Source organism: Dermacentor albipictus, chromosome 2 (genome assembly GCF_038994185.2).
Source record: "Dermacentor albipictus isolate Rhodes 1998 colony chromosome 2, USDA_Dalb.pri_finalv2, whole genome shotgun sequence".
Taxonomy (NCBI): Eukaryota; Metazoa; Arthropoda; class Arachnida; order Ixodida; family Ixodidae; genus Dermacentor; species Dermacentor albipictus.
Window position 1 is genome coordinate 81,750,593 of NC_091822.1, and position 60,948 is coordinate 81,811,540.

Genomic DNA, 60,948 nt, shown 5'->3' on the forward strand with positions numbered 1-60,948 from the left:
CGTTGAAATCTCCAGCCAGAACGAGCGGCGTCTCCCTCGCCTTGGACGATGCCTTGGTTGTTAGGCTGTAGAAGGTCTGCCGGTTGTCCCTAGGCGAGCAGTACACATTGATAACGTAGACGCTGTTCTTGAGCCAACTGTTTGGTATGATCTCGACGAGCAACGCTTCCAGCTTGGTGTTGCCAAGACGAAGATCGTGCTCCTGGAAGGCGCACTTATTTGCAATAAGTATCGCGATGCCCAGCCCGTTCTCCGCCAACGAGGAGACAGCTCGGTACCCCTGGAGGGAAATCGTTTCCATTCCCGTTTCCTGTAGCAAAATGACGTGGGGCCTCTCTTGCGGCTCCCGGGCTTTGATGAACTGCACCAGTTGAGGCCTGCGCCTCCGAAAGCTGGCGCAGTTCCACTGCCACACGATGAGCTTACTATCCGGTCTGGCCATGGTTGGGCATGTTGGACCGGAGCCGGGCTGAGATGCCATCTTGCTCGTCAGCCCACGACTGCTGGTTGTCTTGCAGCATTTCACTGGACACCGCCTCCGGCCTGGCGGCGTCGCCGTAGTGTACGTCACATCGCTTGGCAAGCTCGTTCTCAAGCAGTTGCACTCGGAGTAGAAGGGCCTGGTTACTCTGTACCAGCTCGGCAAAGGATTTTTGCATGCGGTCCAAGGACCTCTGCATGGCAGCCTCCGCCGTGCTCACGTCCTCAACAGTACCCTGGGAGGAGGTGGCTCTGCGCTTGACCGCTCTTGCTGTGGCCCCTTCTTCCGTAGACATTTGCCTTGGCGCAGCCGCTTGAACGGCGCTGGCGTTTCGGAAGGCCTCAAAGTCGGCCTTCATTCTCCGGATTTCCTCCTTGAGGCTGGCGTTTTCGTTCATCAACTGCGCTATCCTGGGATCATGCGCCCGCTCGCTCTCCTGTGCGGCGGCGTGTTGCGTCCGGCCCGTCTGCTTCGTCTGTTTCACTTTGTCGGCCCAGGTGGGACCTCCTGCGATGCGCACGTTGGACTTGGAGCGGCCCCTAGATTGAGAGCGCCCTCGTTGCACGGAGCGCTCATATGAGCGGGAGCGCGTTCTAGAGCGGGAAAGACTGCGCGAGCGGGAGCGTCCCCTCGAAGAGCTCCTCTTCCGTAGCGCTGACGTCAGTGCCTGGCTCATCTCGCGTGCCGCGTTGCCGGCCTTCTTGGCGTCGCCAGTTTTCTTCCGCCGGCGCCTCCGGCGTCTCTGCCTGACGACATACGGCGTTTGGAAGCGTTGCGCGCACTTACGATCAGCCGTTGGGTGAGGGCCGCCGCATATGCCGCATTTCGCCTCACACTGGTGGCCTTCAGTGGGGGATGTGGCTCCGCATCCCCTGCACTTCTTCACACTCGGGTTCGGACATACATCGGCCCTGTGGCCCAGTTCCCCACAACCGTAGCACACATCAACTTGCCTTCTGTATGGAGAGCAGGGCAGCATGCCTGCTCCACACATGACAAAGTTCGGCACCCTCAGTCCGTCGAATAGGACGATAACCGTAGTGGTGGTCTTGATGCGACGCACCTCCAACGCGGTGGGGTTCCGCCGGTGCACGATCATTGCGCGGAGCTGAGCGTCGGTGAACTCGACGTCGATGCCTCTGACAACACCATTGCATGTATTGTCCGAGGCGGCCATGTACGCGGCCACTTCAAAGACCCCTTCGCGCAGGTGTATCTGTTGAACCATCGCGTAAGCACGCGCGTTCCTTTCTTCTGGTGTTGAGACGACGTAGATGTTTTGCACGCTATGTGGGCAGACGATGTCTTCGCCAACCTCGTCGGGTGAAAGCGCCGCCGCCATAGCCAGCGCCTGTGCCACTCTAATAGTGCTTTTTTTTCACGTCGAGGCCACCCCTTGGCCTAACGATGACTCGAATATGGTCCCGTGGCAGTCTCGGGAGCCTTGAGGCTGCGGCTAGCTTCTTCAGAGCGTTCCGCTGGGCTGCCGTGCGGCGGCCGCCCCTGCCACCTCCCTGCTTTACCGGGCTCGGCGTCGACTTGGAAGTGTCTTGCCTTGCCTTCTTAGTCTTGCCCGTTGCCGTGGTCCAGCCGGGGCACCTTGCTTCTTCGGGGGTGATTGCCACCCCCTCCACCATCTCGACTTCGGGCATGATGCCCCACCACCCCGGAGTTAGGCCAAGGCCTAGCCCGTACTCCTCACCGGCGTTGACTCGTTAGGGTTAGCTCCGCCCGGCGAGGCGAAAAGTTCAAGGTCGTATAAACGTTCCAGAAAAGCACCTACCGATATAAATCCGGTATCGGCTTGATCCCCGCAACAAACTGCGTCGAATGATGCACAGTGTTCAAGCGTTTTCGCGTACTGCACCACCGAAAACATTTGAGGAAACGGGAGCAGACCGCTTTGAAGATGAGGCCCGCGTGGCGCCCACTTGCGCCGCGTCGCAGGTCACCTTCAAGACACGGCGTCCGCAGGGCCGCGCCGTAAGCCGCCGCCGTACCTGACCCCATGTCTCGCGCACGCGAGATCGAGCCGCGTTCGCCGACTCACCCGCGCACGCTTTCGGTCGTACATACAGCATAAGGAACGGGCCGATGATATTATCGCCCTTGAACTTTATACGGAACCTCACAGAGACGCCGACGGCAGAAATCTGCCTGGGGTGTCCATGTAATTGCTGAGTTATTGCTATATAATTGCTATATAGTTACTCGTCTTGAAAAATGCTTTCACTGCCTAATATATTATGTGGATACATATTACTTAGGAAATGTCTTTTCAATGCTACTCTCTTTTAAATCAAGTGGAAGGTTATTTCATACGGCGACTCGATTAGCCGTGAGTTTTCTCCTACCTCAGATTTTTTTTTCTTTTGAGAGAGGTAACTGACTTTCCCTTTCCCATGGCTTTCATATCGAGAAAATAAAAAAAATTGTAGGCGACATTAATCTTTGGCTTAGGTGTCCTTAGTGGCACTCGCATCTCGGCGTTGGTGTTCGTTAGGTTAACTATAGGTGAACGCAAGGCACGAACCGAACTCAGAGGCAATTGTTTTCTATTAATTAGCCAGGTAAATATCATGCCACCGTCTTGGGTTGACGTCATTAGTGGCGTCATTATTTCCATTTTATGCTTCCCGGTTTCCAGGAATTTCGCCGAAGTCGTGCTCACGAGGCGGGTCTCTACGATTCTGTGCTTTGGTGTCCGGTAATCAGTGATTTATAATTATTTCTAAATATTTCAGACACTTCAGTAACTCAACTTGTAACTAAACTTATGCTCTGATGTTATATCTATAATGAAACCATGAATTTCGCGCTGTACTGTTCTTTCACTCTTTTTCTTATTTATTTTGAATTTCGTCTCAGGTCGTCTCCGTGAATTCTTATTAGTTCTAATTAGTCTAGGCATTGGAGTAACTCAACTTTTAACTAAACTTGAACAAAACCATGAATTTTGCACTGTACTGCTTATTGTAGTATTTCTAATTTATTTTTAATTTCGTCCCCTATCGTCTCCGTGATTTCTATTTATTTATTTATTTATTTATTTATTTATTTATTTATTTATCAATACTGCAGACCACCCTGTGGTACATGCGAGATTGGCATACAAGTAATAAACAGAATCACCACACGCAAGTAAAAATCAGACAGGAAGAAAAACAAAAATGATAGATAATGTAAGACATGGGACACTAATTACAATCATAATACAGAAGTTCTAAGTCACGTACAAAAGCACGTGAATAAAAAACAGTGGAAGGTAGAGAATTCCAGTCCGACACTGTTTTAGGAAAAAAAGAGCTGTATCCATATAAATTTGTCCTTGTGAATATTAGGACAAGTGTCCTGCTATGGGTGTGTCTAGCTTTCCTAGTTGAGTAGGCACGCGCGCAATTTGGTATGTTTATTTTTATGTTTCCTGCAAGACAGTTATGAAGGAAAACCGGCCTATTGACTTTTCTGCGGGATCGTAAAGGTGGAATGTTATGTTGCTGCAGAAGTAAGAAGGGGGAGTCAGTCATTTTGTACTTATTGAATATGAAGCGCACTGCTTTTCTTTGCACCCTCTCTAACTCTCGGATATCATTTCTGTTAGGGGGGTCCCATACAATGGAGGCATATTCGAGCGTATCCCTAACGCATGTATTATGTTCTGGAAGTATGACGTTAGGAGGTGCACTTTTAAGTTTCCTATTGAGAAACCACAATTTTCGTAGCGCTGAAGTACAAATAGCCGATATATGTGATGACCAGGTAAGTTTGTTATGTAAAATGATACCGAGATGCCTGCATTTATCTACTTCCTGTATGTTACGCTGGTTAATTGAGTGCGCAAACATGCTAGGCATTTTCTTTCTCGTAACACGCGAAAGTACACTTTTTTTCTGTATTTAATTCCATGTCCCATCGCATACACCAGTCTCCAATGGCCTGTAGGTTTTCTTGTAATATTGCATGATTATTTGGATTACAGATTTCCTTAAGAACAACGCAGTCATTTGCGAACAGTCGAATGCAGACACCACCGTGAATCAAGTCTGTCAAGTCACTTATATTGCTACGGAACAGTATTTCCAGTGACGAAGAGGCGAGCAGTGAGAAGACGACGACGACGATTGGAGGCTAGCGCGAGCTGTTGCCTCTTGGCCAAGTGCGGTGTATTCCCTTGTAAATATACTTGTATATAACTCTTCGTCTGCGTCTTCCTACGTAACAATATAAATCAAGAACAATAATGGTCCAAAAACAGTTCCCTGGGGGGCGCCAGAAGTAACATGCAAGAGTTCTGAATAGATAAATATCTACAAATTGCCGCCTCTCCTGAAGGTAGGCAGAAATCCAATTAATAATATTTAATGGAAGACCCAAGCATGCCAACTTGTGTAACAACTTCCGGCGTGGTACTTTATCAAAGGCCTTGGAAAATATAGGAACAAGGCGTCGAACTGACCAGCCGTATCAAGGATATGGGCAAAATCGTGTACTCTCGACGCAAGTTGTGTAACTGTAGACCCGTTGTAGGGGTTGAAGGACGGACTTCGGGATGAAAAACAAACTTGGGTGGGTTTATTTTACATTATATACAGAGAGGTGAGACTCAAGTAACAGCCGTACAGTCATTACGGGCCGGCAGCAACTCGGACGCTGCGGCCCGCGCCAAGAAGTTCGAGAGAGGTGAATCAGAGAATGCTCTGGTATGCTGGAATGCTCCTTTTAAACTCTTCGAGGACTGGAAGTCGCGTCATGTTCGGCAAATAGGAGAGCCCGCTCAGATGATGCCATCTTCGGCTAATGGAAGGCGCCCGTGCGGCGGTGTCACACCCGGCGGCTCACTGCGGTCTTGCCTTGCTGACTTGCAATGCTCCGTCAGCCTAGAGGGCAGGGGGTGACGGCGGACGAAGGCGGACACGCTCAATTACAGCCGTCATGTTGTCACGGCGCATTACAGCCGTCTTGGTTCGAGACCACCTTTTCTTCCAACAGTGCCGGGCTATCCCCTCGCTTTCTGGAAGACAAGCAGTGAATAGTTCCCCCGCGGCGCACGACCTGGGGGCCGCCAACTTGTTTGCACGTGTCTTGCCTCAGGAATGTGGCATCCCTGCTTCTGTATTCCTCAATTAGCTGTGCTGCGATTCGATGTGATCTGGGGAACTCGAAGTAGCCTCAGGAAACGGCGCCAAATCTAACAGCTCATCCTCGCCCCTGTTGTTCTGAATGGCCGGTGAACTCAATTCGCTGGCCATGAGGAACGCATAATAGCTGTGTCTTACCAGTACTCACCTACGGGGCAGAAACCTGGAGGCTTACGAAAAGGGTTCTACTCAAATTGAGGACGACGCAACGAGCTATGGAAAGAAGAATGATAGGTGTAACGTTAAGGGATAAGAAAAGAGCAGAGTGGGTGAGGGAACAAACGCGAGTTAATGACATCTTAGTTGAAATCAAGAAAAAGAAATGGGCATCGGCAGGACATGTAATGAGGAGGGAGGATAACCGATGGTCATTAAGGGTTACGGACTGGATCCCAAGGGAAGGGAAGCGTAGCAGGGGGCGGCAGAAAGTTAGGTGGGCGGATGAGATTAAGAAGTTTGCAGGGACAGCATGGCCAGAATTAGTACATGACCGGGGTTGTTGGAGAAGTATGGGAGAGGCCTTTGCCCTGCAGTGGGCGTAACCAGGCTGATGATGATGATGATGATGAGGAACGCTGAAAGAACCTGCAGGGTATTGGTGTCGAGCCTCGTTTGACGAACTTCGGGATCCTGGGCCCTGGAGAACATACGTCAAACAAACAAAACAACAGAGCGCTGCACCACGCGTACGCGCAGGCTCTTCACCCCTGACTCGCAAGGCTATTACTGAGTCAAAATCAACCCTGATCTTTTAGTTCCCCAATTTTGACAAAGCAGTTCCAACCACCCTTCCAAACAGCTATCCATTTCTCCCCGAATGCCGATAAGACCAGAGTACTATTGTTGTTGCAAAACAAAGGGTCGTTGACGTTGCAAACAACAAATGAAAACAGCCGTACATAACTTCAGTGGCCTAACTACACGAACAGAATGTTTCCAATCTATCGCAGTGGCGTACTTATCGCACGTATTGGTGCCACTGAACAATCTGGTCAACCTCACAAGTACGTAATCACAAGCGCACTAGCCTTGTGGTCACTACACGGAACGCGTACTTGCGTTGTAGGCAAACTTTTCATTAACGTTTACTCACGTTTCTTCCCTGAAAGTCCTACAGGACACGTGATTTAAACGAACAATTAAACTTGCGGGTCTTACACACTCCGCAGAAACCTTAAAATAATGCGTCTTCTAATAACTAGTTCCAGGCATACTTATCAGAGAAGTCAGAATACGGCTGCCCTCAACACACACGAGCAACCCAGTCATAAATCTGCTTCCTTCCGTCCACACAGGACACGCGCTCAAGGAACTAAGAACGCCTAGTGCAAATCATCCACTCAATGAAAACCCACGCGGTTAACCTTAGAAAATAAAAAAACGCCTATAAAAAAAGAAGGTTAACTAAAACACACGCGCGTTACGATAGGCCTCTCAACAATAACCCTGACCCTCAGGTTACTCACACACAAGCAAAAAATAAAGCCTATATACTTATTATTGAACACCTCGCGAGACTACAGGTTTACTTTAAACGCGTCTTTCAAATCTCGATCTTCTCAAACAAAACATAAACAGAGCTCATACCTTACATATTGAAAGAAATCCTAGTCTCAAATCGCGAAAATTTGCAAATGTTCAAAAATAAAACAAAACAACACGTTTTCCTACTACGGAAGCTCTCTTGGCCTCCCATTCCATACATTTTCGACTGACTCACTTTTGAGTCACACCCGAGGTGGTCGCAGTTTAAAAGCTACTCTGGCTACGGAGGAACAACAAAAGGGCTGACTCTCTATCAGCTCCTTCAAGACGTTACAGTCCCCTGCCAATTTGCGTCCTCGCGCCCCGCTTTCAACAGGACCTCGACTGACTGCGTTGCTACTCCCCACGTGGTCTCGTCCTGCCACCTTGCGCTTCTTCGAACTGCATGCTGAGCTTTGAAAAGAACTACGGAACGACGAGGAGTTTAACTGCCCCGTGCCCTTTGTCCGCGTCCGTGCAGAACATGCTTCGCGGTCCCCCTTTGACCGGTGGTTCGAATGTTCTGGATGCGTCAACATCGCCCGTGACGACCGCACCTTTTTCCTCGTGCCCTGCCCTTTTGGGTTTCTCGCCATCTTTGGCGGCGCTACATTAGTTACCGTCTTTCGCTCTTTACCATGCTTCTTTTTAGGGCGCTTTCTCTTTGCACTCGCTTTCCTTTCGCCTTCTCGTGCTTCGTGCTGGCGGGTACACATTTCGTCGGCCCGGATCGGTCTCTTACCCGCACAGTCTGAGTGATTTACATGTAAATCTACTCTCACTTTGCCTCGGCTGGCGGACAGCTCAACCGACTCTGGCACAATGCAGCAGGCTTTACTCTACTGCATTGCCTTGCTCACGCTGTGCATTGGCACACAGCCCGTCGGTATCGATCGCTGTTTCACGCGCACAGTCCGAATGATTAACAACGGAATCATCCCTATCTAGGCTATCTAGACTGGCGGAGAGCCGCACCATTCCTTGAACAATGCAGTTGTTCTCTCGTGAACTACGGAGCTCGCCATCCCGAGAACTACTCTCAACTGCATCGTCCAGCTCGCACTTCACTTCTGCACGCAGATCTGGCTCTACATGGGTGCTCGCGTCTGTCGGGTCAGCAGTACCCTTTTCTTCGCTAGCAACCTCGCTAACATTACCAGCGACGCACACGCGCGATAACTGTGCCAATTTGTTCGCAGCTGGCCTAGCTGTCTCTACAGTCATTTGTTGGCACAGCACCTCGTCGCTCTCCTTGCGGCCTTTAACGGCCTCTGTTGCCACTAAGGCATCGTTAGCAGCTAGCCTTTTCCCTTCACTTATGAATCTGCAGCCAATCTCACAGGCACTACTCTTCTCGTCGGCTTTTGGCGAAAATCCGCTCGATGCTGCCTCATTCTTTCGCTCTGTACTACTTACAGAATTCTCAGACAGCCGTTGTCTCTGTGCCATTAACTGATCACAATACTGTATCTCTTTGATCAGTGCTGCCTTCTCTCTCTCATACTTTTGCTCACGCTCATGCTTACGTTCCTTATACGTTCGCGTTCATTCTCACGTTCATGATGCTCACACTTAAGAGTAAGTTCTTGAAGCTCATGCTTCCGTTCATTCTCGCGTTCTTCACGCTTACACTCATTCTCACGTTCACGACGCTCACGCTCCCGTGGCTCCTGTATCACCTCCCAAGCAAGCTCAATGCTTTTGTCATCATTGCCACTATCGTTAATCGCCTTTATGACAGCTGGCGTTTTCATCCGTTCGTCCGCCTCAACTCCCAAATCGTCGCACACCAACAACAAGTCTAACCTCGTCAACCTTCTAAGATCCATGGCAGCTGCCCCGACTGGTGGCTAGAACTGTTTTCCTTAATTTGTGCAAACACACAATGCAGCAAACTCCCGATTCCCAGAACTATCAAAATGAATACACAACATTTGAGTCTGGCTAATCAAAAGGAAAAAAACCACGCGCTCACTTACGGTTGCAGCACCCTGCCATCCGGTTCACTTGTCCGCTGTTCCCGGTTCCTCCGGACTCCCTGGGTCGAAGGCTCACTCTTCTTCGTCACTCCAAGTTTCTTCGGACTTCTTTCGACGAAGGCTCTCTCTTCTTCGCTCTTCCCGGTTCCTTAGGATCTCTCTCGACGAAGGTTGATCCGTAGCGCTGCCACTAGCTGTTGCATTCGGAGGCGATCTCACCGCTGCCAACCAGATGTAGGGGTTGAAGGACGAACTTCGGGATGAAAAACAAACTTGGGAGGGTTTATTTTACATTATATACAGAGAGGTGAGACTCAAGTAGTAGCCGTACAGTCATTACGGGCCGGCAGCAACTCGGACGCTGCGGCCCGCGGCAAGAAGTTCGAGAGAGGTGAATCAGGGAATGCTCTGGTATGCTGGAATGCTCCTTTTAAACTCTTCGAGGACTGGAAGTCGCGTCATGTTCGGCCAATAGGAGAGCCCGCTCAGATGACGCCATCTTCGGCCAATGGAAGGCGCCCGTGCGGCGGTGTCACACCTGGCGGCTCACTGCGGTCTTGCCTTGCTGACTTGCAATGCTCCGTCAGCCTAGAGGGCAGGGGGGTGACGGCGGACGAAGGCGGACACGCTCAATTACAGCCGTCATGTTGTCACGGCGTATTACAGCCGTCTTGGTTCAAGAGCCCCTTTTCTTCCAGCAGTGCCGGGCTATCCCCTCGCTTTCTGGAAGACAAGCAGTGAATAGTTCCCCCGCGGCACACGACCTGGGGGCCGCCAACTCGTTTGCACGTGTCTTGCCTCAGGAATGTGGCATCCCTGCTTCTGCATTCCTCAATTAGCTGTAATGCGATTCGATGTGGTCTGGGGAACTAGAAGTAGCCTCAGGAAACGGCGCCATATCTAACACCGTGCTTTCTAAAGCCATGTTCATGGGATCACAGCGCATCGCGATTTTCAAGAAAATTGTTAACGCACTTTGACATGACGAGTTTTAGGAACTTACGACATGTGCTTGTAATAGAAATGGGCCTGTAGTAACTCGCAGCTAAACGGTTGCCTTTTTCGGAGTAGCGCGTTCTAAGCGTTAATCACGGGGAATTTCACCTGTTGCAATTGATAAATTGAAGAAATGTGTCGTGAAGTGAGATATCACTTCCGCATACCGACGCAGAAAACCATTTGGGGTACCATCCGGTTCTGAGTTTTTTTTTTAGGTTAACGTTAAGAAGCACAGACACGACGCCTTCACGCGTCACTGTTAAATCATCGGCTATGCGTGATCCTGTGCTCTGAGTTACATAACCATCGCCCCTCGTAGAGACACTATGAAAATAATTATTAAAATGCTCTGTGGTCCGTCGAACGTCAGAAATTATGCTGTTACCAATTTTAATCTTAGAATTTCCTGCTTAATTTCCTTTAAAAGACGGCAGGACTACTGGCTGTCGCTTTTAATAAACTGAGAAAGACTATGGTTGAAGTAAGCACTGCGAGACTCACTTATCTTTTTAAATAAATCATTCTTCAGATCAAGAAAATTAGAAGATGGCGTTCTTTTCTGCTTGCGGAGTCGGTTGATTTTATGCTTTGTATTAATAATATCCGTAGTTATCCAAGGGTTGAAACGTCGCTTCCTTATAACTTTAGCAGGTGTAAAATTCATAACAGAAAAATTAACAGTTTCATGAAACCTCTTCCATGAAGTCTCAATGTCGGTTACTGCGAAGTCGGGATTTATATCTAGATAATAAATTATTGAAACGTCATCGGCGCTATGAAAATCCCGAACAACTGAGGAGTCTTCTTGTTAAATTAGGCCTATTATTTGTTTCTTCCCAATAAGAATAGATCAAATCATAGTTGGCGATTCCCGGAAGTACTGATGCCGATGCATCATCAAAATTTCTGTTATAAACAGCAGATAGAGAATGAACCTGCCACGCGTGAACTGACGGACTATTTGCTCCAAATTTAAAAAAGCAACATCATATCCAAGATGACATCCATTGCTCTGGAACCTCCACATTTTAATCAATCTGAATTGACGGCAAGGTCAAAATAACCCGTCATAATAACATTTCTGTCATGTATAGGCTAAGTAAGTGATCGTACAGTTTTGATAAATACCCATCACCTGCATCGGGAGAGCGATACACTGCACGAAGGAAAAATTTAATCCCACAAAAACACACAATTAGCAGCAAACTTTCATGATGGGCAATTTGATCACCAGTAGTAATATCGACAGAATGTTTGGCAAGAACAGCCACGCGGCCTGTTCGGGAACCCCTGTCACGCCGATACACGCAGTATCCTGGTGGAGCAACTTCATCATCGCGAATATCGTCTTGAAGCCAAGTTTCAGTAATCACGGAGACATGCGGATTATATAAGAGTAACATAGATTACAATGAATCCGTTTTGTTTAGCACACTTCTGGCGTTCAGCGACAGGAGGCGGAACTGTTGTACCTTCGATTGCTAGCTCGGAGGTGACGGTTGCGTTTTCGTTTGGTAGTGGTTTGCCTGGCATAGTATTGTCGCCCCATACATAAAATTGATTATTGATGTGCAACTTCTCATTTACCAAACTGATCCTTTTCCCTTTGTCTTTATCAGTTTTTACGCTGACCCAAAGCAACTTGCGTTTACGAAGGGTGTCCGCACAGCATAATTAATTTGTAAATATGTGTTCGCACCTTGCAGTTTCCGTGCGTTGCGTTGCAGTGCTTCCTTTTTCTCTGTAGTCGTAGAAATATAGAACAACGGGTCTGCTTGCCGGAGGTTTACCAAGCATACGAATGCGATCAACTTGAGTGCAGTTCACGCCTAGTTTTTCTTTAAATGTTTCTTTGATTAATTTTTCGCGCAAGGTCGAGTCGGGCTCATTTGGAATGCTTGGTGCGCCAAATACCATCAAGACTGATCTCCTGCGACGATTTCCTAAGTCCACGAACTTAACATATGCTGACCCTTGATCAAGTTCCTTGAATTCTGGAAACTACTGTCCGTAAATCAGCAGTCGTATTTGCCGCCTGGTACGTTGGCTCTAATTTTCTTTCAACTTCGGTCAGGCGGGATTCAAAGATTGATATCCTATTTTCCGTTCTATCAAGACGGTTCTTCAAGTCAGCAATGTCAGCCCTTATAGCATGTTGACCATCCGTAAGTTTTCAAAGCATATCTTCAACAGCAGTTCTGGGATTTTCCTCAATATCCCCACAGAGTCACAATTTGCAAGAAAAAAAAGCACTCATACACGATGGCAATACATGTTTGTGGGCATGGCAGAATAACTAGAAATCTGTCATCGCTGCACACTGTAGGGGTTGTGGTCGGGGTAGGGAGGACCTGGGCTCTTCGTCGGGACTTAGGCGTACAGCATTGATTTGCAGATATTTAGATTAGAACAAGATATACATTCGACAGTCTAGCGTGGCTCCCGAATGGAGCACGCAAGACGAATCATACAGCATGCGAGCACGCAGCTCCAAACACACTTCTTCTCGAGCACGAGCACACTGCTCACGAGCACGATCACAGACCACACCCTAGCAGCCGACAACAGCTGCTTATAAACACTCTGACCTCCCTACATCCCTAGGTGAGGGAAAAACGGCAGTTCACCTCCGATTCGTAGCGTCCAACGTCAACGTAGTCGACCCGCCTTTTTGGAGAAGGAGGGCTCACACACACACGTACGCACAGTTTTCACTGCCCCCACCGACGTGAGATGGGCTTCGCAGAACTCGGGGCTTACATCTTGAAAGGCGCGTGGGGAGGTGCCGCCAAATACGTTCCCTCGGGAACTCCCCCGCTCACGGCAGAACAGGTCGGCGGTGGCGAGTTCAGTAACAAAACCTGGTTCGTCGAACTCATCTCGGCCTTCCCGCGATGAAGAGTCGCGGACGCAGCGTATTGTCCTCCTCACACAGTAGGCCTAGTGGCGCCTTTCGGCTGTAGAAAGACGGTGGCTTCCTAGAAAATGTCGACGCCGCGGCCGCAGCTGGCTGGCAAAACTTTGCCTGTCGGCACCTCGGCAGGCCATTCCTAACAGCACAGAGTAGGTGTAACTAACCTGTGCGATGCAAACAAATCGCACGGTTGGCGATCTTGGTCGATGCGCTTCGCCGTGCCCACTGAGGAGACCCACGTACGGCCGTTCCTTTATTCCGTTGCTGCCCGATGACGACACAAAACCCTGTTTAGTCCATGTGACTGGAATGCTCGTGGTAGTGACGAGGGCCCCTGCAAGGTAGGCGGTGAAATCATGTATTCCATGGCAAAACTTTCGGCGTAAGAGTGTTCCACAAAATGCCAGGAGCAGAGCCTGTACGATGCAAGCAAATCGCATGGTTAGCGATCTTGGTCGATGCGCTTCGCCATGCCCAATAATTAGTTCTAATTATTCTAGACACTTCAGTGGGTCAACTTGTAACTAAGCTTATGCTCTGATATCGTATCTATAACGAAACCCATCAATTTTTTACTGCACAGTTTTCAATTTTCTTTCCTGATTTCTTTTGAATTTCCTTGATCCCCGGTCGTCTCAGGAGATGAATCGGAGGTGCTGTGCAAAAAGAGTGTCACTCGATAACCGTGCCACTAAAAATATGATAAGCAGACTAGAATAGTTGGTGCTTACACTAGAATATACGATTAGTGCAGTTTTATAATCAATCAGAGTTGTGAACGGTATATTTGGGCTTTGAAAGAGTGGTATTGTGTGTGCTGTGTAGCTTTAATTTGTCATAAAGCGTACTGCTCTTTTCTGGAGTATTGTAACTGGTTTTAGACATGTGCGGTATGTGTGACCCCAATTAACTAAACAGTAATGAAGTGGCTATGAAATATTACTGAAATAAATTATTCTTAATGTCGGTATGACAAATAGTCTCGGCATTGCATGGTACAAGAGAAAACAGGCTTTACTATGTTTCTTGCAGACTTCGTCGATTGAGCTTTCCAGCTAAAAGACTCGTCAAGAATGGCGCCTAGGTGTTTTATCGAATTCACTCGTTCAGGCATTGAATTATTTAGTGCTTAATGCAAGTGTACATGAGTGTTCCTCCAGAACTTTGTGCGGTGAATAAAAACAATATACTCGGCTATCTGTGTATTTATTGTTAGTTTCTTTGAAGAGAGACACTTGTAGATGTCATCAAGCTCTGAATCGCACAAATATAGGTATGGTCCGGAGAGTCCTGAACGCACAAGATAGCTGTATTATCAGCATAGATAAATATATCTCGCATATTTTAATGGGCCTTTCTCGCAGTAAAAATTTCCTGCAGAATTTTATCGGACGTACGGCTTAATTATCTAGCGCGTATTGCCTATTCCGTTGTATTCCGTTCTGATATTTTCAAGCTCTAAGAACAATCTTCCAGTGCATCTTCTACCGCAACCACTCTTAGGTTAGAGTGTTGGCTTGTACGATTACCAATAAGCATAATGTGAGACCTTTGCCGCTTCCAGAGATTTTATTATCTGTTTAGTCAATGCTGCAGATGTTTGTTTGGCAGAATAACATGAGCGAAGGAAGAGGACGTCGTCAACGTTTGCTGGATTCAACCTCGTTCGATGACGATGTGCTTAAGCCCTGAAAATGCCCCTCTCGACGCCAACTTGTGTGGCCGGCACCGCAAGCGCGGTGCCGCTCTTTCGGTGCTGTTCTATCGCGATGTGCAGAGCGTGGTCGAACGACGCTGCCGCATTATCTCTCGGAAGCGTCTCAAATTTTTCTCAACAATGGTTCGAGCAGATAAAGTACTCTCTTTAACAGACTGTTGTGCTCGAAATCTCCGTTCCTGGAACCAGTTCGTAACTGTTCCTTCGAATCGGTCCGGTTCAAGCTCAGTTCCAAAATGACGAAAAAATAGGGGTTTGGTTCGGTAGCGGTTCCGGGCGAAAATTCGGGTTCTGTTCCGGTTGTGGTTGGACACCCTGGTAGTGACAATAAGACAAGGCGATTTGCCAAGAGTTACCGCGCAGAAGGCTAACTTACTTCAACTCCAAGGGTTATAATATCGAATCCTTGTTGGCCACAGATCCTTCGATGGCGAGTTTCATGGCAAGAAAACATGAGAATAGCTGCGATTGGCACGACGAAAACCGCGCGAGATATGCTTGAATAGGTATCGGGGCCCAAGATTTATGTCGTGTATTTTAGTGCTCACCAGTCGGTGGTCAGAATTATTAGGCAGTGCCAAATTGTACTCCCTCCCCCATTGTAGGTCATTTAGCTTACTGTCATGAAGAGTAAACACTTATTTACAGACTTTAAGTGTCAGCGACGGGGCAATGAGCTGGCCCCTAAAGGGTGCACGACTTCTTTTTCTTAGCAATTCGAACTAATTTTATTATCTTCACATAACGCGGACTGCGTAAATACGAAAGGAGGAGTTTTTCCTCCACGAGGTCGACAGTTTTATTGGCTCTAGACTTTTTCGGCCTTTGCCGGGGACGTGAAAAACGTAGTGCTCGATAGAACATGGGCGATGACAAAGTCTCTGGCGCTGCTGCAATCCGAGATCTCCTCTGACCACAGTGTGAGGTCCTCCCAAGCTTTCCGCTCGGCGTCTGTCCAGGAAGACGGGGCGCGATTAGCGAAAATTGGCTCGTGGGTGCGCAGTAGTCCGCAAACCAGGTCGTGGAGGAAGATCACGTTCGTGTACGGGCGGAAGAGGGACGCGTCAGGCCCAACAGTTCTGTCGATGAGGACGAGCCTGTCGCCGACAGCGTCTCTCTTCGCCTCAGGGAGTTCATGCAGGCCAACGTAGACAGGCATTTCTCCCCCACCCGGGCACAGCCTAGACGCAGCAAAGTCAACGATGCAGGCCTCCCATCCGTGTAACTCCACGGACACAGCGTTATTCATGAAGCGGTAATGGGCTGTACGACCACGCACGGGCTTCATTAGCACGTGTCCAGGTGTCAGGGCCCGGTGCTCGAATTCCAGCTCGGCCTCAGCGACAGCTACTGCTAGCGCTACCTGCTGGACGACTGAGCGAAGCTGCAGGGCGCTGCCGAACTGCCCTAGCGTCATTTTGGAGAGCGGTTCACCCCCGTTGTCCATACAAATGACGACGTATGGCGAGCAAAGCTTTCGCCCAAACTCTCTGAAATCTGCAGACTCCCGCCTCTTCAAGCAGCTGGTGCGCGCGCTTTCAAGTAGCGGGGGATAGCTGTCCCAAACGCAGCGCGTCAAATGAAAACGAGGAAAGCCTCTTGTTTGGTTTTCCAGCCCTTCGGCCAGCGTCGTCAGGGACCAACCTACACGGATCTCGTTGATCAGACACTGCAGGTACTTCGTCCCGTGGGCGCAGTCGCAGGCCTTGAGCACCACTGTGTCGCCGCTCACGGTGGACGCGAGGAAGACGTCAGCATGCTCGCTCTCGCGAAGCTTCACGCAGTTCTCAACCCTAAGTTCCTGCAGGATGGTGGAAAAAACTACGGGCACTGGCTGCCTGCAGGTCTCAAGTAGATGGTCGAATGTATTACGAGGCCACTGTTGCGAGGACGTCAGATGCGCACGTGTGGCCACCGTGCGATCGACAGCTGCAGCGACCGCCTCTTGGTTTGCATAGTCCACGAAGCAAGTGCTCACGGCTTCGGACGACCGCTCCAACCTCGGCAGCTTCATGTACGCAGTCTCTTCCGAAAGTCCGCTGTTGTTCACCTCGGAGCGGTCACCGTCTCCCCCTCCTGAGTGTCGCGTTTCGTCGCTACTGCCTTGGTAGTCGGAAGACTTATCCGAAAGCCCCAGTAAAGGCTGGTCCTCATCATCGTTGTCTAATTGGATTTTCTCGGTGTCGTCGGTACTCACTGAGCTTGTACGGTAATACAGCTCTTCCGCGAAATCGCCCCGAAAATCGGTGCCGTCATCTCGCATTGCGATAGCTTGGTTGCTGGCTGAAAGGTTGTAGGACCACTCCCTCGAACGTAATTCTTCCTGGCCACCTCCGAAGCCACGGGATTGGGCATTGCTGAGCCTCATAGGAACTTGCTCGTGCGTGGTAGGCCCATGACCCTGCTGATTTGGGCACGTGATGCCCGGAAGCCATTGCTTGATCTTGCCAGCAGTTGTTAGTTCCTGGCTTGTGATGCTTTCGTGGCTCGCGTAGAGAAGCCGTTCCTCAGTAAGCGGTGGCAGTTCCGTCAGTGTACTTCTTGAGCGTAACAACTGACCGTCAGAAACTTCGCAGACTCCGCTGCAGTCTTCCGCGTAACTCGACAACGCCGGAAACTCGACGGGTGGCAGTTCCTCCGGAGAGCGTCGCCCACCTATCCCGTACCTTCGCAGCGTTCGGTCATCTCGCTCTGGGCTTCCCAACGGTCTGTCCCCAAACAGGCTATGCAGAGTCGAGCTGCTACAATGTGAGGCTTGGGAGTTAATCGACAACGGTCCGTTTAGCTTGCGTCGGCAGCAAAACTTGAAGGCGATGCCGAGGAGCAATGGTAGTAGAATGATGAGTGACTCCACTGAGAGGTCGCGCGTGTAACGGACCACCTGAAGTGCCTGGGTGACGCTCTGGTAGCGCTGGAAATCCACTCGCTCGGTCACCTCGCGGACGCGGTCGACGACTGGACGCGGATGAGTCTGCGCTTGCGAAGAGTCATGCTTGTGAATTAAAAGCGGTGGTGCACCGTAGAAGTCGTCCTCCCCACACAGCTGGCCGATTCTCAATGCAGGAAGAGGCCAGTACTGGTTGTAGTAGCCGTACAGGACGATCATACCTAGTATTCCGATGGTAATCAGCGGCAGAACCATGGCGGTGGATATAGATGGAAATCCTTGTCTTGTCTCCCGAACACTGGCGCATACCCACTATGGGGTATTAACCAAGAAGCAGGCGGGGTCCCGTATGTTTAGAATTAAAGCAAAACTAGATTGAGTAGTAGAGCGTGAGACTAAAGAAATGTAATTTAGAAGTGTAATGAAAATATTGTTAAGAATTTTGATAAAGTAAGTTAACATAAAGAAATTAAATAATAGAAATAATTGGTGATTTTGTATCTATAATAAAATGGTAAACTGCAAGAAAAGCATTCCTGTGGCTGGATCCCAATGAAGTCGCCCCCCCAAAAAAGAATGGTTGGTGTGGTTAGCGATAGCCCAAGTTTGCTAAATGATATATATATATATATATAATTATGGGGTTTTACGTGCCAAAACCACTTTCTGATTATGAGGCACGCCGTAGTGGAGGGCTCCGGAAATTTCGACCACCTGGGGTTCTTTAACGTGCACCTAAATCTAAGTACACGGGTGTTTTCGCATTTCGCCCCCATCGAAATGCGGCCGCCGTGGCCGGGATTCGATCCCGCGACCTCGTGCTCAGCAGCCCAACACCATAGAGTTTGCTAAATGAGTTTTCTAAGAGTTTTCTTTGTCTAGAAAAACGGCGGCATGAGATCTTTGTGATCTCCTGGCCCGTACCCAACCTGGAGGATATGTTGCTACTGATGTTGCCTCAGACATGGCTGCTACCCATGAGTGGCATTGGCCACACTGGATGGAATGAAACGTACACCCATATGGTACCAAAAGGGGTAAAAGCGAACGTTCAGAATGAAGCCGTTGGCAACTAACATGCGTTAGCACCGAGCGTTGGCAACGAATCAACGTGAGCTGACCATATGCAACATAGAGGCCTAAATCCTATTTGTCTCGAGCTCAGATAACCCCGAGAAAAAGTACATTCATTGAGCCGGACATGGATTACATTTTCTACAGCTTTGACGATATTCGATGTAAGGCCAACTGGCCGAATGTTTTCGAAGACATATCCGAGGTTTGGATTTTAAAGCAAAAGCACAATTTTTTCAATTTCCCAGAAGGTCACAATCCTTGCATATTGTAGCGAACAGTTAACGATATTCAAGAGGTCATTTGGGAAAGAGTTAAACAATAGTTTATCATAGCAGCTCCAGGAGCCGATTGATGTGTAGTTAAGATAACATCGGATAATTCTGTCATGGTAACTTCTACAAACTCAGGTGCTGAACTTTTCAACATCCTAGGTTTGGGACACTGTGAAGAAAAGCGCGCTTCAAACCCTTTCGCGATCTCATTTAGTGAATCTTCCGTTTCTTTGGGGGATATAACAGCAGGATGTGACCATACGGCCTGCTGAACAGATTTTTCCCTACGAAAAAGCTTAAGAAGTGCCGATCTTTTTTTCTGGTTCTGACAAAGACGAAGACCGTCAACTTGTTTCTTTTTTTTTTGTTCGTCTTTAGCTAACGCCACAGTTAGTTTAAACATAGCTGCAAACAATGTATTGTCCATCCTATTTTCGGTGAATTATTATGCTGGAGATTTTTCCGCGCTGTTTTTCTTCGCCTATAATCTCCTGTGAATGCTTAATTCCACGAAGATGAGTTTGATGGTGAGCTGCCAGACACAACTGTATACTCAGCAGGCTGAATAGCGGTAGTTAAAAGCGATACCACATAGTCGGCTCTCCATTGTTTATCACACGTGATCAGTGCTGATAAGGCTGAATTTATAGCTGACTTGTGAGTTTAGCCGTCTTCGCCGTACAATAGGAGCCTGGCGGGAAAGCACAATTTAAAAATTAGTGGGTAATTTGATCGCTGCTTGTTCCATTGTCAAAGGTTTCACGATGAAATAGACGTATGAGCAGAAGAGAAAGTCAGGTCTATTGCAGAAGATAATCGCCCACACAGAAAAGTATTTCCAACTGCATCGTGACATTGAAAATTGCTGTCATGTACCCAATTCCCCTACCTCTTTCACAAACATCCGTTTTAAGTCTCCGAGAAATATGATGCGAACTAAAATCAGCCAGGAGCACTGCATTTAAAAAGTTTCGGCACAATGAGTCCAGATGATCAGTGCATTTGACTCCGTTCGGAAGTACGCAGTGCACCCAGGCAGTAAAAAAACCGGATCCTAAAATTTCCCAATGGGAACACACATGTTCAAAAGTTACAGTTACTTTATGATAGATTTTTGGGGATGAAACTATTGCTAACAGCCCACCGCCTGTACCTGGGCGATCTAAACGAAATGCTCGAAAACTATGGTGGTCACCGTTGTATGGCTGCTCTTCATGACTACCGCTATCTTTCGGATGCTGATGGGGATTTCTTCCCACGTGGCAAATGCCCGCAAGGTGCATATTATGCGCAGGAAAATGATCACACATTCACCATTGAAATGACTAGCGAAAAATATAAACTGAATGTTGCCAAGATGGTCCCCGTTGATCCTCATTCCTAATGGTTCCTAGTTGAACAACTTGAATACTTAATCTAAGCGTCAGTGAAGGGATTAGGTCTCTTTGCCTGAACTTTTCATGATCTGTATTTATCCGCTTCTTTTGCGGATAATTAAAGTAATTGTGGAATATGTATGGATATTCGTTTGGATGCGTATGCTTCGTGTATTGCTTATTGAGCATGCGCAATGCCTCTAGAACGACTGGTATCTCTCCTAAGTCAATTAAATGCAATTTTTTAATTGATGAAATCATTATAGAGAGGCTGATTGTACTATGCAGATTTCTCAATTACCTTATTGATGGGATAGGGGTGATACGTTGTAGAATACTCCTTACAAATGGCAGCCTGTTTGTTGAGTTTACTGAAATCAGGTGTTGCCTTGATCAGTGCCGGCGTAGGAACTATGAACCTCTCTCTCTCTCTCTCTCTCTCTATATATATATATATATATATATATATATATATATATATATATATATATATATATATATATATATATATATATAGAGAGAGAGAGAGAGAGATAGAGATATAGAGAGAGAGAGACAGATAGCGATCTTGTCAATATATAGGAAGGAGAAAAAAAGAAATCGATGGGACATATTTTTATTAGAAGATAACAAGCCAACAAACAATGCCACGCAGGACACCATAGCCTAAATGATTCGTGGTGCTTAATTGCATTAAACTGATAACTAAATAGAAGTGAAAGTGGATGAAAAAACAATTGGCCGCAGGTGGGACGCGAACCCCCGTCTTCGCATTACGCCTGCGATGCCCTTACCAGTTGAGCGTCCGCAGTTTCGCCATCCACTTTCTGGGGTGTTTATGTCTGTCTACTAGAGATAACCCTGAGAGCGTTTGCCAGCGCCACCACTTATGGCAGTGGATATAGAGCATCCTATCTACCACAGGAACCACGAAGTACGCAAATTCTTGGGTGAAGGCAACTGCTCAATAAACCCACACATCTCGTTCATTACATAGAAAGGTCTCGAATACGGCAGCATTGATGCCTTCAAGTGTCATGTATGAGTTTATTGATCAGTTGCCAATACCGAAAAAGTTCACGTACGATGTAGCGCCTGCGGTAAATCTGTCTGTTGACCTTTTGTAATTGTGACTGTATATTGCATAGTTCGAAGAATAGAAGCGCGTAGGAAAAATAACTGAACTTTCTTTACTGAGGTTTGGGCCGGAAAGCGGTTTTCTTCAAGTGTCTTGATGAAGGCTGGACCGCGGCAGAAATGTCAGTATACTCCTGTTGTTTTTAGTATGTGCTTCAATTCTTTGAACTATTTCCGTGCGGGAACTATTTCTGTGCCGGAAATACTCTTGAGACCCGAATACAGCAGTTGGACTTATTCGCTTTTCAAGTTGGTGTTTAGTTTCTGCTGTCTACTGGTATGTTACGCTCATTAAAGGTATATTTAAAATGTTAATGCCACATTTAGATGCCGAAGGCTGCACCTCCACTTACATGGAAGAAGTAAGCCCTGATGCTTGCTATGGTAAAAACTGAATTTCGTAGAGATGAAGACGTAACTACGTCTAGTGCATTGCCATTGGCAGCTGCATTTTGGACTTTCATGCAATCACGAGGAACTTAAAACACACTTCAAGGTTGCTTTCCACCACCCGGGACAATGCAGATGTCTAGATCAACTAAGTGCCAAATTTCTTGAAAGCGGTTGACAAGTATATCAGTAAACCACTTCCGTACAGTTCCACAGGCAACGGACTTCATATGCAGGATGAATATTGGGAAGCATCGTTCTCGAGTTGATGTTGAAAGATATTGCAGGCATTGTGCAAAATAATACACAAGGGGTACTTAAGGACTATAAATATCCATGTATATATTTAACAGAGAAAAAGACACAACACATGTTACGGGTCGGCTGTTCTATTTCTTCTTTCGTTTTTTTTTTTCGTCTGCGTCTTACTCTTCCTTGTCGTGCCGTGGAAGTCTATGCCCCATCATACAGTTCTGCCTCTTGAAGTTCAATCGTCTCATTCGGCCACTCTGTTCTTGCGACTCTTCTGAAGTCCAAAATCAAGAAAGGGGCGGATAGATGGAATAGCACTCTGTGGTATAAAATTTGTAAACAGGGATAAGTTGCCTCAGAAAGGCTGGCCAACGTTTCGATAGGAGGACCTATCTTCGTCAATGGCGGCCTCGTCATCCTCGGCATGTTAGTTTTAAAAGGTTAGTGCAGTGACGTCACGTACTTGTGTTGTCGCAGGCGGCTGGTTATAAAGGGAGAGCCTTCATAGGTAATGAGCGCTGCCGTCCGACGTCTGTGAGCTTCCTTCCCAAGACGAGGGGACAACAGCGGGAGAGTGGGAAGGCGGGGAGAAAAGAAAAGAAAGAAAAGCAGCAAAAAAAACCCGGGGTGACACCAAGATGAAAAAGAAGAAACAGAGAAAGAACAAGAAAGAAAAAAATAAAGAAAGACGGGGGCATGGGAGGGCGTTGGGGAGGCGAGAGGTTAGGGAGAATTCAGGGGTGTCGTTGGCGGCATGTATTTGTGGCATTAGAAGATTTATGGTTATATTGCGCTTAGTTTTACTCTGACGATATGAAGTGGACAGGACGTGAACGGACGTAGCGCAACGCTACAATCGCGCTACGTCCGTTAACGTCCTGTCCTTCACTTAATATCGTCAATGTAAAACTAAGCGCAGTATAACCATGAACCTTCACCAACTAGCCCCCTTCATTGCTTTACCAAGCATTAGAAGAGCGGGTCAGGTGGTCAGTCCGCGAGTAACACAAAAGAAAAAAAAGAAAATGAGTAGAAAGAGTGACTTGAGTAGCATAGCAGCATAACGTCGAGTAATTTTGAAGTAGTTGAGATGGCAACGAAGAGTCTGCGGTGCAATGGGGTGACTGAAAGGCAGCGGCATGGTCTTTCAAGGAGCATTGCCCCAGTCGCTATACGCAAGTGTCGTTACGGAGGCATCCAGAAATGGCGATGCCGTGGGTTGAAGCGCCGCAAAAGGCATATTGACTTCGGAATGCGTCGGTGAGGGTGTTTCAAAAATATTTTTAAAAAGGGAAAGGACAAGGGGGCGGGGGGGAACCAAAACCGGAATAACAAATAGGAGGGCGACGTGTGCAGAAGTGGCCGGGGGCAAGTGTACATGGGAGAAGGCGGTCGTACAGTTGATATAAACGTAAAAGCCTGAAAGAGTATAATACATTGAGTAGCAGGGAGGAAAAAAATTTAGAAATGGAAGAGTAGGTGAGGTTAAGAATTAAGGTTAGCTGGTGGCATAATGTGTTTTGTGTCTTGATTGATGATATGAGAATGTCAGATTTAAGTTAGCGCTTTTAAAGATTCTAAGTTGCCATGTGCCAAATGAATTGCCGTCAAGCGTAGGCAATTAAACTTGGGTATGAGGTATGATTTCGTATATTTGCTTTCGCGAGGTGAACAGAAATTTGTTTGTAGTACATAGAGCCTTGCTTTGTCAAATATATGACCATGTTTATTAAAGTGGCTGGCTACTCCTTTAGGTAAATTGTGTTTTGTGTCCGCGCGGTTACCGTTGAGTCTTGTATGAATTTGTTGTCCAGTCTCACCTATGTATGGTTTGCTACAAGCTCCACATTCTAGACAGCAGACTACGTTGCTTGATGTGCAGGTGAAAGCAGAAGTTACATTATGTGCCTAATTCGACGGTGTATTTTTACTGTAATAGTAGATCGAATATGTTTGCATGTAGAGCACCTCGGGCGGCCACAGGGAGTGGTTACCAACTTCCTCTTTGTCTTTATTTTCTCATGCACAAGAACATCTTTAAAAATTGGTGTTGCATCTGTAGGCTACTCTGGGCGGGTCCGGAAAAATCTTATTAAGTTTTTGGTTGCTTGTGAGAATTGGGTAGTATTTACTGAGGATGTTATTCACGTTTGGGAGTGCGTTTGAGAACTTACTAGTAAGAAGAGGCGCTGTTGTTCTTATGATCCTCGGGCGGGGCTTGAGGTCCTCGGCTCGATCGAGTTTAGTTGCAGCGGTGTATGCTGTCTGAAGGTCACTGTGGGTGGTCACTGTTTGGGTCGAACCACCCAAACAGTGAACCACCCCAGCCCATTCTATTCTTCTGATTATTTCAGTCTCATGATCCTGATCCGCGGTCACTACCTGCCCTAAGTAGGTGTATTCCCTTACCACTTCCGGTGCCTCGTTACCTAGCGTAAACTGTTGCCCTCTTCCAAGATGGTTAAACATTACTTTAGTTTTCTGCAGATAAATTTTTATACCCACCCTTCTGCTTTGCCTCTCCAGGTCAGTGAGCATGCATTGCAATTGGTCCCCTGAGTTACTAAGCAAAGCAATATTATCAGTGAATCGCAAGTTACTAAGGTATTCTCCATTAACTCTTATCCCCAATTCTTCCCAATCCAGGTCTCTGAATACCTCCTGTAAACACGCTGTGAATAGCATTGGAGATATCGTATCTCCCTGTCTGACGCCTTTCTTTATTGGGATTTTGTTGCTTTCTTTATGGAGGACTACGGTGGCTGTGAAGCCGCTATAGATATCTTTAAGTATTTTTACATACGGCTCGTCTACACCCTGATTCCGTAATGCCTCCATGACTGCCGACGTTTAGAATGAATCAAACGCTTTCTCGTAATCAACGAAAGCTATATATAAGGGTTGGTTATATTCCGCACATTTTTCTATCACTTGATTGATAGCGTCAATATGGTCTATTGTTGAGTAGCCTTTACGGAATCCTGACTGGTCCTTTGCTTGACAGAAGTCTAAGTTGTTCCTCATTCTATTTGCGATTACCTTAGTAAATACTTTGTAGGCAACGAACAGTAAGCTGAGTGGTCTATAATATTTCATGTCCTTGGCGTCTACTTTCTTATAGATTAGGATTATGTTAGCGTTCTTCCAAGATTCCGGTACGCTCGAGGTCATTAGGCATTGTGTACACAGGGTGGCGAGTTTTCTAGAACAATGTGCCCATCATCCTTCAACAAATATGCTGTTACCTGATGCTCCCCAGCGCCTTTCCCCTTTGCATAGCTCTCAAGGCTTTCTTTACTTCCTCCGGTGTTACTTGTGGGATTCCAAATTACTCTAGACTATTCTCTCTTCCATTATCGTCGTGGGTGCCACTGGTACTGTACACATCTCTATAGAACTCCTCAGCCACTTGAATGATCTCGTCCATATTAGTAATGATATTGCCGGCTTTGACTTGACTTGAGGAGGGAATGGAAGAAACTGGCACATGAGAAGCCGATCAATGAGTTTGCGGTAAGAGGGAAAATAGAGGAATTCCGGATGAAGGTACAGAACAGGTATTCGGCTTTAAATCAGGAAGAGGAGCTTAGGGTTGAAGCAATGAACCACAATCTTATGGGCATCATTAAAGAGTGTGCAATAGAAGTCGATGGTAACTCCGTTAGCCAGGATACCAGTAAGCTATCGCAGGAGACGAAAGATCTGGTCAAAAAACACCAATGCATGAAAGCCTCTAACCCTGCAGTTAGAATACAACTGGCAGAACTGTCGAAGTTAATCAACAAGCGCAAGACAGCTGACATAAGGAAGTATAATACGGATAGAATTGAACACGCTCTCAGGAACGGAGGAAGCCTAAAAGCAGTGAAGAAGGAACTAGGAATAGGCAACAATCAGATTGCCTATTCTTAGTTTCTTCTTCACTGCTACGGGGACAAAGGCCGGCCGCACACTTTTTTTTTCGCGGCTTAGATCGTGTTGATGCGAGACACAACACGAAGGTCAATTCGTTCGCTGCTCATGGCGCGCTTCCTCACACCAGCGTTTTGACAGCGAGTTTTCGCGGTCATCGAGTGAGAAGTGTTCATGTTTGCTTATGCTCCCATGAAACAAGGCTTGGTAATTTAGTTCCTACGCCTATGCTTCCATTATGCATCCGATAAAACTACTGTCCTTAATTCGTATAGCTAGCGGTCAACAAATTTGGTATCGCAATCGACGTTTCACCTTACGGGCGAAACTGCGTCATTTTTCTTGCATGTGCCACATAATATTTATAGGTTTTCGTCAATTTACGAGTGAAACATAATGATATAAAGCCTTATCCAACAAAGTCTTCCCTAATCCCCATAGTAAGTAGAGGCCGCACGTTAAGAGGAAAAGGAGAAGAAGTAGAAGAAGAAGCTCTCATGTCGTACCGTCATCCTTTCTAGGTTTTGTCACGGAAACACGTCATCCGAGCTGCAATGCGAGGTTATCGTTGCAGCAGCCTCACAAACGAACGCCCTTCACGTTCGGCGAGCGCCGCAGCGGAGGTGAGTGGCCAGTGCAGAAAAGGAACCACGTCATTTGACAAGACAGCCTCGCAAGGCTCGCGTAGCCCTTCGCCTCCGACAGCGTCATCGAACAGGCGCCGTCTTCTGCAAGTGCACACCACCACAAAAGGTCGCCGTAACAAACTGTCCCCGCAAGAAGCCGCGTCGCAGGAGGAAGAACCGGGTCAGTTCCGTCGCTTCCCGTCGGACCAGTCCGAGCGTCGGAGCACCTTCGCGGACACCGTCCGTTTCCGGGGCCAGAGATCGCTCCTGCGCCGGAACGCCTCGCTCGAGGGCGTCGGGTGGCCGAAGGTTCTCGCCGCAGACATCAAGGGACGTTTCCGAAACGGACGCAGCTCCCCGTGCGGGTCGGTCGACGGCACCACCAGCGCGTGGGGTGTCGCCCGCCGACGGGCAGCGAACGTCGGCTGGACTGCGAGCGCTTGCGGCTTCCAGAAAAGCACGTCCGTAACCGCGAATTCCACCAATTCACGCCTAGACGTACATCGCTGTCCAGCCGCCGGCTCGTAAGTTTCCGGTGGAGACAAAGTAGAAACACTTGACCAGATTAAATTGATGAAGTATTCGTCCAAATTTTCATAAATCTCGTTGTATGAGGTTGATGTTTCAAAAAAAAGTTAAGATGCAAATTTACTTTTTTTTCTACCGAAATTGCAGTGCCGGAATGTCATGGTCACGCCAAGTAATTTTTTTTGGCCGTTGTGGCGCAGTATATTATTGCTCGAAAGCCCCTTCAAGATATAATATAGTCTTCAGGATACAATCCCTTAATCTGAAGTCTAGTACAATCTTCAGCGTACAATCGAGGACCGAGGAAAGCCGTGAGAATCCTGTGATGTCACGGTGAACTGGTGCGGGAACATTAGGGCAGTGTTGCCATCCATCTTTAGTTTGTTGCACCTTTTCCGGCTCTTTAAACCACCTCTCAGAGTAAGAGTGGCCTTCTTTCTCGCACCTTAGACGGCTCATCTACTACAGATTGATTTTTTTCTTTAGTGTCTTCCCAAGCGAATTCGGATAGTTATTCGCTCTATCTGACCAGAAACGGCCTACGCGCTTGACTCACTGGCGTAACTTGAAACTTGACGTAATGGGCATCATGTAAATGTTTGCAATAGTAGCTTTCTTTTTTGGCCACTGTCCGAGAGACCTCTAAGTCACGCGGCAGAAAACGGCAAACTGTTTCTACTTTTATTTGCGTTATTTCTTCGCTTTACATTAGGTCATGTGTACTTCACTTCAAATGCAAGTCGTAATGTTAATGCACCTTACTTTAGCTACACTTTAACTCGCTGTCATCCTGGCCTCATCGATCAATTTATTGCTCCAACTACTCTACCGACAATTTTCAGCTAGATTCGCCACCCTCATGAAGCCGCGTGCTGCGAATAGGTCATTTTACACGACGCTTTCATTTCCAACACAAACACAGTGTCGGGCGCTGGAGTATATGTAGCGAAGATAAATCTTGGACGTCGTGGTGCTTCAAATCAAAGCAATCGATAGTAACAAGGCGTGAAAATAGCACTGATGGCAAGTGTGTCCTGCCACAACTGTCACCACATCCGCTCCTGCCCATTCTGTACAGCCGTAAAGGCTGTATGCGCCTGCTTAGCATCAGAAAGTATGGGATCAGCCTGGAAGTCGACAACAGCACACGCTGAAGGCTCCCGGCAGTGTGTATGTGCTGGAAATGAAAGCGTATACTTATACCTATACTTAGGCACGGCCTATGCTTATACATACGAGCGTATACTTATAGATATACATATAGGTACAGGCCCTTAAAATTTTATGCTACAGGAGAACCAGAGAGGAATGAAACGTTGCCTCCTTTCAACCACAATGGGACCGGCGGATAGGACATGGATTTCGTGCGATCTGACAAAGGCTATGTAAATATTTGGAAATAGCTATTTTTTACCGGTTATTGTGGTTCATTTTTCATTTCTTTACATCAGTTATTTTACATTCAAAACTGATTCTCAAAATTACAGAATTTTCATTGCATAAGTCAATTCCTACAGGTGTCAGTGTACGCACTTAGCTAAATTTGGGTTATATTTGCGCAGTAACACTAACCGTGCCTATTACCTTTGATAATCTGAGCAATTTTTTTTTTTCGTGTCTGGTATTACAAAGACAGTCGGAATAGACCTGGAGGATAAATGTAGATAATATAGAAGTAAACTGACTTTTGCGGTGAGAAATTATGACGAAGTTCATGCAAATCCATGTGTACGGCACATCATTTCCATATTTTCTTGAGTGCCACGTTTATTGGGCGTGCGCAGACACTAATTCTAAAAGCTTATGTTGACAACTTGCGCAGCATATACGCGCCATACCAGTAGCATGTCGAATTGGTCATATACTCACGTTTAAACCCGGTTTTGTTAGCACAGACGTGTCTCGTGCAAAATTCAACACCCCGACCGGCCGATGTAGGCTTAGAAGGTGGGCCTGCCGCTTCCGCCAGTCCCAAGCGAAAAGAAAGAATCCATGACATAGGTGGGGAGATCGCTTGGAGCAATGTCTCGTAATATCAATGCCTGGACGCTAGCAATTGTGGTGTCGTGCTAGTGGACTGGCATTTCGATTTCAAGGAATACAATGACGAAAATATAGTTTTATAAAGTACGCAAAGTGGCGCCGATAAGCGTTACCGTTGGGTTGCCTTCGTTCCACTACGAATGTATGAAGGCGTCAGTCGAATCTAAAGCGCGAGGTCGGGCGTCTACGATCTTCCTAGCCTCGTGCGAAATATGAGGCGGTGTCCACAAACGTTTCTTTTTTTCTCACTTTCTTTTAATACTGGCCGAGTACGGTTCTGATTTGACTCCGCTTCAATGGCGAGCAGCTGTCCTCTCCAAGCATCTTGTCGCTTGTGCCGACTGCGATCGGCACCGAGAAGCGCTCGGTGCCCAAGGTGACGCCGTGCTCAGCCATCTTCCTGCGCCTGGCCCTAGTCGCGGCCTTCGTGCTGGTGTTGGTGCGCAAGGCGACAGCGTTCGCTGCTCGCACGGGGCACGTCTGCTCAGCGGGAGGCTGCCTCGAACATGCGCGCCGGCTGCTGAGCAAGATGGATGCGTCGGCCGACCCGTGCCGTAATTTCCACGCGTACGTCTGCGGTGGGGACGACGACGCTGCCAGTACCAACGATGCGCTGAACTGCTGCTTCAGTTCGAAGGTCAGAGCTCATGCAGCCATCCTCAGTGTTGTTTCTTCGCCGCGGTATAGGCTGCAGCTACAGGCCAGTTGCAACCAAATTTGGGACAACATTAAGAAAACTATAGTTTAAGATAGTATAGATATATAGGAGCCTCCAGTGACAAAACTGGACGTTTGAAATACGAGTGGAAGCAACGCGAAAAGTTCACAGAAATACTCGATTTTGATAGTGAAGCGGAGAAAACAACGACGACATTACTACTTGCCGTTCCGTGGCAGCTTGCTGGGACTTGCGCCATAGCGAAAACTACCAGATTCACGCGTCGTCTGCTTAGGTGCTGTTTAAAGGCTGCTAACAAGAAAGCTATGCAATAACTATCCCTGCAGCTTTACGAAGGTTGCTTTAGTGATATGTACCATTCACTTATAACAAATATTGTAAAACAGATCATTTGTTACATTTGGCTTTTAATGGCGGCCACTACACCACAGTGCCACCCTTCTTCCTCTCACCATTTTTTTTTCCCGTGCATCAAATCGCGACTCTACGAAATATCAGTGAATTTTATGTTCTCAATATTTGTGGGCAATTATTTGCTTAACTTATTCGTCGTGGTCTTGACATAGTCTGACACTCTCGGGCATTCGCAGCTACTGACAACATATTTAACCTTTGACGCTACTGTTCACCTTGTCAGCTGTAGTGGCTTCTGAGGTTTGTTTACGTATGGCTGCATTGAAAGGGCCCACGATTTCTTTTGTTTTTGCTTGACGTAAAATGCAAGAAGCGCCTTACTAAAACTGAAATAACGCATTAGCACAACAGTTTTTACAAGTCCTGTTGCTTGTTTAGACCGGCCGAATTCGATAACGGTGAGAGAAAAATGCTGACGTCAGTTGACGCCCGCATAGACTGCGGGCGCTTCGAACTGAGTGTGCGAAAAAACAGTTTACTTCTAACCAACATTGTCACAGGGAAAGTGTTATAAAGTCTTGTGGGCCAGTGGAATTGTCTGATATTTCCAGAGAAACGACAGTTTTGAGCAACCAAGGAAACGTTGCCGAATATTTGCATGTTTGTGCTGGCTTGCATATGTAGATGTTTCTACGTTTACAGCTTCCGTATATTGCTCGGTTTTTTTCTTTTTTTCGAGTGTGAGTACAGTACCAACAGCGGCTGACATCCAATAAGGGGCATCGTTTGTTGAGAAATTATCGCTCAGCGACCGATATCCCGGGCACTAGACCGATGACACCGGTCTGCGGTACACCGGTCCGACGACGATTGGCAGATTGCGTTGGTCAGCGTTGAGTCTGCAAAAAAAAAAAGAGCCGACTACACAGTTTCATTCGTGCGTACAGTTTGCATGAAAAGTTTTGCGGAATCTAGTTTCTCGACTAATACAATTTCTATCATATTTCGGCGCGGCGCATCTAATTTAACGTATCACTGTGTAGGCCGCAAGAACTACTGCAGGCCGAAACTTGAGTTCGAGGCTATGTGCCATCGCTGGAATTCAGTTCCTTCCACAAGTCTCGTTTGGCGCAAAAATTTTGGGAACCATCGCGAATCACGCCTACGGAATATGGCAGACTTTTACAGCAGCGACACTGCCCATCGATTTCTCCATAGGCCGATCAAGTTGCGAACACCATGAGTGTCCTGCTAGGCTCTATATTTCAGAGTATATACACTCATGCTGGAAATCTGCCGGGAAGACTCGTCCATTCGGGTAACAATGCTGGATTATGGCAACTTTGTTTTGCGCCGGCGGCTCAGTGTGTGCATCGTAAATGAGCTCGTAACTTGAGTCGCGAGTGGTCTATACGTCATTACTCATACATACTTGCCTGCTCCGCTTTTGTATCCGATTATCTTTCTCAATGCCCTTTACATCCATATATACATCCATCCCCTTCTAGAGCTGGCCGCACCAGTTAGGTATCAGCAGCATAAGCAAGACAGTTACAGTACATTCAGCAGGACATTTCTTTTTCCCCATACCACTATAGTTAGTCAGCCAACTACAGTAATTAAACTTTTTTGATGTAATGTAAAATTCCGATATGCATATCAAGGTTGGGCTGTAAAACTCTAATCTCTCTATCAAGCATGTCATGGCCTCTTTAGACAGCCGCCAAAGTGGCATTACCTGCTAGAATAATGTCTGGCGAGTTCATGTGTCGCCAGGAGTCACCATATGTAAGAACGCAGAGCCAAGAAAATACGTCGGTATCGTCGGGTGCTCAATACCATTGTGTCAGCCATCGCTTGTTCATGCGCACATCACGGGCCGGGCAGTCTTCATTTTCATCGCATTTCCAACCATTCCGTGAATGGACGACAGAAAAAGATGTCGTCTGTTTTCCACCAGCGCATAAATCACGCGAAAGTTAACGTCAAATTGAAATTATATTTTCCCGTTCAGTTATCGTTATATACATGTACAATACCCCATGTATATTAAGACTACCGCATGGTACAGGGAGCCGCAAGTGGCCAAAAATGATTACAATCCACCATTACAGAGTTCCCCAAAGTATGGTCTCTGGGACGTAATATTGTTCCAGTGATCTTTGCTCATGACTCTTTTACATACCTTCAAATTTTACTCTCTGATGCCTTTAACTACAAATGATGCAGGTGCTGCAGGTACTGCTCCGGCGAGGGCTTGAGGGGAACTACTCACCGAGAACCAGTTTGGAGGCACTCATCGTCCTCGACAGATGTGCCCCCAGTTCCGGTGCAAATGAAGCCATCGAAGACTTTGTACAGTTTGTGATAGACCGTGGGATTTCGTGGCCAGTGCGGGCCATCCAAACAGAGTGCGATGGACTGCTGCTGTTGTTCGACGTTCTGCTAGACGTCGCCATTAATTGGAGAGTCGTTCTGTGTGTCGACTACAGCGCCGCATATTCCGACATCGATCGCTCCGTCATCATCACCATCGGACAGGTGGACGCATGGCATCGAATGCGGCAGCTGTCTACCCTGGATGACAACGCGTACGCAGGCTTGGCTCGCAACATGCCATCGCTGTCGACGAACGGCTCGCTCGTGCTCGATGACGAAGACGTCGCAAAGCTAGGTCGTGGCGAAAGTGTCATTCGCAGCACCCTCCAGTCTCATATAACAATGCGACCTCGTAGTGCACTATACAAGGTCAGCGACGTTACGTGTGTAATTTCACCAGCCGAATCGATGGTGCCACTGAAGAAGCGCCTTAGTGCTGACTGTAACATATCCTTGTACACGGTAGTGTTGCTATCGAAGGAATCATAGCGTGCGACGTACGGTTCGTCCAATTTCCTTTTGTGGCGAGCTACTGCATTCCCTTGTGCGATGACCCGGAGCCTGAGAGGCTGTATAGGTTAGCAGTGAACGGTCACCTAATTCGCAGATGTGTTTTCTTGCCAGGTACCAGGGATTGATTCCTGTCTGTTATCTGATGAATCGCCCGCTGGGCGATTCATCAGCGTCGCAAACATTCACCTTTAGGCATTTAGATACCCTCACATTAAACCATATTACCTTAAACGTTGTGGGCGTTGTGGTGGAGATTGCAGCATGTGTGCGTGCGTGCGTGCGCGCGCGCGCGCGCGCGCGCGTGTGTGTGTGTGTGTGTGTGTGTGTGTGTGTGTGTGTGTGTGTGTGTGTGCGCGCGCGCGGGTGCGCGCGCTCACAAAGATTCCCCGCTGCCCTGGCAGGACCAAAGGTTATTATTATTATTAATATTATTATTATTATTATTATTATTATTATTATTATTATTATTATTATTATTATTATTATTATTAATTGAAAATGGGAGCCATGCTGGGTGACATGTACCGAGCGTTCCACGCGTGTAAATAAATTATGTGTTTTAATATAATTACTGGATATTTGTTCCCAAATTCATGCGTTATACGAGGCATGTAACTGGTTTACGCGGTCTCCTCGGTGGCCTTGTGAGGTCACCGCGTTGTTTATAATTCGTTGAAGTAGGAAGCATGCTGAGCGTTACGAACGATAATTGTTTGATATGTATAGGTGAATTACAGTCGTTGCATAAAACCATTTATTCAAGCACTCCAGAGTGCCATATGCTGCCGTTATCAGCACTGTTTCCCAGAGTCCCAAGGGAGCAGGACAAGGCACCGAGTTAGAATTCGGGGGCAATTGGGGTGCGATCTTGTACGCGTTCCAAAATAGAACGGAGGCGGTCCGTTCCACCGAGCCGCACACGGTTGGTCAGTTTGAACGGTGAAGAACGCCATGACGTCAATTGAGAAGTGATATCTGCTGTCAATCATTCCGTGTTGTCTGCTATCGGATGAACGCAACGGAACGGACCGCCACTTTCGCGACGGAAAGAACGGACCGCCTCCGTTCGAGTTTGGAACGCGTACAAGATCGCACCCTTGGAGGCATGTAAACTGTAATGTGTGGCGAAACTTAACATATTTTGCTTAATTAGAACCATTGTACAAACTTCCACGCAGAACCTCCTTTGGAAGTTATCTGAATGACGCGTAAGCATGTTGTAGTAATGACGTGGTGTTTCGTGGTCTTATGCTGGTGTGTTCAGTATAATTGCGAGAACGACCGCGAAATAATTGTGAACAGGAGAAGCGTGGTTGCAACACCGAACTGTTAAGTGAGAGCTGCACGAGACGACGTAGAAGAGGCGCGTAGACGCAATGTTCATTCGTGTTCCTGTAGCTCCCCGCTATGCGCTACCTCGCTGAATTGTTTCTGGCGTAATCTGTATTGAGGCTGATATTCTGCATTTCTGCGTTTCCGTTCTTCACTATGCGGCTGCGGTCGTCTTGGCGCCATTGCGTTGCGGCGACACGAGCTGCTGTGGAAGGCGGCACAACGTGAACTGGGGCCGTATAACGTAAAGCTATTCCAGTATGTTTTTATTCCAATCTCCTGACGTCAAATTTGCGTAACCGCCGACGCAAGCATCGGGCGGTTATCTGCAGGGTTGTCTGAACAAACCAATGAAATGCTCCCCTCGTTCATAGCAGGTCACTTTTGTTTGCTTGAAAAACGAATAACATTGCCTGCACTGAGCGGCTTGTCTTATCTGATTGGCTCACAAGAGGTGAGGAGCATGTTCAAGTGGAGAGGGATTCGATGGGGCCGAGCCACTGCACTGAATATCGATAACCGGATGAAAAGGGTGGGTGGTGCCGGCGTCTGCGATTGGTCCGCTTTCTCTTAGCTTGCGGTGGCTCGTCGACAATCGCGGCGGCATGCAACGGAAGCTTAAGAGTGACGCTAAAACGGATCTTCAGCAAAGAAGAGTTGGCAGAACATTTTCATTTCATTTTATTTCCTTAAGGAAATAGCCATCACTATCATCATCATCGCCATCATTTCAACTGCGGAAGAAGAACGCCTTCGTTACGCTGCGCAGCATGGTGCAGAACGCGGGAGTTTGCTGGCTCGTAAACGACATGTGGATCAACGATGCTTGGCTGCCAAGCATCTAGGAATGTGGTGAGCCTTACATCTAGAAACGCAAGGCGGAATAGCGACACTTGGCGGCCGTGTGCAACGAGGGGGTTGACGAGCCCCTTTCGCACAAACGCGAGGCGAATGGGCAACGGGTGGCGACGTTGAGAGAACAGCGCGAACACGCACTCCGACAATCACTCAAGGAAGAATAGCGCAAACGAACAGGGACGCGATAGAAAACACGGGTTCTCGCAGACTAGCAACAATGGTACTTCTAAATCCGACAACTACCATGAGCGCATCAGGGGGGTGCATCGCAAAAAGTTGAACGAGGTCGTAGACAAGGTAAGGACGAGCATGCCATGATCCTTTCACGTAGACTAGGCAAGGACGTCATCGTGTTGTATACGTCCTCGCTCAACCTTTGTCTTGTACGCCCACGATAGTATTTCACCAAGCAGCCCAAACGTACACCTAAAATATGCGCGACGAGTTTGGTTTGCTACGCAGCGTCTGTGATAGGACTATGGCTCCAATCGGATATATCGTCGATGTTGAAGTGCCACAACTTTATATTGAGTGAAGTCTTCCCCAACGAAGACGTGTCACGCTTCGTGGCTAGCTCTAGGTGCAAGGGAACGTTGAAGAGGAACAGCGTGCCTCGAAGTTTCTCGTACCCCGATCGCCCTGCGTACTTCCACTGAAGGATTTAAGCGAATGTTTGGTTCCCTTCGAATTCCATTCATACGTATCGAAGAGCCTCATACACGGCACGCAGTTTGGCATCGTCTGGCAATCTTCAGCGTGCCGGTAGATATTTACGAACTTGTAACGAGTGGTAAGTGCGACGTCTCTCACAACCCGTCCGTTCATGTACACCTGAAGAAGGTACAAGTTTTGAAGCCAGTATACGACAAAAGCGTGGTGCGCAAGGCAGGTTTGAAGGTCTGACTTGACTTTTTCTTTCACAACAAGCTGTATTGACGGTACGGGATCTGGGTGCCTGAAGGTGATTTGGATCGCCACGCAGGCGAGTTAAAGCATGCGGCCATGGCGTAAGATTCTGAGGGTTTTCCATGTCACCTGATGATATGCGCCAGCAGAAGGTACTGTGAGACTTACGAAAGACTGGAAGGCGGTAGTTACCGATCTTCATGAAAGGCGCCTTCGCTGTGCGTGTCATCAGCTGTCACCTCAGCCAGTCATCCCTCCCCACGTTAAAAACTGGTGGAGAGACTGATCGTGTTTTCGCCAGAACAATCGACACTTCGAATATTTCTCGTTACGTCTCGTATTTGTCGATGCAGACACCGCTTTTCAGCTTTGTGCAAAGTCAACACCATCCTCTGACCTCATGGTACGACGAGTACTATTTTAAATGGCATCGGTGAACACGAACACTGGCCTCTATGACGACGCTTTACATATAAAGCAAGTGTACAGTTGTGTCTCTGGAATTGGGGTAAGCGGGGGAGAGCGTTGAAACGGCGACCGCATCTGTATCGAGACAATTGCTTCAATACATTACATTTTCCTAATCGCGATACGTTTGCCTAAATATTGCGCTGTATTTGTGGCATTAGCCTTAGACTTACATAGTAATTGTATTACCATTTGTGCAAGCAAGAGTGATTCGCTCATAAGCGCCATATTCGCCGATTCTTTTTTCTCTCTCATTCCTCAGTGTGGAAACGCGACGCTAAATTACTAACGGCAAACTGACATGAGATTGGTCTCCCGTTGTCTAGTGCGTATTGCTGTTTTGTTTCTTGCCCGATCTCCCGCAGCTGACATACGCAATCCGCATCGGGGAATAAACAAACTGAAATTCTTTTGCATCACCAAGACCATTACTTCACTGGCAAGGTTTCCTCTCAGCTTTGCAAGATTTCTGGCCACTCCAGTACCGGATTTAAACCATGAGCTTTTTCCTGGTCACATCGGTGCCATTTCAGGACTCGCTTACTATCCACGCAGATGCATCGAATGAGCGAAGGTCTTCGAAATGTCCATTGTGCTCAGTGGTGCTTCTGAGCTTGTGCCAGTGTCTTGGGGAAGCCATTATGTCCTCAGTGGTTGCCTGCTTCATAGCAGCCTCATTGGTTCACGCTGCCGTCTCACACGGTAAACATTAAACCTGCTTTCACATATAAACGTGTTACGTTCGAAGTATAGAACCGAATATATTATCTGATGGGAGCTACAGTGATGATGCAGGTTTTTGAAGCAAGGCGACTTAAACGAAGGGACTCATCGGATGGGAGATAGACGCGAGGGCCCAGCAATTCAAGTCTCGGAACTGCTAGGCCCTCGCGTCTATCTGCCAGCCGATTCGCGCCCAGTGATTCCCAGCGATTCTCCCAGCGATTTCCAGCCGAGTAGCAGAACCTAAAACAAAGTGTGTTAGATGGCAGGACCCTGCGGTGTAGGACCCGCAGGACCCTGCGGGACCCTGCGGTGTAAGCCCTCGAGGCAGAAGTGAGGCGATGGAATCAGCAAGCAAAGACAACAGTGAAAACAGAGGCTGCATCCAAGCCATTCGCCATGTTGTTTCTAGACAACCCTTTCGGTTACAACTGCTCGGTGAGCGTCTGCTTGTGGTTCTAGAGTGATCTCCCTGCCGTGCCTCTGCATATCACCAGGTGACGCAATTCTCGGAGTGGCCGACAGCGATTTCTCGATATTACGGTTGTGTTCTTCGTGTCTGCGTTTGGTCTGCAAACCCGAATAAACAAAACCGTTAAAACTGAACATGTCTCCAGAATATTATTTGCACTCACAACACAGCCACCGCTTCAACATTCGCGTTACCCATTAATTACCGTAGTGTGATCTTGGACCGATAAAAACGTGAAATGCCCGTCCCCAAGATATTTCAGAAGACTGTTACATCAGAGGGGACTCGACCACAACATGAGCCATTCGTCTAGGTGGGGCGCTCTAACGCAAAGCTATTCCAAGCTTTTCTATTCTAATTCTACAATCAACCCTCTACGATTTGTCAAAAAAATTTCGACCTCCCCCCCCCCTACCCTCTGCGCTTTTCTGTCACACGACGTCACAATACCGCGAAAACTCACTGCGTCAAAGTGATGCGCACGCGTTAAAGACGCATCTATAAGCCGAACAAAGCAATTTTTTTTCCATATAACCGGAGGCTGCCCGTTCCGAAAGGAATAAAAAATGGTTGCCCGCACATCGCTGTGACACTGGCTACTCGGAGCTGCCGGGAAGCATGGATTTATTTGCATTTTACAAGAAATTTTCGTGGCAGTATAACGCTATCGAGACCTTTCGGCACGTATACGACATCTCTATGCCAGCTCTTCTTTGCTGAGCATCCGTTTCAGCTGCATTTTTAACCTTCCACTGGACGCCTCGACAATTTTCGACCAGGCACCGCAAGCTTAAGAAAGGGAAGCAGACCAATCGCAGACGCCAGTGCCACCATCATCGTCCGGTTATCTACATTTACTCTGATGGCTCGGCCCTACCGAAACTCAAGCCCCTCGTCTCTTCTCAGCCAATTAAATAAGAACTGCTCAATGTAGCCAGCGCTATTCACTTTGAAAGCAAAAGAAATTGACATCATGTAAATGAAAAGTGCGCTTGATTGCACTTTTCGTACAACGCTGCGGATTACCGCCCTATACTTGCGTCAGTGGTTGCGTAAATATGACGTCAGGTGATTGGAATTAAAACAGATCGGAGTAGCTTTACGTTATAGGGATCCGTTTTAGCTGCATTTTTAACCTTCCGTTGCACGCCGCCGCGATTTTCGACCAGCCACCACAAGCTAAGTAAGGGAAAGCGAACGGTTAAGAGCGGAATTTTCGGGCATCCTGATTTCATCATTTACTTGTTAATGTTTTATTACATCTTTCATTTACGCTCCTAAATGACGTGTCTGTCATCATCACCACTGCACCTCGCGGCCACGCGCCTCTTCGTGAAAGGAAGAAGAAGATCATGAGCCCGCTGGTGTTGGTCACTGCTCTCGCTCTTCCTTTGGCCGAAGCATTCGCCTGGACAGTGAATCCCAACTACTACGAAATCGGTGAGTGACTGTCACCTACCTCTAGCGGAATGACTGGTCTGAAAGGAAAGCTGCTCAGTACATGCGCACTTAGGTACGCGTATGCATTGATGATCGCACACTGGAGCCTGTCACCCTCGGCCATATAACACAGGATTTATATCTTGTACTGATTGTGCATTGATTCTTCCCTGTCTTCAGCACTCACTGGTATTAAAGCTCCCGTACCAATGAACCTTTTTTAATCCTTAATGACAAGCAGCGTTCGACACGGTCTGAATAATGTGTGATCTGCTTGTTTATGGCATCAATACTTAGTTTGCACTCGATGATAGGTCGCTTGAAGTTTACATAGTATAGTCATTGTACACTTTGTTTTATACTGCGCTCCATTTAGACGCCCGAATAGCCTGATATTCCCCATACATCGTGTTCTGTCACTTCGTGCTACCGTCTGTTCATGATCATTCAGTCCCTTTTAAGCCTTCATCATGTGCATTAGCTGTTCAGGCACTTACGTCACCATCTCATCTCGCACAATCTACTTAGGGCGCGCCGTATGAGGCAAAGACAGTCTGCGCAAGTGTGCTTATCTATGTAAAGTCAATGAGGGACCAACGTGAAGACTGTGACTAATTGCTTATACACAGTGCATTTCATGAATATCTCTTGCAGTATATGCATGAAATGGGATGGAACGGGCCTCCATGTTCATGAATAATTATTATTGAGGAAAAAAAACACTCCTACTTTGATTGTTCTTACGGTTCTCCCTGCAGTTCGGTGTCTCACTGCATCAGACTTGAAGTGTACGTGTTTTAATTGTGTTCTTTTGCCGTATATATATTTAAGATTTTGTTTCTTCTCCTCCTAAATGATTTTGACGTCTATTTACCTCCTCCTTTGTATTTAAATTAGCTGTAAGCCTGCATGGGCTGAAATGTAGCTGGTGCTCTCTTTCGTACTTGTTTATATCTTTGCTCAAGGACGTTGAACAACGTGCTTCCGTGTACATATATGGGGTGCAAAGCAAGTTCATGCACAGCTTGGCAAAGCTTGAAGAATGGCATGGTCGTTGAAGCTCACCATTGGAAAGCGGTGACTATTTACCCACGCAGGAATAGTGGGAAAAAAGTCATCTGTATTCCTGTTTCTGTTTAAGCGTATAGTCTGCTTTCCAACGACGAGCCCCACGTGGCGTTGACCGTGGGGTCGTTCGCTTGTTCGTTCACGCTGCAGTGTCGCTGAACGACTTCTGCGACAACAAAGAGAACAAGAAGGACCTGCGCAACACGTCGCAGAGCAAGTCCGCGGCCATCGTGACGGCGACGCAGTTCCGCGACATGCGTGGCAGCATCAAGGACGGCTGCTCCATCGACCTGTCCACCAAGGGGACGGCGGGTCTGATCGTGTCCCTCGTCGAGATGAACCTGCGCTCGGGTGTGCTGAACCGATCCTGCATCGACTACGTCAACGTACGTTTGACGTCTGCGCGCGCGTGTTAGCGTGCGCCACAATTTCTCTCGTGAAAAGAGCGCTATGAAGGGCCTTAATGGTGCGGCCAGTATGGTTTGGGCTTATTTTGTCCGTGATTCCATATACTGAGAATTTTGTAGCTTTCTATACTACGCTCACTTTCCAGCACACTTAGGTGTTTGCGAAGTTCGGAGATATGCCAACCATGCACTAGTGTCGGAATGCAAGTGTAAGGTATTTCTTTTGGTGGACTACACCAAGTTGAATAACTGATGCCAACGCATAGACTAAGGTTATCACACACGGACACAAATCGTTTGGGGAATGAAACAACGCCTGCGTCATATTCCCTTTGGAGCTGCCGGACACACAATATAACAAATTCCAACTTTGGCATACGTTAAGCTACACATGATGGAAATTCAGTCTTTCATGCGTACAGTGGCGTAGCAACAGGGGGGGGCAGGGGGGCCGTGGGCCCCGAGTGCTAGGGGCCAATGGTGGGGGGGTGTCATATACGTCTGAAGACACCCCTCTTTCCGCCGGGGCTTGACTGGGCGCAAATGGCAAAGAATGCTCCGGTATCTAGTAGCCCGAGCTCATGTACCCGACGCGTTGCGCCGCAGAATTGTCGGCTGCAGCTCTATCAACACCCCACGAAATAATTGCACGAATGTGCGGCCTAAAAAATTAAAATGGTCACTGAACTACTCGCCTTAGCGGAACGTTTCATGTGTGGTGCGCTCGTGCCATGCGTTCATGCTGGGAGCAGGCGTCGCTAAACATACAGTCAGGCGTAAGGCGTTGAGGGTCTTGCGTCCCTCTTTCGTTCACGCGCAGCGAAGACGACCAAGGACAGCAGCGAGAGGGCGTTCAACGAGTGCGCCCGGCGTTCGCGTTTACGGCGAAGCGTTCGTTGAGAGCGACATTGCATAAGTGCGGCCATGAAAAGTCGCGAATGGGATTCACTGGATCGTCTTCAGACTCGGTGCCTGGAGTTCTTGGAATTTATCGCCAAATGGAACTTCTTACTTACTGTTACCTTTCGCTTGGTCCTCACGATCAGCGTGTCAGTTGCATCCTGCGAAAGGAACTTTTCCAAGTTAAAGCTGATAAAGATGTCTCTGCGCTTCACGATGAGTGATGAAATGCTGTCAAACTTGGCGATACTGACCATAGAGAAAGAACACGTAAAATGTATAAATTTTACTACTCTAATTAATGAGTTTGCAGTACCGAAGTGTCGGAACAAGAACTTCTGAAGGAAATGTGCCCTTACCGGTCATTACATTAGGGCGAAAGGCTCGATGTCCCAACATGGCTTGTGTATCGGCCATATGTATACAATGTTCTATTTATAAATTTTGAATCGTTGTATTCGTTCTTTATCAGTTTCTCGGTGTTCAATAAAAGATATTTTTCCTAGTCCTAGCTAACCGTTTCATTATCATTTTGTTGGTGTGTGACTTCATGTCACAAGTACAGTGTCTGTGTCAGCTACCCGCAATTTTATTTAAAAAAAGATTAATTTTGTAATAATATTTCCCGATATTCTATGACGTTTTGTGTCTTTGTGATTACTAGGAACTCTGTAGCGTGAAAAATATGACAGATAAGTTATAACCATATCCTTAATAATCTTTTAATTAGTACTTATAGAGAAAGCACTTCATTTCGAGAATCGAGGACTCACAGTCATATTAACTAAAAAAAAAACTTCTTAAACAAAATCGTTTTGGGTGCTACAGCCTACAGTACTTTGGCACTGCGGGCGGCGCCCAGTATGGCAGCAGCGACAGAAATAATAAATAGTGGACGAGTGACGTTGATCCCTCAATCATCTCCATTGCGAATGCAGATCAATAGTAGTTCAAGCTTTCGCTGGCACTGGCTTCACCGCGGCCTTCATTTTTTTTTTATGCGAAGCATATTACGAGAGCTCAACCCAGCTCCTCAGGCGCGGCGGTGTCGCCATGAAACCACGTGACACCGTGACGTCACGACAGAGGAGACGTGGCTTTGGCTCAACTCTTGCAAGACGGGCTGGGTGGGAATCGAACCAGGGTCTCCGAAGTGTGGGACGGAGACGCTACCACTGAGCCACGAGTACGATGCTTCAAAGCGGTACAAAAGCGCCTCTAGTGAATGCAGTGTTGCCTTAGAGACGAGCTGTTTCTAAGGCGTGCGTCTCTTGCTCAGGCGCACATTTCGTTGCCGCGCCGAACGCTGCTTTGCTCGACGCTCACCGCGTCCAATGCGGGGCGCGTAGTCGCTGCCCTGTAGCCCATTGTCTTACACCCCTTGGCGGGTCGACGGGAACGCTGTCGCGTTCCACTCTTGAAGGCGAAGCAGACTAACGCATGAGTTGTTTCTTCGTCTAGCCGAACCAAATATAGCCAAGCAACAGCAGTTCACCAGGCTAAACAGTGGTTCAACAACTAAAATAAAGGCTAGTATGCTTCGCATCCTGGGCTTAACCTTACCTAAGCCACAGCCATTTTTTTTATGGTGACGCCAAGAATCGACGCGATGCGTGCTCTATTCTGTACCCAATTTTAGGGTGGTACCGCAGCTCGGATAATCACGTTTGTCCGTATGGCAGCAAATAAAAACAAGGCTTTATTGATCAGAATAAAGAGAACTCGAAATTGTCATAGAATTGGCGCCCGCGCCGCAGGAAGGCAGGTGGAATTTTCTGATAAAGTGGGGAGATCAGCGTCACTGACACACAATTTAATTTTCGTTTTCGTTCAGGGCTGCCCACAGCCAAAATACTGCGCGCCATAGTACCTACGACGATTTTATGGAGTTGTTGTAGGGCAAGATATGAATGTCGGGCTTCAGTTTTGCAAATGCAATATTGCCGCTGACATTGGTAATTAAAACTTTATAAAGATAATTTTTGTTACCTGTGACGTGAGCCATATTTTCCACGATGCCGCATTTGTATTGGCTGCCAAGCCTTACAGTCTGACAGAAGATGTGCACATGCGCTTATCACAAGTTATCAGTGCAGCAACGTGTGTTATTTGGCGCAGAAAAAAACAGCGTGTATACCTGCTGCATTCGCGATCTCTGGGAAAGAAAGCGAAGGAAAGGGGAACCCGGGGACGTGCGCGGTATCCAAGGTGGCTGTAGTGGTGCTGAAACCCGGAAATTGTCGACATCCTCGCCTTCCTCGACAACACCCGGTTAGGGGGGGGGGGGGGGGGAGGGGTGACAGAAGACCTATGGGCCCCGGGTGCAAGACCACCTAGCTACGCCACTGCATGCGTATCAATACCTTAGCTGACAATGACCACAACTTTTTTCCATAACTTAGAGAGGCACGAAATGAATTGATTATGTCGTTTACAAACTTCTAAAGAGGTAGCATAGACGACTTCATTCTTAACTTCGTTCTTATGATTCCAAGCGTAATTTATGCCTCGTTGAGGTACACTTAATTTTTCGCACGACCCTGCAAGAATCATTGGGAACTCAAGGATGAAATTATCATGGGCTGTTCCGCCACACCGCTGCACTTTATTTAGAGTGCAGAACATTCGTATTAAGAACAGAAGCAGACAGCCATGGGCTCGCTACCAGCATTCTCGCAATCTTAAACTTTCGGGCAATTTCTTCTTGCTTAGCTTAACCCTTCTTCACATATTTGCACTACGTGCCTTCAATTTTCATTACGTATCCCTTACCCGCGTGTAGTTGCACTGTCGGTCGGTCGACAGTGCATTTACCGCCTGCCGCCTCTTATGTAAGATCCCCGAAAATTAGTCTTTTGAGGAATGAAAACTGAGCATGAACGCACTTGGGCGTTCCAAGCAAACACGGTCCTGGGTCGCGCAGATCGTGACCAAGTTCCACATCCCGAGCGACAAGGACGAGCGCTGCGGTCGCGTGCGTGCCGACGAGTACCGCTACTTCGCCACGTCGCAGTCGCTGCAGCTCAGGCTTCACTCGCGCACGCCGCTGTCGACGTTCTTCGACGGCTACACCCTCGCCGTGGTCGTCACCAGCTTCACCGAAGGTTCGTTGCCGGCATGCTGCCGCAACTTGGTGGGCGGTCGCCGTTGAACGGTCGTCGTGATGTGGTACTGCGGTTGACTTAATTGCGACATGTAGTAGCAGATACGCTACCGCTGTCTTGCAAGTTAGCCCTGTTGAGGCAGCTACGTGCGAAAAGGGAGAAAGTTTTTACAATGTCGAAGACCACGTGCAGAAGTAGGAAAATCTGTGTGTTAATGCCCAGGGCAAAGGACAAAAGAAATTAATTTGCGGTAAAGTCAAAATTAGTGAAAGCGTGTCTGCTTTCCCGCATTCGGCAATGGGTGTGCCGTTCACGTGGTCTAATACCGAAATCTCAGTTTTGTAGCTACGGGACGTATAGCAGTTTAGCCACCTGCGAGGCAGCAATAGCTCATTCCGCCGTCCTGTATGAAGACGCGTAAGCTGGGTTTTGAATTATTTCTTCACGTTCGGCATTTCAGTCTGCGCCGACATATAGCGCGTTTTATGTAGCTTTCCCTCGTCAAGACGCAAAGGGCGTCTCTAATCCTTAAAAAAAATCAAGTTTTGGAGCCTCGTGTTAAATATACGCTTACCTCCGCGCACAACTCGTCGTGTCCCGCTTACCGACACAGCTCGTTTTCCCGCCTCAGCCTCGTCACGTGACGGCGGCTGCGCGCCGCACGAGTTCCAGTGCGTGGCCGGCGGGCGCTGCATCTACAAGCACTACCAGTGCGACAACATCAACAACTGCGGCGACAACAGCGACGAAGAGCAGCTGGGCAACTCCATGTGCTGTGAGCATCGGCTTCATTGCGGAAACGCGCTGGCCTCTGTTCGCAGTGCTATAGGTTATCCGTTGAGCGGCCGCAATTGGAGACTCAAATATTCAAAACCTCGATATAGTCAAGGGGTCAGTATTGTCGATAGTTGAACTATCGGGGGCAGCGTAAAAAACACACGACGCAAGATAAAGAGAATAGACGGCACCAATGCCGGTCCACTCTGTTCTTTGTATTGTGTTTTTGTGCGCTGCCCCTCTTGTTTTTTTTTTTTGTGTCTACCTCGGCGACGTTAGCCGCATGGCTCTCGCATGTAAATGTGCGTCGTGTCCGGTGGCTGTCACCTCCAACAATGTCACTTGGCAACTTCGAACATAATAGGAAATTGAAGAAAGAAAGCGATGTTTTTTTTTATTATTTTGAAATCTCGGGTCGGGCTTGCAGTCTTTTACACGAAAGAATGGTTCGTGTGCAAACGGATGTTCGGTAATCACGATAGCTACGAGCTTTACAATGCGAGACGCATGTGGCTTGCGATACCCTAACTCTGCTTATATTTCGCTGGGACCCAAGTGGTTGGCGCGTTCTTTGCGTTGCTCAATATAAAGCGCTGTACAATTTGGACAAAGATGACCGGCCGTTAACAAAAGTCAGACTTTTTTTGCCCATCCAACGCACATGTTTTATGCGCTAGTGGTTCACCAATAGTAATTTTCTGTCAACAATAATGGAGAGAGCTACTGGTAAACCACACTCCGTTATTTTGAACGCAATAGCTACACTTTGATTTTTGAATTTCGTCGGTATTATCAGACATCATCTGCAGTTTAAGACGGCTAGTCATGAAATGTCGGCTTGGACCCACAACACAACACTACGGTACAAGTTATTATGAGTCAGCGGTGAAATAAAGCCTAAGATCGTAGCATGATGGCAACAAGAATTGAAAAAGTCATTAAATAATAATAATAATAATATTTGGGGTTTTACGTGCCAAAACCACTTTCTGATTATGAGGCACGCCGTAGTGGAGGACTCCGGAAATTTTGACCACCTGGGGTTCTTTAACGTGCACCTAAATCTAAGCACACGGGTGTTTTCGCATTTCGCCCCCATCGAAATGCGGCCGCCATGGCCGGGATTCGATCCCGCGACCTCGTGCTCAGCAGCCCAACACCATAGCCACTGAGCAACCACGGCGGGTAAGTCATTAAAGTAGAACACATATAAGAATAACTGAGTATTTAAATAACATCATACTTGTACAACCTTGTCTGTGTTTGCCTTCCTCAGGCCTATATAGGTATAGTTTTCACACTTGTTGTTTACCCGCTATCGTCCTTGCGCGATGCGTATTCACTACCAACTACCAAAATTAAACGTTGCCTGGAAAATAACGTTTTGGAACAAACTGTGCCTTTTCCCAAGGGCTAAACGATAGACTGCAATGAAAGAAACCTTAAATTTTAAAAAATATATGGGGCAGGGAGGTGCCGAAAGCTGCTTCGGTATGTATATTTACTTCAGGGCCCTTCTAAATTCGGTGGCATTGTTGGCGGGCGGGAAACTGGAACTAATGTCGTGGGTGACGGCCGCGGCACGGCTGGGCCTATTCGTCTACTGCTTCTCGCCGACCGCAGCATATTCGAGATGTTCGCTCTTCAGTTCACTCCATAACCAACTGAAACTAATCATGTGGACAAGTTAGTCGAAATCTTTAGTAGCCATCCGCGTTCGCTCAGTGCAGCCTCATGGTCCCTGACGACTTAAAGTAATAATTTATTGATAATTGAGTATGCTCAGCGCTAACCTTCCATATGCGACAGAATAATCGCGCAAAAGCTAGACATAGACAAAAGAGGGCGAGACACACAAGCGCTCGTGTAAGTCTCTCGCCTTCCCTGTCGGTGTCCTGTTCGCGCGCTATTAACCTCTCATTATGTATTCACTAACCAGCCCAAAGCGATCTCAACTGCCATGTGCGATGTCAAACATATTTAGTTATCGTGTTTTTGTGCGAAAGCTTCGCTCCTAAGCCTTCTCTGCAAATATTTACGCAACTTTCCGCGAATGGCTGTACTCGCGAGATTTCGTTGCTCTAGAATTGTGCATGCCACCGAGTTGAACCGAAGTCGACTCTGGATGGCTGCAATAGACACCCCGCGTCCTTCTCTTTGCGCAGTGATGCCATTCAGTTCCCTGGTCCTGATCGCCATAGGAACCGTGCAGTTCGCAGTCACGTGGCTTCTCGTCCTTTGTTGCTGCATTCGGAGCGCCCTCTCGTCGAAACAGGCAAGCTATAAGGCGACATCCGCCAGTGTGACACTTACATGCACAATTAAGATGTGTCGTGTGAAGGTTCTGTGACCTACACGGACGAATGAGACGTGCTAAGTGACGCTATCCTCCAGAGCTACCTATGGACGACCTTATTTACAGGATGTACCAACAATCGTGCACCATGATTTAAAAGTTTGCAAATTGCCGTGCGACTGGCCACTCGAGGCATTTTGCGCCTACTGCAATGGTTGGGGTTGGGCATGAAATAGATGGTAGCTGGCCCATGCCCTTGTCCAACTCATCCGCGCTGAGGACGCTGTTGAAGGGAGAGACTTGTTTTCAACGAGATCGAGGAATATTGGATTTATTTACAGTATCTACATGAGAACGTTACATTTCATCAGTCTAGCGTGACTGAAACAGGAATGCACACTCAGCAACTGCGCAACAGCTGCTTATAAACACTCTGTCCTCCCTAGATCCCTAGGTAAGGGAAAACGGCCGTTCGACCAAACGGAGCGTCCAAAGTTATCGTAGCCGACCCCCCTTTGAGGGTGAGGGTTTATGCACTCACTTCCGCACAGGTTGCACTGACCACACCAAGGTGAGTGGGTTCTCGCAGACGCGGTGCTTGACCCGAACAGGCGCCTCTTTATACCAGAGTCGTCTCCGCAGGCAGGGGCCGCCGCGTCGGTTCATTGACTGACGACTTCTAAGCTGCGTGAGACGGCACCACAAAATACCTTCGAGGAGCTCCTCTGCTCCAAACAGAGCGTGCCGGTGACGGCGTAAACACTAACAAAACTTGCTCCGCCGCCCGCCCATAGAAATGATGGCGCGGTCGGGCTGGGGACTGTCGTATTGTTGTCCTTTCAAAACGAGTCGCCGCCGCAGCCATGGTGGCGCCTATGTGCTCTTGACTTGGCGCATCGTTGTTTTCACAATGTGAGTCATCTCACCGGGCCAGGCAGATTTCGTCCTTCAAAGCGAGTCGTCGCAGCTGGCATGGTGGCGCCTTTCCGACGGTCGCTTCCCCGAAGATCGCAAGCCCCCACCGGTCGAACGTAACAGTATTCGCGGGCATCTTTCACACTCGGAAAAACACTTTTATGTAGCGCGCATAGAGCAACTCAAAGCTGTATCGCGAGTTTTTCTTGTTTCTCTGCAATTTTATTATTGACAGTTTTCATACAATTATAATATTTGAGTTGAATAATTAATTAATACTAATGTAATTAGGCGGAATGCAAGAGTAACCTTAATACTACCAAGCGACAGCAAACAGCATTACATTGGTTCTGTCTAGCTACGGGGCATTTGCATATATTATCATGGTGCATGATAGTTGGGACACCTTAATTTGTAAACAGTTTTTGTAAACAATTTGTAATCATTTTGTAAATATGACTGGTGTTTTTTCCTAACAGAGTTTTCAGATTTCGACTCTCTCAGATAACGCCATTCTGCTACCTGCGCGGAATTACTCGAAGAGGCAAGAATTGCGTGCGCGAGAAATTGAAATGTATAATTGACTAATTAAGAGAGTTTCATTTATTTTGAACTAGTCGCTATTGGGCGCATAGTGAGATTTACGAATTCAAGTCGGCGAGCACTCTAGCCACATTCACTCCGAGCGAATTTTTAAGCTAGCAGCAGTTTTGAGATAAGTTCGAAATTGCGGCAAAATGTACTGTCACTTCATACACTTGTTAACGTCGTTTTTCTGAAGCAATGTAGGAGAAATTTAAGTGGGACACTGATGGATTTCGTCGCAAAACATGGGGACGTACGTCAAATCTGTTACGAGGCAATTTTTCTTTTTGTAAATGGAAATGTCTTGCGAACTCTCGCGCTCCGAGTCCTAAATACCGGAATGTCCCGAAAAGTTATTACTTATAATTATTTGGTCAAAAGACAGTCAAATACGCATTTTCATTATTGTGTAAATGATGTCCACCTCTTCGAATAATTCAGTTTAAGGGCGACAACCACAGAGAAAAACATTCGACAAGAGAGGACACTCCCGTATCTCGCGGAAAAGACACGGCATGAAGGAAGCAGACACACTCAAACTGGTCAGAAGCCTGGTGGTCAGTAGAGTGACGTACAGCCTCCGGTACTACCACTGTACGAAGCACGAAATGCAACAAGCGGACGCAATCCTGAGGAAAGCCCTCAAGACGGCGCTCCACCTACCACAGTCAACATCGACCGACAAACTCCTGGCCCTGGGGCTACACAACAGTCTCGAGGAGCTCCAAGAAACGCAGGTAATCGCGCAAATGCAAAGACTAAGGCTATCGGCAACGGGCAGAAGACTCCTGAGTAGATACGGCGGTGAAGCTACCATAAAGGAGACACAAAGCACGGAGACGATACCGGACGAATACAGAAACACAATCAAAGTAGCACCGATACCCAGCAATATGGACCCGAACCTACACATGGCACGAAGACAAGCAAGAGCAGAGTATGTACAAAGAACACTGGCAACTAGACATGACACAGTGTACGTAGACGCCGCTACCTACACTCAGGACAAAAACCACAAGAAAAGCAAAGTCGCAACGGTGATCAACTCGGACCTAAAAGAAATCACCAGCGCATCAATTCGGAACTGTACGGTAGTTGAGGCCGAAGAGGCAGCCGTGGCTCTAGCAGCAGCGGAGGGCTACCGATCCAACAGGCCCTTAACCATACTCACAGATTCACAAGCAGCATGCCGCAACTACCTAAACGGCAGAATCAGCCACAGCGCGCTCCGCATCCTCCGCTCAAGTGGCAAAACCGTCAACAACCAGGCCAAACACACGATAGTTTGGGTGCCGGGACATACCGACATTACGGGAAATCAGGAGGCCGATAGAATAGCTCGAGGGCACGCAACAAACCGAGCATCCAACATTCCCGACCCCGCTGAGGAACCCGAGCCGGTAGCCCAAAGCTATTCAGAGATTCTAAATTACTACAGAGGCATCAGACGAAAATACCCGCCCCCTCACAAACAACTAAACAGAGAAGACGCCGTAGCATGGCGACAGCTACAAACGGGAACATTCCCGTGCCTAAACATACTAAGCAAGATCTACCCCACGCAGTACGAGAGCAAGTGCCCATGGTGTGGAGACAAACCAACCCTATACCATACCACATGGGCTTGCCAGAAAACAGAAGGGCTAGCCATATTAAAAAATGGCTGTGGCTTAGGTAAGGTTAAGCCCAGGATGCGAAGCATACTAGCCTTTATTTTAGTTGTTGAACCACTGTTTAGCCTGGTGAACTGCTGTTGCTTGGCTATATTTGGTTCGGCTAGACGAAGAAACAACTCATGCGTTAGTCTGCTTCGCCTTCAAGAGTGGAACGCGACAGCGTTCCCGTCGACCCGCCAAGGGGTGTAAGACAATGGGCTACAGGGCAGCGACTACGCGCCCCGCATTGGACGCGGTGAGCGTCGAGCAAAGCAGCGTTCGGCGCGGCAACGAAATGTGCGCCTGAGCAAGAGACGCACGCCTTAGAAACAGCTCGTTTCTAAGGCAACACCGCATTCACTAGAGGCGCTTTTGTACCGCTTTGAAGCATCGTACTCGTGGCTCAGTGGTAGCGTCTCCGTCCCACACTCCGGAGACCCTGGTTCGATTCCCACCCAGCCCGTCTTGCAAGAGTTGAGCCAAAGCCACTTCTCCTCTGTCGTGACGTCACGGTGTCACGTGATTTCATGGCGACACCGCCGCGCCTGAGGAGCTGGGTTGAGCTCTCGTAATATGCTTCGCATAAAACCCGAGTGCGGAACAGTGGGAGAGGATGCTGTCCAGCGACATCCTGAAAGTCCAACAAGGACTAGTAAGACGTGCACGCAGGGCAGCTACCCTCAGCGGAGCCTTGGACTAGGGGAACCGACCCTGGAGAGAAGATGGAAGACTCCATCTGATGCCGCGAAAATCACTGCAAAATAGAGCAAATAAACGTTTTTCATCATCATCATCCCGTAGAGCCCAGTGGCCGAATTTATTGTAGCGCACCAAGTGGCTGATATATCGGAAACGCACTTTCGGTTATGAATGTGCGCGTTTTGGACGCTGGCTGGAACGCTTTACGCCGACTGCGCTGAGTGGCGTGGCATGTGCATTTGCTTCTACTACTCAACCTTCCTCAACCAACACTGGGCTGCAGAAACGTTACCAGAGGAATGGAAACACGCCGAGATTGTAATGATCCCCAAACCAGGCAAAAAGCTACAGGTAACAAACTTAAGGCCAATCTCCCTCACATCGTGCTTAGACAAATTATATGAGAGGATAGTAACAAAAAGACTACAACATTACATTGAGGAAAACGAGCTATACCCCCATAGTATGTTCGGTTTCCGATCCAAGCTTTCGACACAGGATGTCCTTCTCCACATTAAACATGCGGTTCTCAGCAACATACCATACAACGGACAGCACTTTTTAATGGCACTAGCCATAAAAGGAGCTTTTGACAATGTTAGCCACGCGGCAATCCTGGAAGGCCTTAACAGCGTAGACTGCGGGAATAAAGTACACGGATATGTCAAATCCTTCCTCTCCAATAGAACAGCAACAGGTTTGGGAGAGATCCGATCGCAAAAATTCCCCACACCAAACAAGGGGACACCCCAAGGTTTAGTATTTTCTCCGATACTCTTTAACATCGCAATGATTGGCCTAGGGCATAAACTAAGCAAAATCGATGGCATACAACACGCCATGTATGCAGATGACATTACCATCTGGGCCACTAAAGGCTCGCTGTGCCAAAAAGAAAGCTATCTGCAAGAAGCAGCCACTTGCGTGGAAGAATACGTCGGGGAAAGAGGCCTTGAGTGCTCAACGGAGAAATCCGAGCTTCTGAGAATTGCACAGGGCAAGAAAAGCAAAGAAAGCCTTGACATGCGGCTAAGGGGGCAGCCGATACCGGAAAGCCAACAAATCAGGATCCTTGGAATGTGGGTGCAATCCAACCAGCGCTGCACCCACACGCTGAAAACACTCAAGCAGTCAACAACCCATATAGCACGCATGATCACGCGGGTGTCACAAAAGGGATATGGGATGAAAGAAGGAGACACACTTAAGCTGGTTGGGAACCTCGTGGTCAGCAGGGTCGCATACTCACTCCCGTACTTCAACTGCACCACACAGGAAATACAAGAAGCAGACACCATTTTACGCAAAGCGTACAAAACAGCACTTCACCTGCCGAACAATACATAGAGAAAGTAATGGCACTTGGTTTAAGCAGCACCTCCGAAGAACTAAAAGAAGCCCAAAGTATCACACAGCTCATGAGACTCCAGCAGACAAAAACGGGAAAGGAACTGCTAATAAGGCTAGGCTTCGCGGAATCAATCAAAGAAACCCCAAAGAATGGAGGGGATTCCTGGTGAATATCGGAAAACATACACTGTTAGCCCCTACCCAAAAACATGGACCCAAACCTCCACACGGCGCGAAGGGATGCAAGGGCGAAATACGTCGAAAAGTACCTGGCCACAAAAAACACAACAGTATATATACACAGACGCTGCAGTATACGCCAAGCAAAGAGGCAGAAGCATAGTAAAGGCAGCTGCGATAGTAATAAACCCGGACTACAAAGAGGTCAGTAGCGCGTCGATGAAGGACTGCTCGGTAACAGAAGCTGAGGAAATAGCCGTAGCTCTAGCGGCAGTGGAGAGCTACCGATCCGAAAGGTCTTTAACAATACTCACCGACTCGCAAGCTACGTCTCGGAATAACATGAACGGCAGAATAGGATGCAGAGCGCTTCACATCCTCCGCTCCTGCAGGGCTAACAACAAAGTCTGGCATACAATTTTCTGGGTACCGGGACACGCTGGAATAGAAGGGAACCTAAGGGCGGACAAGGGAGCTCGAGGGCACACAAACCGAGCGGCCACAAGCACCGACCCTGAGGAACCCATACCAGTCAACCCAAGCTACTCAGACATTCTGAATTACTATAAGGGGGTCCGAATCAAATACCCTCCACCCCACAACATCCTAAATCAGCATGAAGCAACCGCTTGGAGGAGGCTGCAAACAGGAACATACCCAAATCTAAACACACTAGGCAAGATGTTTCCCACCCACTACAGATATATTTGCCCCTGGTGCGGCGCCAAGCCCACCTTATATCACATTACATGGGCATGCGTTCACAGTCAACAATTCCTTGAAATAAAAGACCCGAGTGCGGAGCAGTGGGAGAGGGTGCTCTCCAGCAGTGACCCGAAAGTCCAGCATGGACTACTAAGGCACGCTCACCGAGTAGCCACGCTCAGTGGTGCCCTGGAATAGGGGCGCCGACCCTGCGCAGATGGGGAAGAAGACCGTGAAGACGGCCGACCACATCTGCCACCGCTAATTTCTAACCAATTAGAGCAAATAAAGTTTATCTCCTCCTCAACCGCGTGCTCTCTTGGTGCGGAATCAATTTTTTATTTAGTAAAATAAATATGATTGCGAGCGACCTTTACAAGCCTCCATCGAATCTGTGCAAGGTGCAATTTCATAAAGTAGGGGCAAGACAGCGTATGAAATGAAGAAAGGTATTTTGTTCTATATAAATGCTCGTTCCGGGCTTTTTGTCCGTTTATCCAATCTTCTAGCAACACGTGCTTAAAGGGAAGCTGAAACACTTTTCGAAAAAAAAATGAGTTCTCTGCGGCATTCTACAGTTTAGAGTCCCCTGAACACGAATATCTCGTTCAAAAAGGGCGGAAACAAGCGCAAGGGGCTGTTTTTTCATGAAAACGCGCACCAGCGCCTCAGGGTATCGCGCGAACGCCGCTGTTGCCCGTGATTGGTCGGAGCCACTGTGACGTCAATGGCGGCAGTCGCCGGTCGGCGCCGCCGTTTCCGAGCGTAGCACGCTGTTCTGTTCTGGCTTCATAGCTGAGTTGAAAGCATTATGGAACGTTCTCGCTGTCTCGGACAGCTTGTATTTTCGCCGCACATGTTCGAACCGACCGCCGATACGGAAAACGATGGCGGCAATGGCGGCAACGACGATGTTGAGCGCACCAAAAGCGAGAGCGATGTGTGCACCTTCTCGCGCGTTGGAAATCTTAGCTGTTACGTATGCTTTTTTTTTTCATGTAGCTGCACGTTCCAATGACGGGAGAAAAAATGCGCTAAAGTGTCACTGGGAACTTGCTGCTGGAAGAATGCCGAAGTACTAACTTCTCATTAGATTGTAAACACGGGTACAATTCTGCGATGTCAAGCACCTTGCCGCTGCTTGTCTAAAGTCCCGTGGTTTTCTGAGCGTTGATACACGATCGCGAACATAAGTGCCACGTTTCAAAGCGCGCACATGCAGTGCTGCGAGGTACAGTCATGGAAGTTGCTTATCATACACATCCAGATCGAGATGGTCAGGGGGATTATATGTGCAAGATTCAGAATATGGTTCGACGACTTTGATATTGTGGCTCGATCAAGAATCGGTATGCGCGCTCCATGCTAGTGTTGACATAAAGATATTAGGCAGTTTTAGCACCACCGTGTGGTAAACATGATAACCGCAACCGTACGTCGAATGTCACTAGGCAAGCCTATACTCCATTTCATACCTCAGGTTCAACGCTGTGGAAGCTACGCACGAAGTCCGGTTACCAAAATGTATTACTGCGCGCGTTTCCGTCTATGGTTCGCAGCGTGCCAGCGGCATTTGCTCGCGCGAGCAAGCGCGTGAAGCTGCCGCGACGGGCTGCAATTAAAGAATGCCGAAAAGAAAATTTATTTAAAAGAACGTGTTAGCAGCCGTATAAGTACACGGATTGTTTCTATGGGTAAATTCTTTTTTTTCATTCAGAACTGAGCTTATATATGAAAAGTTTTCAAAAAAATCGGGTCAAGAAACACCGAACTTTTTCTAAGTGCGAACGCAGCCACTGCAAGAAGTATCTCAAGCCTCCACAGCGTTGCACCTGATGTATGAAACGGAATATAGCAACGCTAGCAACAACGCGTTTCCGCATTTGTCGTAAGGCTATCCGGCTATCACTGAAGTGGTCCGAGCACAGCACAGTTGATTTCGTCGGCACGAACTTATCTCTCCTCACCGCACTGGGCCGCAAGCTTCTTGTCCTTCGGGAACCTGTGAAACACCACATCGTCTCGCCCGCGTGTGTTCGCGCAGCCGAATGCTGCACAGAACGAGGGCATGTTGGGCGCCCTTGGCTGTAGGCACTCACGCAGCACAGAAGGAAAGAACAGTTTACGAAAATCGCAAAACAAACGTGAGCGGCGGCGGCGGCAAATCTCTCGTAGCGCCGTTCAGTAAAGCGCAGGACGGTAAGAGGCATGCCAACGCATGCCAGCACGCCGGTCCGGCAGCTCGGTCCCCGCCAGTGACGTCACTCTCGCCGGTTCTCTCCTCTGGCAACCACCTCACCCGGCGCTCCGGGAAGCGATGGGGGCGTGTCCGCGGGGGTGATTTAGAAAGTGATTTCCGCCCCTTATAATAACAAAACGAAAAAGACAATTTCGGAACCGTAAATTATTAGGTCTGTTCTTCCCAATCCCAGCAATTCATGGAAATTGAAAACCGTTTCAGCTTCCCTTTAAGCAGCAGCAGTTCCCGTACGAAGCTCCACAGGATGGTATCAGTTGAAAAAAAGTAAATTAAAAGCGTGTGTCATTTTGGTATTTAGACCTTGTAGGAAAACTCCGCGTTGACGCGAAACCTGTGAAAGTGGTCAATGGCTGACATTACGCATAAAGAAAAGTGATGCGATTTTATAAACATAGCATAGAAACCGTTCGACTCATTCCAAACAATACCATGCATAAGATATGAGGAAAGCGTACCCCTATTCTCGGCCTTACTTCCTGCACTTAAAAGCACAAATAAACAAGCGTCTACGCGTTTCCAAAAGAACGCGGGTTCAACTGACGCGGTGGTACGCTACGTATACACAGAAGCAGCCACAACACAAGTTCCCAGCCAGTCCGCACTAGACGTTCGCAGAATGCCTATTATTCGCACTCGAGACGGTGCCAAGCCTGTTTTAAGTTTAGAAGACTGAATTTGATTGCAATAGCAATTATATGGACATTTTAGGCGCATTTCTGCTGCCGCCGTCACAGTGTTGTTCCGTATCAGTTAAGTATAAACCCCAAGCAAGCGATCTTGTACGCGACAGCGACAAGCGACGCGATGGAGATGGCTGTCGCGTTCGCATGTCTCCTACAAGTCGCACCCCATGCGAGCCATGACATCTAGCGACGTCTCCCCGGTGTTGCCGGTGTGAGGGTAGCAATATAGGCGCTGAAACTAGCATGACGCTTGCTTTATTAACTTAAATTCATGTGTTTTAGTGTAAAAAGCAGCATAAAATATTTCTGAAGGTATTCTAGTAGGTTCTTATCCTTGCACTATAAAAATTCAATCGTTTGCTCGTTCCGTGCTACAATCGGTAGTACTTGAGTGATGTACACCCACTTCCGGCTTCGCGCTATTTGCTAGTCGCTCATAGCATTCCCGGGTGACGAGCGACAAATTCTAGATTTGCAGAACCGAGCGATCGCGCGGCAGGACCCAGCGATCTGTTCAAGCGGCAGCCCGATCCGTCGCTCGAAGCCGTCGCTCGTCGCTGTCGCGCCCAAAATCGCGCTCATGGGGTTTACCCCCGTATGCAGAAATGCAAATTAAGTCGAAGCACCTGCTTGACTTGATTTAGATGACGCCTGGCGTTAACGTGCCGAAGACGCTCACTGCGTTTCCTTCGGCGCGTTCCCGATAGGCGTCACTCGGATCAAGTCAAGCATGGGCTTCAACTTAAGTTGCATTTCTGCATACGGGGGTTAGTCTCTAAAGCGCGTGAAGGGGAGAAGGCGAACGAGGATCACGCGTACGCTAGCGATGAACGCGGCCCGGATGTGTGCCCTCTCCTGTAAGCGCGAGGAAGCGGGCTGAGGCGAGGGAGAAGGGGCGTTCAAGGTGCCTCTTTGTCCTCCTCGCCCGCCGCTCCATACGGAGCGGAGACAAAATGAGTTACAAAAATATAGGGGCCCATAGAAAGCATCACAAACATGTCCCAATAAGATTCAGTACACGCCTAACTACGCCACAACGCCAACACTCTCTTTCTCTAAGTGTGTCACAGCGTCCAGTGCAGCGAGCGTGCCCAAAAAGTACCAAAATATGTTACAATAATGTTGGGGCCCATAGAAAGCGTCACTAACATGTCCGAACAAGACTCAGTACACGCCTAACTGCGCCATAACGGCCGAGCTCTCTTTCTCTGTGTCGCACCGTCTAGTGCAGCGAGCATGCTCAAAAAGATGAAAAAGCTGAATTTCGGGACTCGCTGTTTTGGAAGAGCTTCTTGAATATTCGAGCGAGTGCTGAGAAACTCGCTACAGAAAAGCAATGCTCCTGACCGGATATTGGTGGAGTTTATAAAGCGGAACCACCATAACTAACGCGACAACGTGCGGCGTGTCCTCAAAATTCTGCCTGAATGCGATTGACACGCTGGAAAACTGTTGATCACGAATAGTTTAATGGGAAACTCTATCTCGCTATGCGTCTAGCAAAGAGACACAAGTTCATCAGCACACAACTAAACAAAAAAATTTTATGAAGGAAAAGAGTTACGGGCCGAATAGTGGAATGCACCTCCAACTGACTTTTGGTTTCGTGCTATATCAATCACATATTATAACCTATCTACATGACTGTGTTCACGCGCTTTTACTTAGGTCTTCTATCACGTTTCGTGAGGAATGCTGAAATCACTCTGTTATTCTCTCAACTCGGACAGGCGGTGTTGGAGGACCGCACGGAAGTCGAGACGCCGCAGATTCCGAGCAGCACGGTAGCGGCCCCGCGGCGCAACACTGCAAGCCTGGAGGACAACGAACGGGGCACCATCAGCGAAGAGATGCAGACCGAGGCCCTGACTCCAGAGGGCGACGCCCAGCTCTGGGGTCTAAGCCCCGTCGGCCAGGCCAGGAGCTCATTGTCGCGCGCCTATCGCGGTCCCCTGTTCTCCTCCATTAGGAAGAAGGAGTCGGAAGAAGAACAAGTGCCCATGTCGCCCGCGTCGTAGCGACTTCGCACGTGCTCTCCGCCGCATCCTACGAACACGGACTGGACATTTTGGGAGAAATGCACCGAGACGAAAAATTTAACGAACCCAACTTTCTTGTAACCTATCGATAGCGTACGTGTTAAGATATATATGTTACCTGCGCTTGTTGCAGGCCTACATTACAATGACACTCCACACTATTATGAACGTGCGAAAGACCCCCCGAAAATGTTATACACTGCACCACTGGTAGTGCTGCAAGCCGCATGGCCGCTGCGCTGCCCACCACCAAGCGAGTGATATATGTTGTATCGTCACAGATCCAATTTTACAAAGTGCGCGACAACCGTGGAACCGTGTTCACGTTTATTGAAGAGCAAAGAAAGCTCGGTAGCTTGGTTTAGTTGGTGTCTTCTGGCATTGCCGCGCGGTACTGATTGATAAACAAGCGCAATAACTAAGTACAAACTGAGTAGCGCCAAAGTACAGCACTGCTCGGCACCAATGTCGCTCGAGAAGCAGCATGCGTGCTCGAGGCCAATGCACGGGCTTTCGTCAAGCAGGCGGAAGGCTACTTGCACGAAACATCGATGAATGCACCGGCAGGTAAATTTCCGTGCAGTAAGTTTTAGGGATTAATGAAGCTTGCGATAAACGTTTTGCCTTTATCCCTTGACAACTTGCCCTATGGTAGCTTACTGTTTCTTAGGTTGGGGTGCGCGAATAGCCATTTTTCAGATCGAATCGAATATGAATCGAATAGTGCCTGAAACTAATCGAATCGAATATCGAATATATTTCAAATAGCTTTCGAATTATGAACAGTGGTTTTCACAATTAACATAAAACAATGTTCACGTCCCAGTATTCTTACTGTTAGCAAGTTTCTGTCATTACGTAGTACGTTATGCTAAAAAGCGCAAATGGAGCATTAGAGGCAAGGCAAGTAGATTCTTCGAATGCACAGGGCTCTTCAGGGAATGCGGATGATCGCTGCACTGTCTATAAAATGTAGCTACCTATAACTGACGTAGCCTGCTCCACCGCACAAGTTCTCATGTTTTATGTCTGTCTATACGCCTGCTGGGTGAGAAGGTATCATACGTTTGCTCAAATTTTAAGTTTATTTGGGCGCAGTTGATCTGAAGTAACCGCAAGGTATTCGAAAAATATTTGAATTTACGAATACCGAGTAGTCGACTCGAAGACCGAATCGAATGGGAGGCTGTTCGATACGTTACGAATACTCGCATGTCCCTAGTCTAACGCTACGGGTCCTGACTGTGTTTACTCAGAGTTAAAATTTCGTGAGGGGCCTCGGTTCGAGACGCACAAAAAATGTGAAAAAGAATGTCTTCAGCTATGCGCACTCTGTGCGAACTGATCCGAGGGTGTGTTAACTGCGAAAGGATTAGCACAGCAGCCAGAACGCTCCGAAGGTGTATACGCGCAACATCGACTGCTTAATGTTGCCGCTACCAGTGATGTCTATCCGCCCCCCCCTCTACCCCCTGCCGCATGCCAATTGAAACAGCGGCACTGCCTGGTTAGGTACCAGGACGTCTCCTACACAGTACAACTAACTCTATAGCACGGGTTTCATTCCACACAGTATAGTTATTTTGGATGCATGAGGTCTGCTTCCATGCGAAATCCTTAAAAAGTGTAATTCTGATTGGAGGGCCAGCACGGTACGCAATGAGGAGGCAGTTGAAGATGTCAATGACGCGTATGTCTTATTGGCTTGACAACATTTTAGTTGTGACACGCAGCCGAATGGATATATCTGCAAAAGTAAAGCCAGTATTGGAGACAGACCTCACAGTGCATGTCTTTGACAGCCTTCGACGAACTTATTTGGTGCCAGCATAGATTGCCCATGTATGTGCCAGTACGTCCGTTTGCTTGGGTAACTACGTACAGTCGCGGACAGAATATTACGGACCATGAAATCTAAGAAAAAGCTGAATATCTCCGCTACCTGACAA

General features: G+C 47.8%; 2 protein-coding genes across 2 annotated transcripts; both read left to right on the forward strand.

The window, feature by feature from the left end:
• The first annotated feature begins 26,821 nt into the window (after window positions 1–26,821).
• LOC139055459 (uncharacterized) lies at window positions 26,822–33,391 on the forward strand. The gene is made up of 3 exons (XM_070532944.1): window positions 26,822–27,205; window positions 29,560–29,889; window positions 32,515–33,391. Exons 2-3 carry the CDS (start codon window positions 29,782–29,784, stop codon window positions 33,151–33,153), a joined length of 747 nt encoding a protein of 248 aa, XP_070389045.1. The 5' UTR covers window positions 26,822–27,205; window positions 29,560–29,781; the 3' UTR covers window positions 33,154–33,391.
• Window positions 33,392–35,316: 1,925 nt separating this feature from the next.
• Window positions 35,317–59,493, forward strand: LOC139055460 (uncharacterized). Its single transcript, XM_070532945.1, has 7 exons — window positions 35,317–35,361; window positions 39,280–39,376; window positions 40,595–40,830; window positions 44,675–44,855; window positions 45,487–45,630; window positions 47,798–47,907; window positions 58,691–59,493. Exons 1-7 carry the CDS (start codon window positions 35,332–35,334, stop codon window positions 58,976–58,978), a joined length of 1,086 nt encoding a protein of 361 aa, XP_070389046.1. The 5' UTR covers window positions 35,317–35,331; the 3' UTR covers window positions 58,979–59,493.
• The last annotated feature ends 1,455 nt before the right edge of the window (window positions 59,494–60,948 follow it).

Coding starts and splice junctions, on each gene's coding strand:
- LOC139055459 (XM_070532944.1), top strand. CDS start 29,782: ATGGATGCGTCGGCCGACCCGTGCCGTAATTTCCACGCGTACGTCTGC. Junction 29,890..32,514: donor ACTGCTGCTTCAGTTCGAAG/GTCAGAGCTCAT, acceptor CAAATGATGCAG/GTGCTGCAGGTACTGCTCCG.
- LOC139055460 (XM_070532945.1), top strand. CDS start 35,332: ATGCTTGGCTGCCAAGCATCTAGGAATGTG. Junction 44,856..45,486: donor CGTCACCAGCTTCACCGAAG/GTTCGTTGCCGG, acceptor TTCCCGCCTCAG/CCTCGTCACGTGACGGCGGC. Junction 45,631..47,797: donor GCTGGGCAACTCCATGTGCT/GTGAGCATCGGC, acceptor CTCTTTGCGCAG/TGATGCCATTCAGTTCCCTG.